The sequence below is a fragment of the Perna viridis genome, chromosome 7 (genome assembly GCF_037379345.1).
Source record: "Perna viridis isolate PV_CMFRI_1.1 ecotype Kerala chromosome 7, ASM3737934v1, whole genome shotgun sequence".
Classification (NCBI taxonomy): Eukaryota; Metazoa; Mollusca; class Bivalvia; order Mytilida; family Mytilidae; genus Perna; species Perna viridis.
The window spans coordinates 44,987,356-45,059,444 of record NC_142451.1 but is presented as its reverse complement, the minus strand read 5'-3'; the positions used below and the strand labels follow the sequence as shown (position 1 = coordinate 45,059,444).

General features: G+C 33.3%; 4 protein-coding genes and 1 pseudogene across 5 annotated transcripts in view; 2 read left to right on the top strand and 3 right to left on the bottom strand.

Annotated features, from left to right (window-relative positions):
- The window catches only part of LOC148612894 (sodium- and chloride-dependent glycine transporter 1-like), a 30,775-nt gene extending 10,148 nt beyond the window's left edge, over positions 1 to 20,627 (bottom strand). Inside the window, exons 1-5 of one of the 2 annotated variants that reach the window (XM_088594756.1) lie at positions 20,402 to 20,627; positions 4,754 to 4,885; positions 3,940 to 4,171; positions 2,568 to 2,700; positions 1,153 to 1,287 (exon numbers count right to left, since the gene is read on the bottom strand). In XM_088594756.1, coding sequence (XP_088450882.1) covers positions 1,153 to 1,287; positions 2,568 to 2,700; positions 3,940 to 4,171; positions 4,754 to 4,885; positions 20,402 to 20,618 — 849 coding nt within the window. In that variant the 5' untranslated portion in view covers positions 20,619 to 20,627. Of the gene's footprint in view, positions 1 to 1,152; positions 1,288 to 2,567; positions 2,701 to 3,939; positions 4,172 to 4,753; positions 4,886 to 12,611; positions 12,915 to 20,401 lie in introns of those variants that run through there. The other variant, XM_088594757.1, reaches the window with a different exon arrangement.
- Positions 20,628 to 29,849: 9,222 nt separating this feature from the next.
- Positions 29,850 to 31,429, bottom strand: LOC148612893 (uncharacterized; annotated as a pseudogene).
- A 14,471-nt stretch (positions 31,430 to 45,900) lies between these two features.
- Positions 45,901 to 51,076, bottom strand: LOC148612892 (uncharacterized). The gene is made up of 3 exons (XM_088594755.1): positions 50,612 to 51,076; positions 48,840 to 49,678; positions 45,901 to 48,511 (listed from the first exon to the last, which is right to left on the bottom strand). The coding sequence occupies exons 1-3, from the start codon at positions 50,930 to 50,932 to the stop codon at positions 47,653 to 47,655; spliced, it is 2,019 nt and encodes a 672-aa protein (XP_088450881.1). The 5' UTR covers positions 50,933 to 51,076; the 3' UTR covers positions 45,901 to 47,652.
- An 812-nt stretch (positions 51,077 to 51,888) lies between these two features.
- LOC148612891 (uncharacterized) lies at positions 51,889 to 56,643 on the top strand (the record flags this gene model as incomplete). The annotated part of the gene is made up of 4 exons (XM_088595413.1): positions 51,889 to 52,089; positions 53,067 to 53,318; positions 53,970 to 53,992; positions 54,238 to 56,643. Coding segments are annotated over 4 exons (1,341 nt in total), but the record flags the coding sequence as incomplete, so codon positions are not given.
- Positions 56,644 to 61,233: 4,590 nt separating this feature from the next.
- On the top strand, positions 61,234 to 67,714 carry LOC148612890 (uncharacterized). Its single transcript, XM_088594754.1, has 2 exons — positions 61,234 to 62,497; positions 64,381 to 67,714. Exons 1-2 carry the CDS (start codon positions 62,149 to 62,151, stop codon positions 64,425 to 64,427), a joined length of 396 nt encoding a protein of 131 aa, XP_088450880.1. The 5' UTR covers positions 61,234 to 62,148; the 3' UTR covers positions 64,428 to 67,714.
- The last annotated feature ends 4,375 nt before the right edge of the window (positions 67,715 to 72,089 follow it).

Here is a 72,089-nt window from a genome sequence, read left to right as displayed (position 1 = left end):
CGTTTTTTTAATTGAAGAAAACAAGCTTCAATGATTTCCCTACTATATATTAATGTATTTTAGTTATACGACACATTACATACTAGTACAACACATATCCCGGTGTCAAAAACCACGTACATTTAGAAAATTTAGATTTCGTAGATAATATGCTATATCATACATGCATCGAATTCCTGATAAGCTCTCTTGAAGAAAGTTGACCTAGGGTAAGGGACATAACTCTTGAAGGTTTCATTTGAGATAGAATGAAATCAATCCAAGTTACTTTGATGCCTACATGAGTTTGATCTAAAATGCCGAATACAAACGTTCCAATGATTTGAAAGGGTTGTGTCCTTTACCTTAGGCCTACAACCTTAAGATTTAAAATGATGTTCTTCGATGTTTTAATAGAAGGGTCTGAAAAATTCCCAACGATGTTAGAACTGTCAAATTTGCGAAGCAAATTTTTGTCGTTCCCTTCGCGGGACTCGAACTCATACCGCTGTGACATCTATGGCAACACCGATATATATATATATATATATATATATAACGGTTTGAAAATTTCCCAACGATGTTAGAACTGTCAAATTTGCGATGGCAAATTTTTTGTCGTTCCCTCCGCGGGACTCTATGGCAACACCGCCTGCACAAAGTCCAGCGCCCTAGACCACTCGACCAGCTAGGCTATATAAAAATATAGCTTTCGCTGGCCGGGTCATTCCTCCTCATAGGATTAATCTAGGGCTGTAACTTAGTACACGATGTATGGTGGTACGAGACAGTTCATTTAGATGTTAATATGTAGGATAGAGGATCAAATTGATGATGCATGTCATAACAAATCAATATTATACAACGTCTCAGATCCGATGGAGCAGTGTAGCAAATAGAGTCGTCACATTCTGAGACGTTGTATAATATTGATTTGTTGTGACATGCATCGTCAATTTGATCCTCTATCCTACATATTAACATCTAAATGAACTGTCCCGTACCACCATACATCGTGTACTAAGTTACGTTTATATATCTTCCCTGTATCAATTTGATCCGATGGAGCAGTGTAGCAAATAGAGTCGACACATTCTGAGACTATATATATATGTATTACAGCTCATGAACTAGAATCGATCATCCACACGTTAACGTTTAATATTAACTTACCTGTGCGTCTAAAATTAGTGAAAAATTTGGAGTTATGTAATAAAGTATGCCTTCTCTAGCACCAGGTAGAGTCACAGCTCGAACAAGCATCACGGTTAATAAAATGTATGGCAGCGTTGCTGTGACATAAACAACCTATAACGATAAAATATTTGTTCATAATGTCCTATTTAGTGTACATATATACGTCTAAGTTACTTTTGGAAAAAATTGTACTTTCCCATTCACATAAATATTTTGAACACTGCTCACAGACCATTAATTTTACAAACAGGTAATTGGCATCAATGCTCAAAATCCTTGGTTAAATATATTTTGAATTCGACCCAATTCAAAACAGATATTTTTATTGGTGCTTTAATATAATAGATCAGATATTAGTATTTTACAGATAAATGGCCATTTCATTTAAGTAGGATGAGTGCACAGTGTGTTTTACGTAGTTATTAACATATGAGTGTAGTTAAGACAGGTGCTGTACATAACAAAGTGTAATCTGATTTAGAAGTGACAAAATATTAAGATATAAGAAGCAGGAGATGATTCGTGTCAAACCACATAACATGTCTTAGTTTGTCATTCAGTCAATGCAATTTTCAGATAAAAAGTGTATAACTTGTATCAGAAATTGGCATTTTACAAGAATTTCCGTTCCTGATTTGGCTTGATAGAGTGATCAAGGGAACCAATATTCTAGCGGAAATCAAAAGAATGTTATCCAGGGACAAAAACCAGACATGGAAAACAGACATACACAACAAAGAACATAAACATCACCAAAAGCCTAACTGTAAGAAGTCTAGTGCAGTTCAAAAAGTCTGCGTATGATAGGAGGCTGATTTCACGATGTCTGTAGTGTCCTTTTTCCCCGAAAAAGGATTTTTTAAGATAATACGTCATATATATATATATATATATATATATATATATATATATATATATATAGCGGAAACTGAAAATCAAGGGATCTAGCTAAACGGTATTCTTTCTTTCGGATCAGATATAAGGTCAGCCTCTCACAAGAGTGAAGGGCTAGGACAGCAAGCCACAATTTGTTCCCATAGGTATGCCGGCCATTCTCAAAACGCGTCCATCACACTAGACAGATATACTGTAAACTAAAAATTCAAACATTTTGAAAATATTTTCGCTATACTTCTAAGATAATTTGGAATTGTTTTTTTCACAAAGTATGAGGAATCACTAACAAGAACTACATGTTTGTATCTAGGTGTATCGTCTTATTATGAGTAACAACGATGTGTAATCAAACGAATGTAATCTAAGGACAAAGACCAGACTTGGAAACCCGACATACATAACAAAAAACATACATTAACTAAAATGATACTTGATACAACGACAATGAACATGGTAAATATGTCAAAGAGACAACAACCCACAATACACGTTACCTTGCCAACAGTCTTCACTCCTTTCATTAGACAGAGGAAAATGATAATCCATGCCGCCATTAAACACAACAGTATGTTTACATTAATAGCTCCAAGTTCATGTATACCTGATGATATGTCAAGAACGTTATATCTGCAAATAATGATAATAATTATTACTATTTTGATAAAGGAAGTGTTTCTGCAACGTCCTACATATATAAATCATATGCCAAAACTTTGTTCTATCGGAAGATGTAAGCATTTAGGATGTGTTTTTGTTGGTTTGAACTTTAACGCAGACGCACATCTTTACTATAGGAAGTTTTGTACACTATATTGCCTTTGATCGAGACAAAATAATAGCGCATTACTAATATAGAGATCTGTCGGAAGCAACGTATTCCGAAAATGACGTATGAAGTAAGGACTTGATTGTTCGAAATTTTAACGTAGACCCACAGCGTGTGTATCATTCGCAAATATCCTTAATGGTTGAGTCATCAGCAATATAATAAAATAGCGGTGCATTATCAACAAAGTCAAATAAATTAATTTGAGATAAATACTGTAATCTGTTTGGTTGAAATTATTTTGTTATATCTCAATGGATAAAAAAATATTGACACGCCCCTATTCAGTTCAATTCAAACCTACTTTTCTCATTTTTAAAGAAAAAAATATATGTTTTAAAATTAATTTATAAGAACTGGCTATGATAAAAATTTTGTCTAGTTTTGTTTATAATTATAGACAATTTTTTTTTATTATTGCCAATTCTTAATGTCATTTGAGTACAAACAGCTCCGTCTCTCATACGCAAAGCCTAAAATCACATATAAATAATATCATCAGTGAAATAATTTGATAAATAATGAATTGAATAAGTATATCATCAACAAATTGCGTTTTCAAATTAAAAAAAATATATATATACAGTCCTGCTCTTACAATGACATACATGCGCTTAGTTGTGGTTCAAAAACACCAATTCAATGATTTTCCTTATTAAAATTGTATTTCAACTTAATTATAAATGTAGTATAAACATGAATGGAGACAGAATAGTCTTTTTTCACAAATAACATTTCTATTATTATAAAAAGACTACCGATGACACTGGATTGTTACTTAATTTTACCCCTTTAAGTTAATTCGTGCCAAAATCAGCTTATCACCATAGGACAACTATCATTAGTGAAAAAAAAAAAAAACAAACAAACAAAAAAAACTATTGAATACAGTGGCGAACTCAGTTCCCATTCCTGCGTTTGATTGTTTTTGATATAGCACAAAAGCTATGCAAAAATGAGCAAATAAATCCCGGATCCCCTTCTTTGAAACTCATTTTTCAAAATCTCTTAATCCGCTTTGAAATGACAGTAATACCCACTGCCAAAACTCCTCCTCGCTACTCGTTACATTAGTCATATTGGATATAGTTTTGTTAAGTGCAGTCAGATTCTCTTCAGAAACACATTGCTTCGTATTCCACCAGTTGTCACAGGTTGACCATGGCAACGGGTCGATAAAGGAATTCCCAATATAGTATAATGTCCACGTGACTACCATGACGTAATAAACACAACAAAGCCCATTCACAAATACCATTCCAAAGCCAACGCCTTTAAAGATAAAAAAGTCAAAATTCGGTGGTTGAGATGATTGATACAGGACTATCAAAACATTGAATAAAAAATGTTCTTTACATTCAATAGACATGTTTTTCGCATAACCACGTAGACTTATAAAATCGCTATGGCTTTAAATAAACTGGAAAGAACGTATATATTATCTGATCACTTTAATGACAAAATACTTTAAGACATTGATAAAATAAATGAAACAATATATCCCAACGCTTTCAAACTTAACAGTATAAGTTTTATCTTTTGACCGTACAATTCGAGGGAGTTAAAGCACAATACTTCCTACATGAATTTCTAACTGATAATTATATCATCATTTTTAAATTAAAATGCACACAATATTTTACAAGTAATACAACTTTTCGTATTTTAGTCTTCCTCTCAGCAATTTTTTAAATGAAATATTATAGTGTTAATTGTACTGTGCTTTTGATGTAGGTATAATTGTCCGATGTAAAAACTGTTATACATGCTCAAGAAGTATTAGGTCATTCCCTCTGCGGGACTCGAAAGTTTCAATCTAGTGTTTCAATGGTATATATTTATATAACTAGGTACCTCTGAAAATTGGGCATGCTTCCCAGCAATGAATTATGCTTCTGGCTGTAAACTGTCCCAAGGTAATTTCAATGAAGAACACCGGAAATGCAATCAGGATAATACAAACAACAAATGGAATCAGGAATGCTCCTAGAAACAGAATAATAAATAGTCTATGTGAAAAAAAGTAAATTTTAATACTATCTAATGGGAATTCAATATTCTGTAAAGAGGTCGGATTTTCTATTACCGTACTTCATACTAAACCCATTCATTGTAATTTTGAATAATAAAGCACATAAGTACTATGTCGGTTTTTCATCTCATCCCGACCTCTTCCACTCAACCAAATTTCTTGTGTCATACATCAATAGAATTGGAATGAAATAGGGAATCTATCTCTATCTGACAAAACATATTGCGGGATAGTAGAACAAAATAATCTTTCGTTGACAGATTAACAAATTTCCCCGCACAACATATTTCTAATATGGTTTTCTTGGCTAGTCTGACGATTCATTTCTTTTTTCAGCAAAATTTGTGACAAATACATTAATACATATTATCTTGTCAAATTGGTTGTGATTAACAGGTCGGGCAAAAGTATTTTATAGCTGAGTTGTAAGATGTCAGGAAATAATCCCATGATTCAACAGGGAAAATCCCAATAAATCGAAAGTCGAAAAATCGCGTATTTTAAAACCTGTTTTATCAAACAAATCTCATAGAAAACGTATAATAGCAATTGTAGTAATTTCAAAACAGTTTTACTGTAGAATGCAACTGAAAAGATTTTTTCAAATTTCACTTAAAACGGCCTTAACCGTCCTGCGTTGCTCGAAGTAATCGGAAACCTGCGTCTGCGAGACCTGCAGTTACTATATCCAATGAGAAACCTTCTTACAAAATTGTGATGAGAAAATTCATTTGCATATCCAAATAATTCTGTAAACTAATTTGCATACAAAATAGACTTTTGTTATGAAATTCTATTTTGACACAAAATAGACTTTTTGTCTCACAAAATTGATTTTTGTGACACAAAATTGAATTTTGTCTCAGAAAAGTAAGTCAATTTTGTGACACAGAATTGACTTTTGTGACACAAAATTGAAAATTTGTAAAATGTTATAAATTTTGTTAATCAGAATTCATTTTTGTTGAACAAAATTCCCCGTACAAAATTGAATTTTGAGTACAAAACCACAAGAGTCCCATTCGGCGCCCTGTAGTGACAACATCCCTTCAGTACTTGCGTATGGAGTTTGCATATCACAACTCATACGTTATGCCAGAGCTTGCCGTAACCACACAAACTTTTTGTACCGCGCTATACTCCTTACAATTAGGCTTCTGGAACAGGGCTATGTTACTACAAGATTGAAGACATCACTACAGAAGTTCTATGATCGTCATCATGAACTCATAAACTGTAACGGTGTGTCCATCTGCACCAAGAGAACTGATTTGTTCACCTTGTCATAGTTTTCCTTTCCTCTTTCGTCTTCACCGGACTTGACGTTTTATGAGCAGCTCGGTGGGTGTTTTTGAAAAAGCAGAGGACACTTACCTTACTGGAATATCTGGTCCATACTCTCAGTTTTAGGGGAGTCTGGATTGCTCATTTACTTTTGTTTCTCTGTACGTACTATTTTGGTTTTCTTTGTTGTGTATGTGTCTGTTTTCCTTGTGTAGTCTTTACCCCTCAGTTGCGTTATTTTGATTTCCGCTAGAATCTTGGTTCCTTTGATTATAAGTTTATATGTCCGATCTTGCACTTTTATTTCAAAATTGATCGTATAAATATTAATTGCCCAGTGCTGCTGATGAGAAGTTACTCCCTGAAACACATGTGACTCATACCTAAATTATCAAAATTTATTAGATAGGTAATTACAATTGAATGCAGAAGTAAGATTTTCTAAGCAGTTTTAGTGGATACGATGTACACAATGTGTCATATAAACGTTTAAAGCAATAGCAGTAGACCTTCATTTTGACAATTATCCTAGATCCCTAATGCAATGCGTTTATTCATCTTTAACAAACTGTTAAAACTTGAAACATTATTTCGAAGATACAAAAGCAATTGAATACATTACATGTATACATTCTGTTTGGAAACAAGAATAATTTAAATCTAGGGTTTTGGCTACGTACGATATTTAATCACACATAGACAAATCTGCACCATATGTCTTTCATATATTTTGAAAATATCTGAAAACATATGTCTGCCATATGTTTATGACCACCAAGAAAAAGACATGTTTCTGACTAACGAATAAATTCATGAAAAAAAATGAAATAAAAATCATATGATATTTATATGTTTTCGGTATGATTTCATTTATGGAAATATTATTGTTTTCGTATATATATTTTTTTTAAAACACCTGATTTAATATTTTTTAAAAGGACAAAAACGTATTTGTTTCTATACTGTTCCATAACATATGTATCTACATGAAAACGTATGTTGTAATGCTTCCCGAGTAGTGCGTTTTCAAATCAAATTGACGCATATTTTCTCGGAAATGCAGTAAGAAAGGTAAGGTCATATTCTGTGAAATTTTAAATTCTCGTCCAAAATTTGTACCAGTTTTGAATCTGTATGAATCAAACACCTGCTTAAACCAAACAGAATTTGTTACCGTTTAGACATGCATGGTCATGTCGAAAATATTTTATATGAAGTCCTCATTATGTTTATCAATCCGAATTAAAATACAACCTTCGAAGCACTGAGAACTTAAATTCCCGATTGTGTGCTGTGCAGTGAGTGTGTGTCCTGGACCAAAAAACAGAACAAAACAAAACAACGGACAGAAATATGAAAACATGTTTTTTTTATTTATGCAATTATTTGCCCAAACTTATGAGGATTTTATAATTAACACTACGTCAAGGGAGGTTAAATATATTTACCATGAAAATGCATTTGGCTTGTATAAGCATATTTCATTTAGAGGAATATCACCTAAAGAATGTTCCCGTCAAACCATATTTTCATATACTTCAGGTAAAAAAAAAAAAACAAATAACAATGAGAAGCATGCTGGTATGTGTTGTACTCAGCCGTTCCAAGAGATTTCAATCCATTATGTATTAAAATTTTACAGTTATTGAAGATACACGCGTAGAAATGTACCTGTGTGCGTTCTAGGATTTCAAGATCATTAATATAACGCGTCTCTGCGACCAGCAGTATCATCCGAGGATAGCTTATTTACATTAAAAATCATGTTACATGCGCAAACCTTTCACGGAATCATAAATGATCTCTCAGAAAATACGCAACGGGTCAGCGATTTTTCGGTTAGTCACATGACATTTAATTTGAAACCAAAACGCAATGGAAAAATTTCATTTACATTTACATATTCATACCACGAAACTGAAGATCGATTCAGGAATGCATTGAATGTTTTTAAAAATAGACTTTTTTTACAATAAAATTGAGATCTGTTTACGCTGGAGCGCTGAAACAAATATTTAAATGTAGAATTGTATTTAAAATTAGGAATTTAAATGCATTTAAACAGATAATTAATTATTTTTTTTCACTAAATGTCAATAACGGAGTGGAAGACTATTTAAATATAAATCTTAAGTAACAAAAATTCTAATGTTTACAACAAAATAAAACTTATTTAAAAAATAACAGTCATATAAATATTGAAAATTTCAGTATGTATTACATGTGTTTCAAGTAGTAACTTCTCACCAACCATCATTATAGATACAAATACGTAGGAAGTTCAAGTGGTACTCACTGCCCCAACCAACCCCCACAAAAAAATTAATAGGAGGCCAAATCTAGCACTGATCAGTTCTACCAGACCATGTCAAAGGAGCTTCATTATTGCATCCCCATGTTTAGTACAAGGAACGCACCCTAGTAAGTCGTACTGGTGTCATACGACAGTTTAGTAAACGGTTATTCGCGACCATCAAATCAAAATTGACAACAACACAATTTAAATGCAGCAGTGAAAGAAATCTGCGAAAATTTAGCTAGTAAGAAAACTTTTAAAAAACTACCATAAGCAAAATAATTGACACGGTCAATGATGGAACTGATTTACTGAAATTATCCAATGAAGTTACAACAAACTGAAGTTACAACTAACGTGGCTTTAGGTGATAATTATCAATTTTTTTTTATTTTTAATGTATTCAATATCTTTCTTTTTATAACAAAAAGTATGTACAGTCAAACGTGTGTTAACCAAACCCTGGATGAAATGATTTGAAAAAAAAAATCAGATTTCTTCTGAAGTCACTTCAATTCAATTTTAATACATTTTGAACATATACTGACCAAACATCTCCCCAATCCAAACAATTCCGTCAGTCTTAAATAGGTTCAATTTAGAGAGGTCTGACTGTACATTTATGTAGACATTACATATTTGATTAGAAGAAAAGTTGACTGATTTTTTTCAATAAATTTTTTTTTCAACAAAATAAAAAAGCAATATTAATAGCAGATAACATATATTATACATTTTGTAGTGTACGAGTCATCTTATGTTACTTTAAAGACAATACGTCATATATCTAACTCATATGCATTGATTTGTTCTGCTTTTTGAGTGATTTACTAAAAGGTAGAATATTTATCTCGATATACCAAGAGCAGCCATGATCGAAGATACATAAAACAATCGAAATCAATGAACCATATAAGATTCTCAGGAAACCACAGAAAACTCAAAAGAAGGAACAAATAAGTTTTTTTTTTTTTAAACTGAACTCGAACTGAATGTACACACGTACTATTAGGAAGAATTTAAGTACCAATCGTTATAAAAATCAGACAGGATGTGATTCATGCATGTCAAAAACCCACAGAATTCAGTTTCATTTCTTGTTCAGAAACAGTTAGTGATAAGATAAACAGTTTTTTCATTTGGTTGTTGCGCTTTTGAGATAAAAATCGTATAGACTGTACACTGGAATTAACACTTTGCAAGAGTTATTGTTCCTGATTTGGTTTGATTTGGTTGATTTTAGTGGGAGATGAATGTATGTTTTTCTCAAAAGTGCAGATCTGAATAAGAAAATGGTTATTGTAATGTAAAAATGTAGCATATGTAGACTGAAAAACCATTGTTTGTTTGGTGGGTTTTTTTACACCACGAATCACTTTACCATTGGCAGTGTCTGAACTTTATATGGACTGGTACTTAAGTATCAGTCTTTATAAATGTCAGACTGGAGGTAATATATGCATGTAAAAAACAAAAAAAAATCACTTTTATTTCTTATTCAGAAATATTTACACACCTTTGTAGCCTCTCTTAGTTTGTCATTCGGTTGTTATATTTTTCCGACGCAGTCGGTATAGTTTCGCTTTTTACCCTTTGACCTTAGAGATGCTCTACCATGGAAACGAAAGTCACCTGATAGCAATTCTTTTCCTGATTGGCCGAATACTGATAACTTACTGGCGTTCGAAAAAACTGCATCGAAAATTAAAGTTATTTCCTGAATGAAATATAGAAAATTATCATTAAAAAGAACAAGTTTTACCGCGTCGGCTGTCTTTATTTTTAAAGATAGTACTTGTTTTAGATACAAGATAAATAAATTGTGTAGGATAGTGACACCATGCAAGAATCATTATTCTTGATGTTGTTAAATCGTGTTGTAGATGAAAATAGGATTTTCTCAAAATACAGATTTGCTTACGAAAAAAACCTACTGTTACGTAAACATATAGCATATATAGACCAGACATCGCCTGTTCGGTAAGATTTTCTGCACCATGATACTGAAGCACCAATCGACGTAAAATTTAGACACTACTATAGTCAGTGCCTGATTTTTATATCGACTTGTACTTAGCTTTAAAGTAAGATGTACAATATCTATTATGTCATTTCTCTTACGAATGTGGTAAAAGAGGTTACATGTAAACCTTGCCAACAGTCTACACTACCTGCATAAGTGAATGGTTATCACAAAAATACAGATTCATTTACAGACGTAAAAAAATGACATACGTATACCTAAGAGGCATGCATGGCCGATAGTTCTGCACCTTTTATCATCGTTACCATTGACAATTCCTGATTTTTATATGGACTGATGTTAACATACATGTTTACATTGACGTTCGAAGGTTTCTTTTTGAAAAAGAGCACACTAAATAGAATTTTAAAATTCTTCCAGTCACGTCGAAATTGAACAAAGGAAAAATCTGATAGGACTTTTTAAACCTTCGCTTTATTCATACAGTCGTGTAAATTATTGATTACATGATACCATTGAAAGCACTTCTCGTACAAATATACACGTGGGAAACGTTATATATATACAAGTGGTGATTGCACTGCTGTGTTTAGGCTTGTGAATATTAAGTTAATACCTGATGCCCGATAGTAAGGTTATTTTCTTCTTTGCTTTCATTTTTCAGTTGAAAAGGGCTTACAACATCTAGGGAAATACAAATTTCACAATCCAAGAAACAGACTTAAAAAGGGAAAATTGTGCTAAAAATACAATATATAACAAAACAAATTTTAAAACAAAACAACAAAAATATACAAAATAAAGAAATCAAATGCAAATCACACATACGATGTACAGCATAAAGAAAATAATCCAAAACTGAAAACCTAGACCAGATGCGTCGGTAGGGTCAGCTTCCTATAGAAACACCCTGTAACTACTACGTCGTATTCGGTATGATATGGAAGAAAACTATGGCAAGTTTCTTGACTGGTTATAGTGTATAAATTCTTTACTTTTTCTGTAGTAGAACATAAATAAACTTAAACTTTTAATATCTCCAGTGAACTCCCTTTTGTACTTATACATGTATTTCCTAATACTGTTTCTATTGGACCTACAGAAGGATTTGAAATAAAAAAAAATTAATATTAAGAAATTCATGAATCACCCATTATATGCCTCTGCATATTTTGGCAGGGTTGTACATGTAATTTAAAACGTTGTTCTTTCATATAAACAAATGTTTGTTTAATTATATCATAACCTAGTTTAAAAATCCTTGGCTTGCTATAAAGCGATGCAGTGTGTCAATTAAAGGGTAACAAAATATTCCATACAAAACCCCACAACAATGATTTCATACCCAACATGAGACACAAATGTCCAGTTGAAATAAATGGTCGATAGAGAAATATATTTTGGACCGTTAAAACGCTGTTTTTACAATGTTATAGAATGGCGTCAAGAAACCCAACTATTGTACTAGTACCGTGGAATAAAAAAGACAAAATATATTTGTGAAATTATGTGCAAGTGGAAAATAAAATTATATATCAATAATTTTCCGCATTTTTGTTTAACACGGTATTAAAGCTTTACGCATTATTTTTAATTTCAAATGATAATTCCTTATTTAAGATAGTTTATTCTGATTTATTTCTATTGTCGGCAATAAAAAACCAACATACATATAGCATTGGACAAACTGTCTGTAGCACTGAGTTATTATATAATCATTTTGTTTTGAACATTTATATTTGAAGGCGACGTTCGACTATCAGTACCACGTAGTACTTATCTATTTGCATTAATTATCTATCTGCATTTACTATATACATATACTAGTAATCTCACTGAATTCTGTATCAATTAAGCCATGAAGTGTCTTCTTGTACCAAGTCATTGCTTTTTTGGAGATTAAGTAGGTCCTTATATATTAAATCGACCGAAATCGCTGAATCTTCCACTTACTCTCACGCAGTGGAAACTTACTAATTAAAAATACAAAAATCAACGTTGATTCATATTCATTCTTTAACTGTTTACATATATGGAATTTGAGTCCCTAAAAAGTAATTTGACCTTTGCCTTCAAAATATAAAAATGAGTATAGAGTGTAACAATGAGCACTGACCTCCTCCATTCCGCATACAGACGTATGGAAATCTCCACAGATTACCCAGTCCAACAATATAACCTAACACAGACAACGTATATTGTAATTTTCGTCCCCATTTTTCTCTCTCTTTTACGCTTTCGTCTGAATTAGTTTCTCCCGAACTAGTGTCAATATCAAACTTTTCAGTTTCCATTTTATTTCCAATATTGAGAAATATAGATTAACACATTCGCACAAATGGTAGGGTTGCACAGGTTGTATCGGGTTTAATGATCCTATCGACTAAACCTTGACGGAAGGTCAATGCATGGAAAGTTTGTACACATTTAAAAAAAAGTTAAAGTTCCAGAAATAGAACGAAAAGAAAAATAAGACAGTTAATGTAATGGAGTAAGTGTAGGTTGAATTTCATTCATGTCATACGAGAAGCTTGTTCACATGTCCTTTAATACGAGAAACTTGTTCACATGTCCTTTAATACGAGAAACTTGTTCACATGTCCTTTAACCTGTTATACCAGGTATTAATTTTTTTTCATATGCTCTGAGTCTCTGTTTAAACCTTGACCGAGTTGCGCGTTTGATCACACTAGTTTTAACTGCGGTAACACTGCGGTTTATAATGTGTTCGAGAGATCATTTGTTACATTTCACTGAGAAACAAGTTATTTATTAAAATTGTCTAAATACAATGTTAACACGAAGTCTCATCGTATATCCTTTTCAAATGACAAGATTTGAGATATAGAAAGGTCTGCTGAAAAATTCCCAACGATGTTAGAACTGTCAAATTTGCGATGCAATTTTTTGGTCGTTTCCTCCGCGGGACTCGAACTCGTACCGCTGTGACATCTATGGCAACACCGCCTGCACTAAGTCCAGCGCCATAGACCACTCGGCCAGCTAGGCTATATAAAAATATAGCTTTCGCTGGCCGGGTGATTCCTCCTCGTAGGATTAATATCAATTTGATCCGATGGAGCAGTGTAGAGAATAGAGTCGTCACATTCTGAGACGTTGTATAATATTGATTTGCTGTGACATGCATCATTAATTTGATCCTCTATCCTACATAATAACACCTAGATGAACTGTCCCGTACTATCATACATCGTGCACTAAGTCACAGCCCTAGATTAATCCTACGAGGAGGAATCACCCGGCCAGCGAAAGCTATGTTTTTATATAGCCTAGCTGGCCGAGTGGTCTAGGGCGCTGGACTTGTTGCAGGCGGTGTTGCCATAGATGTCACAGCAGTACGAGTTCGAGTCCCGCGGAGGGAACGACAAAAATTTGCTTCGCAAATTTGACAGTTCTAACATCGTTGGGAATTTTTCTGACCCTTCTATAAGTTTACGTTATCTTCCCTGTATCAATTTGATCCGATGGAGCAGTGTAGAGAATAGAGTTGTCACATTCTGAGACGCTATATATATATATATATATATATATCGGGATTGTCCTCCAAGGATTAGGCTAGCAGTCGCAGGTTCATTAACATTATGATACATTTTTGTTGAAGATAACTTAATGTTGAACAATATCTTTAAACAATATGTCACCAGTCAATGAGTTGGCAGATGTGATTAATGTTTGTTTGTTTGTTTGTTGGGGTTTAACGTCCGAGCAGCAATATTTCAGCTATATTCAGACGATGAACATGAAATGGATGATAAAATGAACATGAAATGAAAAAAAAAAGGATGGGTCACAAGGATAATAGGGTCGACAAATTTTGATTGCCACTGGAAAAAGGGGGTGGGTGGGTAAGGTTGGGCAATTTAGCCTCATGTGGCGGAGCGCAAACGTTCCTACTCCTATCGAATACCACAGCAGGGTTCTTTAACGTGCGAGGAACGTGGCATCTTTCCCAACACGGTGCACCACTGTGGTTTGCGGTCAGGTTTTCCGTATTATGGCCTGACAACCCCAGCATGCAACACGCCAGGGGTACCCCATTCCACCACCTCGGGCACACATCCCAGTTGCTCTGTGGGCAGAGCGCCTAGCCCCCGGCTAGGTTTCTGAGCACTATTTAGTCGCCTTATACGACAAGCTTAGCGCTGCTGCTGCAGGCCTATTCTTTTAACACCCGGACCTGCACGGGGCCAGATGTGATTAATAAATACAACACTCCACATTCTGTCATTAATCATTAAGGTCAGCGGGTCACGTGTGTTGTGCCATGATCGTCCATGATCATTGTTAATTATTACCTAAAAATGATAATCATTAACAATTCCTAGTTTGTTCCATGCTGTCTGCTTACAGTTGACTGAAATGCATGAACTTGCATGGTTTAATGCATCATCAATCATTCACAGTTTAAGATTGTTGTAACAGAGGGCAGTTGTAATGGTATATTTCTGCAAACTAAGATGTGTTTCTTGCACACATGATATACACATGCAGTATACTTTTTACGTGTAAATCCACATTTAAGTAACAAAGGCGGATCCAAAGGGGAGCCCCTAAAATTGGGAAAATACTTTTGTTTGCATGAAATCATGATTTCAAACTCTACACCAAACATTCTCTTGCCTCGCTTGTCTGTAATTCTATGTACATCCCACATATAACATACTTTTGCCACTTCAATTGTTTTCCAATCCATACATTCCAACAACATGCGATGTAATTTCTGATCAAAATAAGACAAATAAGACTTCCCGTTAAGATCGGTTGTTCATTACTATTTTTGTTGCAAGAAGAGGTATTAGCTCGATTCTGAGCCATTTCCATTTGATCTTTCCATAAAACTTGTTGATTCTTTACTCAAACCAATTTTGTGTTTTAACTGGCACATCTTTTATGGATTCAAATCCACCTTGGTTAAGAGCAAAAGCTCAATGTAATAACAATAATGGTCACTTCACTGAGATACCTTTTATTGATAAAACACCCTTCGAGAAGGTCAATTTGTCATATGTATACATATATAGACCTAAGAAAACTTACTCGTAATAGGGTGGCAAGATGGGCATACTTCCTATCGAACACGATGTCAAAGTACCGATCGCTAATGTACTTTGCTCAGGTGCATAACGATGAACTGAATCATTTGCTTAAAGAATCTTACGAATTATTGAAAGCATTGGACTCACAAAACTAATTTTTAAGATAAAAATATGTGATTACAGCCTGAAACTTGAATTGAGTCGTTACTATAATTAAAAGATTCCCATGGACTTGAGGCTTTGTCGGTATTGTTCTATTATAGAGGAATTAGACAAAGAATGTCATTTCTTTTACGAGTATGATAACAACAATTTGGTCCGAACTCCGTTCTCGAACAGAATTATGGATTATCCCGAATTTAACACATTATCAAACATAGAAAAAATACCATTTAGCAAATATTCTGTTTAGTATTCCTTGAGTCCTTTACTAAACAGTAATTTGAACTGAGGTCAGGGGACTCTTGAATTTATTTTATTCAACCATATGTTGATTGTCTGTTTTATGTTGCATTTTCTTTGTGTCACAAGCTTTATGTATTATGCTTAATGACAAATAAAGTATTTTAAGTATTAAGTATATTAATTGAATCAATATTTTCAACTGCATGTTGGTTTTTAAAGCCAACGGCAAAGGGGCGACAACCTAGGTCAATTAATTTATCTTTTATTATTAGAGATTTTTGGGCAACAACCGTCTCTAGCTTCAACTCTTCCCTTCTTTTAACACTTGCTTTTAATTTCGTTTTAATCAAAGCATTTACCTAGGTAAAAAGATCACACACACAACTGAAACAAGAAAGTAAGTGCATGCAACGTTGAAGCACATGGCCTTGGACTCCACGTGATATCAAACTCACAATAAGTGTCTTGTTACAATGTATTTCCCAGATTTTTATCAAAAGCGAGAAACATTAATTGCCGCAGTAGTACTCAATGAAAATGGATAAAAACCAATTCTACAAAACAAAATTATTTCATCCGAAAATTTCTGAGAAATATGAGATTACTGTAACACATCACATGTCGAGGTTTCTGTTAAGTGACCATATTTACGGGTATCAATTTTCGCTGTTACAAAATATATAGTGTTAAAAAATCAATTTAGCGGGTACTATTTTTCGCGTTGTCATGTCCACAGTAGAAAATCAACATGTTTAATTTACAGTAAAGAGCATTAACACAACTTTTCAAGATGAAAATATTCTAGTTGAACATACATACCCCCACCATTTCTCATACAGAGATACGGGAACCTCCACAAGTTTCCCAGTCCTACCATATAACCTAACATAGACAGAAAGTATTCAATTTTTCCTCCCCATTTATCCCTCTTATCACTTAAATCTTCAGAATTCGTTTCATCAGAATCCGTTTCTTCCTCTTTAAACACTTCTTCTTCCGACTCGGACATCATGTTTTTGAGTATGCTTCCAATATTTTGTTATTTCGATCGTATCAACGTGTATAAATGTCTTTTGTAGAATAATTTTAATATATTTCACAGCAATATCTAAATATGATTGAGAACGGTAATGTTAAGTCGCCACTTGTCCAAACATTCACCCCATTACAGGAGCATTTTGGTAGGTATGTACTAAAATAGAAAATATCAAGGGGAGTTTTGAAGGGTTTTAATAAATTCCTCATTTTGTAGTAAAATATTGTTAACTTGTTGCAAACTGTGAACGAAACTGAGCAATGAAGTGACAAAACTTTCCTTCTTTGATACATTACTTGGATGGAACACTCTTTTATAAATTTCTGGATCCACCCCATGTACGTTAACCCTATGGTCATAATCAGTGGTTAGGCATCTGTTATTATTCAGAAAATAACTTACATCCGAATCATGTGTACACCTAATCACTACCATTCATCATTTACTTGTGATATTAATGGAGACAGTAAGTGGAAAAGTGACCATGTAACCTGGTGATGCAATTATAATTATCAGATGAAGAAAAGTGTGTCATATCAGAGTAAAAGTAAGCCGTCTAGATGGGTGTATTCAGCTCTTGGTCATATAATAAGTTAAGTGTAAGCATGACTTCTGAAGGGCTAATAACACTGTCTAATGCATAAATTGGCATATACTGACAAAACATTAGTAATTGTAGTCTAAAATTCACCCTTCACAATAGTAAACTAATTTATACATGCACCGGAAATAGTTGTTGATGAAACAAAGCTGTCTCCTCCGCAGACCTATAGGTACCAGTATCGTATTGCACATCCCTGAGTGGGTGTACGTCAAAACATGGATGCTATAAAAATATAGTGCATTTTCTTTTTGCCTCTCTACAAACTAATGTTTTGTCAAAAGATATGAACAATGACTTATAAAATAGAGCAAACATCACATTGTAAGATGAAGATGAATGACCGGAGAGAAAAATGGTCATTTCTCTTTGTAAAATTGACAAAATATGAAAGTAAAGTCCTTGCAACCTCTATTTTCTGAGGAATACCGGTTGGCAATCCTCCTTTTCAAAGTAACTGGATCCCCCACTGAAGACATATATACATTTGTAGCTTCCAAAAATATTTTTTTAAAACAGCAGTGTGAGCATGTGTACTGCATAATTACCTTTTTCACATAATTTTTTGATATTTTTTCTTTTTCTTTTTATAACAATTTACTGTAAAACAGTTCCTGCCCAGCACCTGTATAATTTTAAAATATATTTCTGACTCAGCTGTAAAAGGATGTAAAAATAAATATGTGCCAAGTATACGAATGCCCCGGCCCAGCAATTTGATAAATATTGAACGGTCCCTTATTTGTAATTGTCTCAATAGGTCTTGGTTACTTATGGTAATTGAATAGATTTAAATTATTATTATTTATTTTTTTTAAATATCAAAATGTTTATTTTTTAAAAGTTTAATATCACTAGAATCATTTTATCATCCTTACCAAAAGCGCGTCAACCTCAACAATTATTGACACTTATCGTCAAATACAGTTAACGTATACAATTGGATGCGATTAGAAAGTTGTGTTCTCGTTTTGTTTCCCCAAAATCAACCGACCATCGAAACAAAATAGCTTTTTCCTTACAATGGCGCATAACTAAGATCAATTTAATACTGAAAATAACTGCAAAATCATGTACAGGAGAAAAGAAAGAAGAAATTATTTTTACAGTAGCCTTCCCTTTAACTAAAAATAATAATATATGGCCCGGTTTCTTTATTCATAGCTTCTTTCATTTTGTGTGGAAAAAATATATGAATTGGAGTTTTATGGTAGGAATGATGCAGACGTTCGACTCAAAATTATGAATAATTCGATTCGGTACAGTCAAATATGAAGTGTTAATTCAGACCTGGAACGGATCTATATTGAAAGTCTGCAAAATAAAAAAAAAAAAAAAAAAACTAACAAAACTCTAGGAATGACAATAGAGTGGATATACTTTATAGACATCTCAAATTAATGAGATGAAGTATGTGAAAATATCATTTGAATAAAAGATGAAGTCACCGTAGTATCGATTACCAATAAAAAGCGTTCATTGAAGCAGGATATTGAAACGACAAATACATGTATATTGCTAAACGATATTTGTAAATTGCGTTGTCTAAATCCTTGTTATTTTATCTTGACATTTCCTGTAATGTTTTGGTCATTCTCCTTTCTTTACAAACTGCTGTTCGATGAAGTGATTTGTTTCATAATATATAAAAGCTAGTTTTACCCGCACTCGACAGGGTACGATCGTCAGTCCGTTCGTTCGTCACACTTCGTTTTTCGAATGATAGATAAAAAAATCATAAATCTAAAACATACCGAATACGGCTCAAATTATGGTGTTTTTTGTATTACCGTAAACCAGATAAATTTTCTACTTCAAATTGTGGTTTTCTCTAGGGTGATATATCAACAGTAAATCAACTAAAGTACTTCAAACCTGCCGCGGTTTTTTTGCGTCTGTCACAAGTCAGGAATTTGTGGCTTCTGTATATATTGTTTATGTTTTCGCTTTCAGTTTACCTTTATGTTGCTGGAGTTTAATGGACAACTGTTTCGATCTAGCTGCGTATAATGTTATTTTGGGGGGCACATGCAGCTTGTGTTGTGTTGTGAGGGTCACCTCGTCGTCCACTGAAGACCCGTAGGTGGCATTGCGCTGACATTTTTTATCCCGGTGGGGTTGTTGTCTCTTTGACATATTCACCATATCCATTCTCGTTATAATCATCTTTGTCAGACATTTATACTGATAAGTTTTGTACCTACTAGAAAACAATAGTTACACAGTTAAAGTTATCATCTTTATTCCATATATAGCTGAATCTGTTCAGTTATTCACTGCCGTATGAAGTGGTGTATCGATCCATTTCAGATTAAGGTGCGTAAATACGATTAATGGCCGTGCTAAGCGCGGCATGATAATTTTGGGGTCGAATTTGTGAAAAAATCAAGATTTCATGCACTCCTCCATTTGAAGGATACTTTCCCCATTAACATTTAATTCTAGTACATGTTATTCATTTTGCAATTTTGGTAAAAATTCCATTTATTTTAAGCAGTTAGACCACGTTTTTTTCCCTTGTCCATCTGAAGTCTGATGTTAACGTGTCCGGCGACCGTAAAGGTTAACAGCACAAATCATGATAGACATAGTTCAGTTGACTATACAGAGAATTACAGAGACAACAACAATTAATTTTACTCTTAAAATTTTGAATTATCTCGCATGAGAGGTTTTTAATGACTAAAAAGTGACAACTCCATGACCAGTTTAACTTCCGTACGATACATGTAATGACAAGCGAGCTACACCATAAGACGATATAAAATTAAATGTCAGGTATTCAATTCCTAAAAAATGTTACTGACCTCCCCCATTCCTCATACAGACGTACGGAAATCTCCACAGGTTTCCAAGTCCGACAATATAGCCTAATAGGGATAACATGAACTCGAATTTCCTGGACCATTTCTCTCTTTCTTCTTCCGAATTGTCCGATTCTTCTGAAAATTCCAACTGAGCATCCAAAGGTTTATCCAAATCATCAGTTATTGTATTTTCCGAGGTAAGTTCGAAGTGTTTCATGTTTTTAGCGGTTGTCTTTATACTGATACTGTATTTATATTGTACATGATTTCATAACATACACTTGTCTAATTAGTTGATAGACTGTCTTAAATAACTAACATAACTTCATGTCATACAAAATTATAATTTTGTAACTTTTATTAATTAATACAGGTGTAATAAACAAAGGAGAAAAAAATATACCGGCAAATTATTCGCGTTTAGAAATGAACGTTCATTGCACTGTTACCTGTGATGCGTTTTTGTTTGTTTTTTATATAATCTTTGAACAGCAACTGATGTGCTGATATATTACAGTACAAAGCTATCCAGATAATAAGAGCAATGAAGCATTAAAAAGCGTGGCTAGAAAAAATAATCTTCGGTCGAATGGTTGAAAGAATTCATTTTGATAAAGGCCGCCATTCAATGCAATCATTGCATTTCAGTTCTGGTACGAGATCACAATTAATTCCACATGGTTTTTGTTGTCTAGTTGAATATAATTCCAACTTGGGTAGTAGGTACCTTCCACATTATTTCATATTTTCACTGGAAATTTATTTGCTGAAGTTTTTCCTCTAATTGGTAGGAAATGGGTCACAATTACATGGGAGTTTTTTATTAATCAATTCTGACTACAAGTTGTGATTTGGTTTAGTGGAAGAAGGTTAAAATTTAGGACTTTTAACTCAGTTCATTTGTCATGTTTACCCGATCTCCGGTCATATATATTAATTTCAGAAAATGATGGTAAAATTTTTTACAATTTATATATATAATCCTGTTTGTATGCATCTTTAGGCCAGAGAAGTTTTATTCAGTCAGCTTCCCCTCCAGTCATCAAGTCATTGCGTCATCGATATCACTACCATTATGATTAGTTGATACACTACAAACTAATCTTTTAAAACATGAATAACATTCGTAAATCAACAAGTATTTAATTGATCAACAATATGAATAACAACTGTAAGCATGGTAAACATGGTAAGCGTGGGAGTCTTTTAATTTCCCGGCACGTGGCGGGAAATTACAAATTTTTAATCACTCACTCGTGCGGTGTGAATGAAGCCGGTATGAATGAGAGAAAAATAAATACACTTGACATGCACCAAAGGATTATTATTGTCTGCATGCGAAAGGTTTCCTGTTAGTTTATATTTTCCACGTTTTCTTCATTTTCATTACATAAACCGATTTTCATTCAAGAAATTCTCAGTTTAAACTATATTTCTCCAATCTCTATGATGAAATGAAGACTTATTTTAACATGACCACTTAAGCATGCGTATTGAACCTCCTTAAATTTATTATTGATATTGGAGAAATAATTTTAACCACTTATTACGGGAGAATCAATATTTTAATAAATCAACACAATTTCAGAAAGACAAATGCTTAATTTCTATTGAATACTGATAATTCTAGCTACATGTAATAGTTCTTAAGTAGCTGCCTCTGTACGAATCATGAAAAATCTGAAGAGATGTGATCCACCCCAAAAAAGGCTACATATTTTTATTTTTGTAATTAAGTTGTTTTATGGGTCTTCATTATGAAATATGTAATTATTCATTCAAATCTGTCTGGTTTTAGGAGACAATCAACATTTAAAATTCAAAGATTTTGTTATATTTGAGTGTCATTTACAGAGTTACCTCCCTTAATTTTGAAATTTATAGTGCATTCTTTATAATTTTATCTCCCAAGACCACGGAATATATGAAAAACCGAATGTTGATTTCTGCAATTCAAACAAAATATCAAAAATAAAAATATGAAGGCTTTTCACCCATGAATCACATTTTACACGATTCTTACCTAGAGTACTACTTATGGAAGCGTAGACATTTTGTTCCAAATAATAAAGATATCAAACAAATAGAGTAAATTAAAACAAAATAAAAATAAACACCAGAGAAATCACAACATTTCAAGGATAATTAAGGGAACCAGAATCGAAATGGTAATAAAAAATCAAATAATACAAAGATAATGAATAGATAACGGAAATATACAAACAAAACAAAGAACAAAACGTAACCTCAATAACATGTACATAGAAATAAAATAAATGAGCATCCAGGACTTCATTAAAATCTGGGAGCATGGACTAGGAACCAGGTGCATGGTATAATGTAACAAAATATTATACTCAGAAAAGCATGCTCATCAGCGGCAAAATATTCACCATGAAGCCTTGATATAAGTAAATGACGGACGTTAGATAAGTTTCACTTTTCAATGACATGCTTGATGAAAGTCACTGCTATGTATATAGTTCAACTACATAACAGACATTTGAAAAAAAAAAAAAATCTCAGTCTCCATGCATTTTTGAACAAGTTTTTTTAATAATGAATGGAAGTTTTTATTAATATTATCACACCCCTACTCGGAACACACTGGTAGTTAATACATATGTCAAGGGTTGATTTAGGAGTCTCGGGTAGATATGGCATATAATACAGAATTTGATATGTAATATTCAGTATAATAATAATTGTCATATTTCTCCTCACTATGGGACACATTGCGTTATTTCGCGAAAGTATCGCTTTATTAGGCAAATGTTTCGCGATAAAAGGCGAAAAATATACTTTAGTCTACGAAAATGAGCTCAATGGACTTTCGTATTCGGTTTATTTAGGAGATTATTTGAAATCGAAGTATGCATAATCTCAGCCAATTAGGTGTTCCATCTTTTATAGAGTGTATAATGCTTTTCAGTTTGGGAATAGTAGTATAGAAATGAAAAAAGACAGGTCTAGATGTTACTATATATTTTGATAATAATCTGACATTGAGACTTTCCAGAAGACTTTCCGAATTTTTCGGGATCCACTTTGAATTCATGCTGCTACTAGAGTCGCAGGTGTTTTGGTAATACTGGAGACCCTCTTTGACAGCTTACATTTGGAAGCATACAACTTCGAAAGAGGTTGGTAGTATATTTTGCAGACCCAGTCATAAAGTATTGTTTGTATGGACATGAACAGATAATCACAATCATCATCTTTTGTTGATTTTCTTAGAGAGAATAAAACGGAGTTATGGTTGTTTACTACCTCTTTTTAGAGAGTTTGGTAGTAGTATAAGTATTGTTACCGTTAGGTGTTTTCACTATTAATCTTTTACTAACATTTTTATCTACTTTGAAACTTGGACAATATATACTAAAAGACTTCAATCTGGATAGGAAAAAAAATATAAAAAAATAAACTGAATCCAACTATGTCATACAGTCACACATGGGTGCTACATTGTCCTTCATCATTTTTATAAATAACATTGGTACCTTAATAGAAAATGATACAAATCATAATAGTATTTTTTCCCTTATATTCAGGTAAATATGACTTGATGTAGATAGCAGTACAGCAATAATGGCTTTTTATCTGATTCTGGTTTGTAACAACATTATTTTGCTGTGAACTATAGTACGAACACACAAAAGATTGTTTGAAGTCAGGTACTTGAAAAACAATACCCTTTACAGGTGAGATGGAAGAAAATATGAAATTCCGAAAAATCCCCATTTTATGCAAAACTCATCATTCAAACTGAAAAATACTCGCCTGAAATGAGAACATTTGTTTAATACATCAATATATAAAACACAAGTACCCAGCACGCCTTTTTTGCATCGATTATATATGCTAAAAATTAACATTTTGTTCCATGTTGAGGTATTCTTCTTATGGGTAGGGGTGGCAATTTTTCACTTAATTGGTCTTGGAAAAGTTCAAATATTTATTACTCGGGTTTATTTAGAAAGTTAAGACACTACATAATTGTGTTTGGATATACAAAAGTTTGTTTGAAGTACAGTATTTGAAAAAAAGACAATTATATGTGAAATTGAAGAAAATATTAAATTCCGAAAATTCCCCTTTTTATGAAAACTCATTATTGTCACATTGAAACTGAAAAAATGGCGTCTGAAATACGAAGATATGTTAGATACAGCGCTAGTTAAAACAAAAGAACCCAACATGTCTATTGTACACCCTTTATTTGCCAAAAAATAACATTTAAAAGAGTAATCAAGGGAACCAAGGTGATAGCGGTAATCAAAAGAATGCAATCCAGGGACAAAGACCAGACACGGAAAACAGACATACACAACAAAAAAAAAAACATATAGTAACAAAAAATCATACATACAAAGTAACAAAAGTAGATGAGCAACTCGGACTCCACTAAAAACTGGGAGCATGGACCAGGTGCACCGGTAGGGTAAGCGTCCTCTGCCTTTCTAGAAACACCCACCGAGTTGCTCATAAAAAGACAAACGAGGAAAGGAAAACTATGACTCGTTCAATAAATCAGTTTTCATGGTGCAGATGGATACACCATAACGATCCACGAGTTCATGATGACGACCATAAAACTTCTGTAGTGATGACTTCAATCTTGTAGCAACATAACCCTGTTCCAGAAGCCTATTTGTTAGAGTTCTAGGGCAATACAAACAGTAGTTTCGGCAAGCGCTGGCATAACGTATGAATTGTGATATGAACACTCCATACGCAGGTGCTGAAGGGATGTTGCCACAGATGAAAGGAAAGTTGACAATTTTGAATGAAAAGTCATCACGTTTGTCGTAAAGTTTGGTCAATAGATTTCATTTGCCATCGATTTCTAAGTGTAGGTCAAGATATGAGGCTGACTTCACAGTGTCTGTAGTATCCTTTATCTCAAGTACTTTGGGGTAGATGCAATGTATCAAATCCCCGAAATTAGGATTGTTTAAAGATAATCCGTCATCTATATAGCGGAAAATGAGTTTAAAGGATCTAGTTAAACGATATTCTTTCTTTCGGATCAGATCAGCTATAAAGTCAGCCCCATAAGAGTGAATGAAAAGGTCAGCAAACTAAAGGAGCATAATTTGTTCCCATTGGAATGCCGACCGTTTGTTGAAAAACACGTCCACCACATTGGACAAATATGTTGTCGATTAAAAATTCCAGCATTTTGTAAACATCTTTCTCTGTATATTTGGAAGATGATTTTGAATTATTTCTTACAAAGTATGAGCCCCGTGTAGGTCCGGGTGTCTAAAGAATAGGCCTACAGCAGCGCTAAGCTTGTCGTAAAAGGCGACTAAATAGTGCTCAGAATCCTAGCCGGGGGCTAGGGCGCTTTGCCCACAGAGCAACTGGGTTGTGTGTCCCAGGTGGTTTAAGTAACAAGTATTGTGGTAGGACTGTAGACCCTCTTTGACAGTTGTGAGTGTAGAAGTCAAAGGTTTTGAAAGAGGTTTGGTGGTACATTTTGAAACGTTGTTTGTATGGATTCCTGTGGAGTTTAGGAATCCAGTACATAGACGGTAAATCACAATCATCGTCCTTGGTAGAGAGACCAAACGAGGATAGCCCAGATTTATGGTTTTCCACAATCTCTTCTTTGGAGAGCGTGGTAGCAGTGTAGGTCTTATCAATGCTATTATTTTCCACGTCTACCGCTGATAATAAACATTGGATGTAAAAGTTTTGCAGATAAAAACAATGTTGTTTTGGGCTTTGTCTACTGGTACGACAACATATTTGTCATGTATCATAGGCAATGTTTTTGCTACAACGGGTTTTTTGAAAACCGATGTAGCCTTGGCACTCATTGACCTACTTAAAACTTTCATTCGTTTCAAAATTAAAGACCTCACGGCCTTTAACCACTCTGACAGAGAATCAATGTCTTCTTGTTCTCGTTTTATCCATTTTCTTGCATAGTCCTCCATGGCATCCATAAGAACTTTAAAGTTATAATTCCAATTTATGGAGCGTTGTTCACGGTACTTGGGACCTTTAGAAAGGATATAACGCAGAGATTCGTTTTCGATGAAGGTTAAATATCCTGTAATGACGTGACCAGAGGGACCATATTGGAATTGAGAGTTTTTGCAAGAACAGTCAGGTGGTTTAGAATTTTGGACGCAATGGGTGAAGTATAGGAATATAAAATAATTGGTATGGATTTGTCTTTGAAATATGGGGGAATTTTGTTGGTAACGTTTTTGTTATGGAGTATGTTAGCGAAATTAATTGCATCTATACCTTTGTTGACAAACGATATTGGAAGAAATTATCGTTTTTCTTCATCTTGACTTTTTACACAAACTAGTTTAAAGAGTCTGTGGAAACCAATATCCAAAATTATGGCAACAAGTCTGTATAATGATGAGGTGGAGTCAGAAACAGGAGTTTTCAAGACTTGTTTTGTAAAGGGAGTAGTAAAATGAGAGGTATAGAATAAAGTTTGGTTCTAATGTGATGAAGTCCAAGAGATTTTTGTATGAAAGGAAGGAGACCATCTATGGAGACATCATATAACTTAAGTGACGTATAGTGGCGATGGGTAGATTCCTTTCTCGTCTTGGATTTTTGTCAAATAAATTCATCACATTTATGCTATTGTTATTTTTGAAGGGTTTCCTATACTTTTGATGTTGTCATTGCATCCGTAAGGTATTGCAGTACCTAGTCTGCGCATCCAGTACTCCTATCTTTCCCTACGATAGTTTTTACTTAGAACGAGGCTGTTCGTAGGATGGTAAATTTTTTCTAAAATACGAACTTTCATAGAGAGGATTGAATGATCTTGTTGATTAAAGTGTTGATAAACTGTGGGGAATTTGGTGGTGTTAATTCCCGAACGATGACCGCACATTCTTTTGTTTAATCGTTCTTGCGTTTCTCCGACATATATTAAACCACATATGTTGCATTCTAATCCATATATTAAGTTTGTTGATTTGCAACTGAAGCCATCGTGACTTCTTGTATGGAAGGTTTTGTTTGTAAGGGAACTGGAGAAGTGAGAGTCGGTTATAAGAATGTTGCATGTTTTGAAATTATTAATACCACATTTTGATTTCCTTTCCTGGTTTGTCTACCCCGGACTTGACTTTTTATGAGCAACTCGGCGGGTGTTTCCAAAACAGCAGAGGACGCTTACCCGACCGGTGCACCTGGTCCATGCTCCCAGTTTTTAGTGGAGTCCTCATTTACTTTTGTTACTTTGTATGTATGATTTTAGTTACTTTATGTGTTTTGTTTTGTATGTCTGTTTTCCATGTGTGGTCTTTGTCCCTGGATTACATTCTTTTGATTACCGCTATAACCTTGGTTCCCTTGATTACTCTTTGTTATAAAACAATATGGTTCGTCATCGTTGTAGTCAAATATATCATTTAAAGTAATGGAACATGGTTTGATAATTTTGAAATAGTCAGAATTTTTGTACTGGAATAAATGGTCTGCAGACTGAACGTGTGATTGGAAACATTTAGGCACTTTCCATACCAGATGTGAGTGTTGAAGCATTTTTTCCATGGGTAGGGGTGGCATTTTCCCACCTAACATGACATAAAAAGGTTCAATATTTATTGCTTAGGTTCATTTTGAAGCTTGGGCATAATATTTATGTGCTGTATCACATAAAAGCTTGTTTTACGGTATTCTAAAAGAAGAAAATAACGGTTGATATAGAAGAAAGTTATGAAATTCTGAAATTTCCTATTTTTCCGATTAAATAGTAATTGTCACCCTAAAAGGAAGAACTGAGCGCCTGAATTTATCAGAAATGTTTTGTGCATCTTTATCTTAATCATAAAGGCTTAAAATATGAGTTCTACACTATCGGCATGATGTGAATGAGAATTCCGTTTGATACTGTGACCAGTTTTATAGGGGCAAGGGTAGTATTTTTACAATTTTTTGAAAATTCTTTCTTGAAAATTAGTTTTTCGTGGTTTATTTATGTAGAAAATAAAATAATCTATCGAATGATTTGATACGTTTTAGTTGAGGAAAAAAGAATTTATCTGACTTTTACGGAAAATTCGAAAATCCGATTTTTGCATTTTTGGATAAATTCTGACAAGGAAAATCGGAAAATTCAACAAAAGTACCCCAGAAGTATAAATTGTGATAATACTAAACAGAAAACACCAAATAAGCTTTTTTTTTACTGAAGCATAATTACTTTAGGGGTTTTGACATCGAAAAATATGGCAGTTTAAGCGATTTTTCGGCAGGGTAGGATAACATTTTATTCATTTACCCCTAAACTCTTAATGTCATTGCAACTGGTTTGGTACTATTGGGAAGCTGAGACATTGGGTTACGTCATAATACCTGAATATGTTTAGTTTGTTCACACATGCTTTCCCAGGAAGGCTTAGACAGTCAAACAATTGAGTCACAAAAAGCTTTACCTTTTGACCCAGTGGAGTACATATGTAGGCTTATACTGAAAAAGAATCCGAGAATATTCTTTGGCGACAAATTGATTCGGTAATGGGACGTATAAAGGTACCTAAAAATCACCAATGCTGAAAAAGGAAAAAGGAAAAAAAAAACTTAGCTCCGTTATCTGACAATAGAAAAGGAAACGGGTTCATTTAATATTAAATGGAGATTGGACAGGGGATGTGGATACGAAAGAAAATAAGAGGAAAATCGGTGCGTGAAGGGTGGGGAACGGTGGTGGAGGGGACGGTTAACGGTAGTTGAAGAGCGGGGAGAAGGAAGTGAAAAGATTTTGGTTGGGAACAATAACCGGGGTAAAATAAAAGGGAAGCATTGGTAAGGATATTGCCATAAACATTTATTGCAAATGCATTAGTGCGTATAAAAATGTCTATTGTTTATTGCTTTCGCAAATGAGCAATGAACAACGAATAAACACACACACACACACACACATACACACACACACACACACACAGTAAAAATGAACGAAAACGTTAACATCAGTAAATAGATAACCAATAATAAATTGTTCTTGTGTTTGATCAAAATACATATTGTTATATCCTTCAGTTATATACTTCTTTGATATATGACAAAAGTATGCCATATGTCTTTTAGAAGTTATAACACAAACATTTATTTTAAAATACAATTCACCTTTCAAGTGTCAATTCATAAGATTTTGTTAATACAAATAGTAGTCACATATTTTGTTAGAATAATCCACGACAAGTAAATTTAAAAAAGCAGCGAATTTCAGAATTAAATAAATGATAATGAATTATTATACTAAATATTTTCGTGTACAGGCATTATATGCTAAAACACGAGTCTGCACACAACACATTCTTCAAGGAATCATGATGCACAACGATGGAATACGTCATCGTGTTTTCCCGCAGTACATTTTTTTCTTACATTGTTTATTGTCGTTAGATTTGCGAGGTCTCTTTGTCTGTGTTGTTGTATGCTTTTCTGTGTTGATACCTTACGGCATTACTTTATGACAAACAAATGGTTTCATTTCACTTCTTTTTTCTGCAATTTTATCTATTGCTTCAGACACTTTAAATACTAAGTATAAGTCTTTATTATCGACGTCAGCTCCAACTAAAATGAAGGCAGCCATGCAGCTATCGATGTTATCACCAACACAAACGAGAGCGCCACTGTCGCCTGGTTTAGCGAAATTGTTTTTATCAACCAGGAGAGAAAGATACCCATCGAATTCATAACATTCTTTACACCGTCCTGTACGCCTTGACGCGTCAGTTGCTCCCCATATATAAAGGTTCTTGTTTTGTACTTCCATTATATCTCCCCTAAAAACATGGAAATCTTTAAAATCTCCATTAAACGATTTAAGACCAAAATAACAGTCAATGCTTTTTCCGGTGAGATTTCTATCAGGGAAAAATATTTGAACGGCGATGTTTGTTCCTCAGCCGTGGAGTCAAATACAAGGACATTCTGACATAATCTTGTGTTGTCATGGGGGAATAAGCGTAGGCGTTTTCTCCAATAACATGCGCGCATGTTGTGAAAAAATATGTCTCATTTTCGTCGTGAAGAAACATGCCAACAGATCCATAACCTTTCTCTGTGCGAGACGACTCGCCAGATTGTTTGTACTTGTAAATTTTGCTACCTTGTTCAAGTTTTGAGAAAATTTAAAATTCCTTTCTTTATATTCTACTTCAATCTTTTGGTGTCAACGTATTTATGAAGAAAGTCAATGACTTCTTCTTTATCGGTATCTTCGTTCCTTTTCAAAAATATTTTGATTTGCCTTTCTATTCTCCCGAAGCCTACAACCTTCTCGTGTCTGAAAAAAAGATATACAAATGAAGATAAAAAGAAATCTATACCAATAAAGATGAAATTAAATGATATCATTTTTCTTTTTATTCTTCATGAGTATAACAGAATCGAATCATGTGAACACATTTATTTTCATTTTCAAAGCATGATAACAAATTATTTGTCACATGGCTAATTCAAGGCAGTGTTTTAAATGTTTTTAGTATTACAATTATAACTATATGACCAAAACATGTAAATACCTTAGGGCAGTAGTTTTTATCTGATGTAATGCATACTTGTCTTCAGCACTTCAGTATTTCTTCCGACAATGAGAAACTGTTGATTTTGTTTTCTTTTGAATCCCGAGGATACTTTCTATTAAAGCGTGGTTGATGTTTCTTTCTAACTGCGATTCTATGTTTTTGTAACACGTACTTATTCTTCGCCTTGAATAAAAAACAGTCGTTACGTGCTGTTTGCGATTTCGAAAAATTGGTCCAAACTTAGGGTATTCAGATTGTAAATTATTTGCAATGGATTTGTTGACGTCCGGTTCGATATGCCCTTGATTTGATGTCAGACTCAGTAATGCATCCTGAACAAACTTGGTATTTGCATTTAACAGTTTAATTTCTGAACACCCGACTTTTTGTATCTCATCGGTTAATGGTTTGATGAATTCATCTCCATAAAACATTTCATCTGTTCCTGTTTGGCATCAATCACCTTTTTAACACAGTCAAAGATGGAAGATTGCCGTTTCATCGTTATGTCTAAATTATGCAGCATCTTGATATAAGCATTTGTATCAACTTAACTTGTCGATGGCGCTATTCATCATGCACAGACCAAAACGGATACAAAGTTGTTCTTCATCTGCAAGAAATGTCTTTTGGAATATAAAGTTCGACCTTCAGTTCTTTCTGAACCATGATACTTAAACTTTCTAAATCTTTTGAATTGTAGGACTTATGATGTCTGTTTTCTTTGAATGCAAACGTGACAAGTTGTATCTTTTATAAAACAATTTCTGGTAGATCCTTACATATAGCAAATTGCAAATTTTCACATATTTTAACTTATTGTACTACAATTGTAAAATACGAAAGCAATTCCCGGACAACCTGTTGTTTCCGAAATATTGTTAGAACAGAAAAGCATAAATATTACCTAAAGAAACCTATTTTTTGACATACTCAATATTTCAAGTGCTATTTCAGCAGACAGATAAAGTTTGACCTCCTTTTTTCCTGTCATTCAAAAATTGAGCGCTCAACAATGTTCCTTTCGAGAAAATTTGAAAGAAGAACAGGATATCCATAGTCAAGACAAAACACCAAAAATACAGTAAGAGTAATAAGAATAACATATATATATAAGGCGTTAAAAGCTGGGGGATTTGACCAGGTTCTTTGGTATGGTATTAATTTTAACGCCTTTTCTTTGTTTTTCCTTAAGCGCCCGTCGATTTGTTCTAATATAAATGATGTCTTTCCGGATTCAAACGAAGAAAGGAAACTCTGGCATTGCTACAAAGTCATCTAGTATGTAACAGTGATAAAAGAGAACGTTACAAAGACTAAACGAACTATTTCAAATAAAATCGGCATTTACTATCATATAGACCGATGAAAAGTTTCCAAGTTATGAGTGGTTTATTTTCAATTCCTAGCTTTTACAGCATCTTCACTTGGCAAAGGTTACGGTTCTGTCCCTCCCATTGAGAGGAGAAGGCAAGACCGTAATCCATGGCTAGACTGGAGTCTTTTTGAGAGGTAAAAAGTTCTTAAATGTTTTTATTGCGTGTGAACTCCTTTCTTTTATTTGCGTTAGAATTTTTACAAGGAATATGGTTGGTTGTTATTAACTCGTTTAGTATAACCCGTTTAGAGCAGCAGTAGGTCCAAGGAAGGGGTTGCAGGGGGTTGGCACATCCATTTTTATTAGAAAAGTTGTCATTTTCATGTGTAAAATTCAATGAAAATGGTATATAATGTCTTAACACACACCCCTTTTCTGAAGAACCCCGTTTGGCACCACTCCTCTTACAAAGATATTTTCCGCAGTGAAGGATGGACAGCAAGCTTATTGCAATACCACCTACTCTCGTAGTGCCAATAATCACATTTGGATACTTATAAATTCTAATGATTTACTTAAAAATCTAAAATCCGACAGCTTTTCGGAAATTAGTTCTCTCCAAATTGTTGAGTTCTCAACTCTTTACACTGCATTACCACATGATAAATTGAAATCTCTTTGAAAGAACTTATTCGTAAATCTTTTGCTGTTTCAAAAAATTATGTTGTTCTTGGTTACAAATCCACATATCAAAAGTATAGGAAACTTTCAAGCCAATATAACAATAGCATAAATGTGATGAATATATTTGACAAAACCCCAAGACGGGAAAGGAGTCATGGCCATCGCCAATATACGTCGCCTATAATATATGATGTCTCAATAGATGGCCTCTCCCTTTCCTACAAAAACCTCTTGGACTTCATCACATTAGAACCAAAGTCTGTTCTATACCTCTCACTCTACTACGCTCCCTTTACAAAACAAGTTTTGACACTCCTGTTTCTAACCCTACCTCATCATTATACAGACGTGTTGCCATCATTTTAGATATTGGTTTCCACAGCCTCTTTAAACCAGTTTGTCTGAAAAGTCAAGATGAAGAAAAACGATCACCGATCTTCCAATACTATTTGTCAACAAACGGTATGGATGCAATTAATTTGGCTACCATCCTCCATCACAAAAACCCGTTACCAACAAAATTTCCCCATATTTCAAAACAAATCCATACCAATTATTTCATATTCCTATACTGTACCCATTGCATCCAAAATTTTCAAGGCTAAACCACCTGACTGTTCTTGCAAAAACTCTCTATTCAATTATGGTCCGTCCGGTCACCCGTTACGGGAGATTTGTCCATCATCAAAAACGAATCTCTGCTTAATATCATTTCTAAAGGTCCCAGTTACCGGGAACCGCGCTCCATAAATTGGAATTATAACCTAAAAGTTCTTATGGATGCCATGGAGGACTATGCAAGAAAATGGATAAAACGAGAACAAGAAGACATTGACATCTGTCAGAATGGTTAAAGGCCGTGAGGTCCTTAATTTTGAAACGAATAAATTTTAAGTAGGTCAATGAATGCCAATACTACATCAGTATTCAAGGACCCTGATTTAGCAAAAAAACATTGTCTTCTATACATGACAAATATGTTGTCGTACCAGAATATAAAGCCCAAAACAACATTGTTTTTGTCTGCAAAACGTTTTACATCCAATGTTTATTATCAGAGGTAGACGTAGAAAATAATAGCAGTGATAAGACGTATACTGCTACCACACTCTCCAAAGAAGATATTGTGGAAAACCATAAATCTGTGCTATCCTCTTTTGGTCTCTCTACCAAGGACAATGACTGTAATTTACCGCCTATGTACTGCATTCCTAAACTCCACAAGAATCCATACAAAACGCGTTACATTGCTGGATCTGCGAAATGTACCACCAAACCTCTTTCAAAACGTTTGACTTCTATACTCACAACTGTAAAAGATGGTTTGCAGTCCTACCACAACACTAGTTACAACATATTTGTCCAGTGTGGTGGACGCGTTTTTCAACAAACGGTCGGCATTCCAATGGGAACAAATTGTGCTCCTCTACTTGCTGACCTATTCCTTTACTCTCATGAAGCTGATTTTATAGCTGATCTGATACGAAAGAAAGAATATCGATTAGCTAGATCCTGTAACCTCAGTTTTCGCATTATAGATGACGTATTATCTTTAAACAATCCTAATTTTGGGAATTTGATACATGGCATCTACCCCAAAGAACTTGAGATAAAGGATACTACAGACACTGTGAAATCAGTCTCATATCTTGACCTAAACTTCGATGGTAAGGGAAAACTATTGACCAAACTTTACGTCAAACGTGATGACTTTTCATTCAAAATTGTCAACTTTTCTTTCATCTGTGGCAACATCCCTTCAGTACCTGCGTATGGAGTGTTCATATCACAACTCATACGTTATGCCAGAGCTTACCGAGACTACGCAGACGTTTTGTATTCAAATACAAATAGGTTTCTGGAGCGGGGTTATGTTGCTCCTCTCCTAGCCGATTTGTTTTATATTCACACGACCATGAATTTCTTCAGAACCTCGTATAGAATAAAAAAAAATAAAATATGCTAAATCCTTTAACTTTAGATACAGATATATTGATAATGTATCATTCTAATATGACGTCTTCATATCGTCAAGCAGTATATGCCGGTACAACCCCACATTTAGCACCTGCGCACGGTCTTTTTTCTTTTGCTGTCGCTTCGAGACAAAGCGCGCACTTAAAAACGTTTATACGATGATTTAGCGGCTGAGAGGTTATCTAATTGAAATCAATTATATAAATGCACACATTTAACACATACGATGACATATATATACAAATTAAGTCCATACGGGGGAGTTTAAACGGAACAGCTGTTACTTTGGCTACGCCTACGGAAATTTTTTTCACAAAAATTGCCGTATTTGTCATATTAAAAAAGAAGTAATTATTTCCAGGAGAAGGTGTAAAATAATCGAATATTAATGCCGCATCCATGATAAAATGAGCACAAATCTACCCCCTCCACGAATCATTTCTTAAACACCCCATTTTTGGTAAATGGTTACCGTCAATATGTCCGTCAGAGATAAAGGATAATACAGAAAAAGCCTGTTCTGCATCTTTTTTTGGACCTCTCAGCACTACGATTTATGATAAAAGTGAAGGCTTTAATTTTAATATTAAAATTTTTTCTTACCTGTGCAGCAAAATTACTACATCTCCCGCATATGATGTTTATATTTCACAATTGATTCGCTACGCTAGAGCAAGTACTTACAACTGATTTCTTTGGACGCTATAAATATCTGCGCAACTGACTCATGAATCAGGGGTATGAGGAAGTGCGTCTTGAAAGGTCTCTTATCAAATTCTATTTTAGATAACAGTCCTAGGTTGAAAAGTACTCAGTTTCTTCTAAAGCAATAATTAATAATTGTTTTTCTTTTGTAAATTGTTCTTTGTGCTGATGGGACCGCTGACTTACGGATTATGACAATAGCATGCAAATGTTTTTTTAATTACCACTAGTATAGTTTCGCCTCAATGGAAGGGGGAGGTTTAGCGCAAAAATTCGAATGCAAAAATAAAATATACCAAAATAAACCTCATAAGTCTTATCGTCAAAACGTAAGGTAGACTCGATACAGCCCGGGAACCAGACAAATTGTCCGGAAACGATTGCGTGTTATACAATTTTAGTACGATTAATAGTTTGAATATGTGAAAATTTGCAACCTCAAAATCATTTTGCAAATCCCATGTTGCAGATCGAAGCGAGAACGTTGTGCTAATCTTGTTTGTTATTCAGTTAAGAATACTAAGAATACACTGTAATATTCTACTGTGTCTTATTATCTATTTATCATTGCAAATGCACTAAAATGAAACCACTTTTAGGGGTAATTTTGTTCTGCCATTAAATAATCAACTTTTGCCGGCACAAGTTCTTTTTTTACATTTTTGAAATTCTATACATATGATCATTACATGTTACTTGTTGCCTGATGCCTTAAATTACTTATCAAAGTGTATTGGGGTCGATTGATCTTTGACCCCTCCTCTAATTAATGCAAAATTGCACAAAACTAAGAAAAGTGAAAAATGATATTTAAAAAAAATACGTTGATTTATTTTTCCATTGACATATGATATAGCTGTACACCATCTAGCCCATTAAATTTAGAAAAATCATTAGCCGTCCGCTGCAATATTATAGGTACATCCTTATTTGAGAATGTCTTCATTGTATCGGTTGACAAATTTTATGAATGTTTCTACGAGTTTCTGATATCAAAAACCTTGATGTAGTAATTTCTTGATAATATAAAGATTTCTTTCGTTAAAATCCGAAACATTGTTTCAAATACGTGCAAATTGAATCTATTGTTATAAGTAAACACCATATGATGGTGACAAGGGGACGTCAACATTTAAAAACGTAAAGTTAACAATAGGGAAGAAAAAAATCACTCCTGTTATCGTAAATAATATGAATATTAAGATCAAGAAACGGACATTTTTTTATTTATCTGGCAAAAAAAGATATTGCAACACCAGGCAGCTGGTACCGCAATGATACAGGCACTTCAAACGAAATTGTGGGTTAAATCTAGGTTTTACAGCGTGATAGGATAAGAGCATTTTGTTTTGCGTAGCATGTGCAACTTTATTCTAGGTCACCTTCAATTGATTACATCGATGTTGTGATAAAATGTCCGACTTGAAATTCTGAATTATGATTGGCAACTCAAATATTTAAGTGCATATACATTGTTTTAACTTTTCATACTTTTTTCCCATAACACAATGGTCAGGAAGATAAGTCCTGGGCTTTACCAAAACATGATTTATAGTATCATAAATTGTTTAGATATAGACATGTACAATGTACATGATTACATGGACGGAAATTAAGGCAGATACATTTTAATAGTTTTTATTAAAGATAAGGTTATATGAACATAGCTTAAAACTTATAATGCAAACACATAGGTCACAGACCATGATTTCGAGATAATTTAGCATTAAAAACAGCAACATTTATATATTATGTATTAGAACAAAAGGATAAAAAAATCAATGGGATAAAATGCTACCTAGCTATTTCACAGGATCTTGCATATTTTTACAAGGAGAACCTCTTAACAGTTTGTCTGAACAAAATATTTTTGCATTTTAAAGTTCTTGAATTGAAATAACCAAGAGGACATTAGTTTTCATTAGAAATATTACGTCAAGAGAGAACAAATTTGTCCTTAATTTCTTTTAAGAATAACATGTATTCCTTAATCAACATTACAACCTGACCACAAGTGAAATAGTAATAGGCGAATGTAATCCAAGCACAAAGACCAGACATGGGGAACAGGGATGGGCACAATTAATGTCAAATGTAACCGATTAATAATCGATTACATGAAGGATTTTGGTATAATCGATTAATAATCGATTACTCTGATTAATGTTTGTAATCGATTACAATCGATTATTTTATCAAAAGTAATTACATTACTTTTCGATTACAGTCAATTACATTTTACAAAATAAAAAAAAACTATGAAAAAGTTACCACAATACTGCTGTTCATCATATTTATAGTGGAAAATAACACAATTTACATTAGCATCATTTAAAGCTTTTAAGTCAGAAGTCAGAATTGCATTTAATCATAATCAGTTCGTGGAAAGTATTAACACTCAAGCGACATCTGTCAAGATGAAAGATTTCGCCAGCAATACTAAAAAGTCTTCCAACTGGTGCAGAAGAGGCCGGTATTGCACGGAATCTCTTAGCCATTGATGCTAGTATTGGATAATTATTTTTTATATGCCTGCTATTACATGGACAATGGCATAAGTCACTTCCTTTTGTTTGGGGTAATTTTGACCATATTTTGTACTTTTTTTTGTTTACAAACTGTATTAAATTTTGTTGTTTACTTGACTCATTGCTGGCAGATGTATTTTCATATAGCTCATTGCAATATTTTCTCTGAAAAAATAAATACAAAGTTTTTAACTGTTGGTCCAGATAATTTAATAAGTTAATATTTCAAGTGAAATTAAATGGTTTGAATTATTTCCTTGTTTTGACAATCTCCTTAATTACAGATTATAAAACTACAAATAGAGTAAAACATATAACCAGGCAATGTAATGTAAATCTTACACTTAATCAGTAATAATAATCGAAATCAAAACAGTCTTGCTGTCATTAATTTAAATCTTTCATTAATTGACCAGTATGAAAAGAAAAGAATATAGTTAAATTATATTTCTTTATTCTCTTATTTAGATTTATAAACAATTACATAAATATGTTTAGTGTCAAAATAGAATGAATGAAGTTGTATTGTATTGGTTCATTGTCAACATGACTTCTTATTCTTAATCTTAATGTTATGATGAATCAAAATGCTCACTATTGTAAGTGATTGAACAAACCTCTAAAGTTTAATATTGAACCAGGAATGTCCTAAGGTAAAGAACGAAAACAAAGTCTAGTATGACAAATAAAAAGAAGTCTTATTGAAAAATTATGCATTAACGAATTCCAATACAATCAACATTTTTATTTCAGTGTTTATTTCAGGATATTCATTCAGCCTTTGATATATTTATTTTGAACATAAATTAATTGCCATTTGCTTCAAAAGCTGGAAATAAAGTTAATTTGTAAGGAAATCTTGTTGACATGAGGGACTTTCAGAAAACAACAAATCTGATAAGATGCAACTTTATTTTATCTGTACCTGTAAAAAGAGCATTACCTGAAGAATGCATCCAATGCACTGAAATAAAGTGCTAGTTTGTCAAACTAATGTTTCTAAAGTAATCGAAATGTAATCGATGATTACATCATATTTTTTTTTTATTGTAATCGATTAAATTACGATTACATGTAATCGAAAAGTTGGTAGATTACAGATTACTGTCGATTACTCAGTTACAATCGATTACGATTACATATTACAATTTCCCCATCTCTGTTGGGGAAACACAAAAACTCATCAAAGAACACATAGTAACTAAAATAATACATACAAAGTAACAAAAGTAAATGAATAACTTGGACTCCACAAAAACACTGGGAGCATGGACCAGGTGTACTGGTAGGGTAAGCGTCATAAATTGCTCATAAAAAGCCATGTCCGGGGTAGACGAAAGAGGAAAGGAAAACTATGACTCTTTGAACAAATTAATTGTCATGACGCAGATGGATACACCGTAACGATCCACGAGTTCAAGATGACGACCATAAAACTTTTGTTGTGATGACCTTAACCTTGTAGCAATATAACCCTGTTCCAGAAACCTAATTGTAAGAAGTGTAGCGAGATTCAAAAAGTCTGTGTAGTTACAGCACGCTCTGGCACAACGTATGAGTTGTGATATGAAAACACCATACGCAGGTGCTGAAAGGCTGTTGCCACATGGGAAAGGAAAGTTGACAATTTTGAATGAAAAATCGTCACGTTTCTTGTAAAGTTTGGCCAACAGTTTTTCCTTACCATCTATCTCTAAGTGTAGGTCAAGATATGAGGCTGACTTCACGGTGTATGTAATATCCTTTATCTCAAGTTCTTTGGGGTGAATGCGATGTATCAAATCCCCGAAACTAGGATTATTGAACGATAATACGTCATATCTATAGCGGAAACTGAATATAAAGAAAAACAACTAAACAAATTGTTTAAACTACCGCATGCTTCCAATACATATGATTAAATTCTATTATAATAAAAAAATATTAGCAGAAGAATTTTGGAGGTAAAATTCATCTTGCAAAGATTTCAGCCGTAGATCACTATTAACATTTTAAGCGGATTTACCTTTACTATGCCAAATAGCTAATAAATAGGCTTCCCATACTCCCGTATTTTGTTAAGAGCTTAGCATCTGTTGTCTACACATTCCACAGATCGATTGTTCTGCAATAAAGTCTGAACGTGAAGATGTGTGAGGTGCTTTACAGAGTAGACTTTAAATATTAAAACGACACAATAATAATTACTTGCAAATTCTTATTTCTACTTGTCGTTATGCATTGATCAAATATTCACATTTTATTTACTTTTCTTTGTTTTTATCTTCTGTGCATTCTTCTAAAAACAACCTGCTCTACATGCATTTCGTGCAGGAAAAGAAAAAAGAGAAAACCTTAAAAAAAAAAGGAAAAAAAAGAAAAGCAAAACAAAAAAGACAATGATATATTTTAAATTATATAAACGCACAATTTTAACGATGCATTATGTACATCATTTATTATTGGTAAAATTGCAAATATTGCACAATTAGCACAATTATTTCTTTCAAAGTATACATCGATCTCACAGAACATTTTGTCAGCCGAATATGCGATTATGAAAAGTAATCTTCTCGCATGTACTAGCGCCAAGTAATCACTAGTCCTGGAAAAGAAAACATTGGCATGAAGGTAATTTGTGGATTATTAGAGGTTTTACAAGATTTTTTAGGATTCCTGTCCAGAATAATAAGCTTAATTCATAAAGTTTAGATGAGAAACGAGATTATGAGAAAATTGCAATCAGCAAGATTTATCCCCTCCCACTAACACGAAATAAAATGTAAAATCAATACATGTGACTATGTCAAAATTAGATATAAACTTTATAACTGATAACATAAATAAACCATTTAACCAAACACAGCAATGCAAGTTACAGCAATTAGAAAGAAGAAGAAACTGTCCCCCTTTTTAGCTTTGGAACGCAGAAGATGTCATTTCATGCATAGTCTCATTAGTTTGGATACATGAAAGAAATGTGTAAACTCTCTCATAGGATTTGTCATAAAAATACACGTACGTCGAATTAAAAAAAAAAGGTTGTATATATCTTTAAAGTACGAACGTTTTTAAAAATTAAGTAATAAGATTTATTTAGAAAGTCCACAAGTTGAAAACACTTCTCGTTGAGTGTCTAATTCCTTTTTACGTTTTTCTCTCATTTTGTTTTTTTTTTATTACATTCTAATGTACGAACGAACGTCAGTTCGTATATGTTATAAGTTGACAACTTGACATTAAAAAGACATTCGAAAAACATTCCTGGTGAATATTTCATGTCTATTTCTTTCCGCGTTCATTCACTCCGCTGTTGTAACCTTTCTTGTAATGTTAGGTTACTATCGATGTCATTAACATATAAGTTGAATTAGAATTTTCAAATTCGTTCTTGGCAAAACAAATAAAAACTTTGGCACTCAAAAGGTCAAGGGATTTTATTGTTTACAATGAAATTATGACACTACACCAAAAAATGCAATTTGTCAAGAACGATTATGATTTTTTGTGATTTTTTGACGTCATGTTTTTCTCGGTGGGAGAAGTGAATGTCCTCTAAGTTTTCTTTCAAATTCGTCATGTAATTGTCTCATTTTTAGTTCTGGGAACCTTAACACGAAATAGTTATTTTAAAACATCACATATATAAAAGCGATACAATGCCGTTGATTCGTAAAAAAAGAAACCACGAGTCCCGGATGAATCTGTGTTGACTTCTAAGTAGGTCATTTATATATCTGAGTATATATTGGTTATTGCCAAATTATTACGTTTATTCTTCCAAATAAGTTTCGAAGGGAACCACGACCTAGAGTAGCTTCCAATCATATCAAGATATCGATACGTGAACAGTTGATGACACGGAATTTCGATGACACTAGACCCAGGTCCTTTATTTAACCTTTTTTGAGTTTCCAATCATAATATTATAAAGCAATTATAAAGCTACAACGTTTGTCTCCATTTCTTTCTTATTAAACAAAAAAAAAAAAACAAATTCTCTAGTACTTCATTTATACATATGTATTTTTAAGGTAGCTATCGTATTATATAAAATAAAGTACATGTGGTCTATTACACACCATGAACAAATTCGTTTGTAGTAACCGGGGATGTCAAAAAATTATTAGACTAGATCAAAAGAAACACCTTTTAAAGATTAATTATGATTTTTCATTTCAATTTGTTAAAGTGAATTAAAATTTCAGTACATGTGTTTTGTTTATCCATCAAAAGATTCTTAACGCCCTTAACACCATGCGTACAATATGCTGTTTTTTTTTTTACTTTTGATTACAGCTAGGATCTTGGTTCCCTTGATTACTCTTTAAATGGTCACAACTTTATACAATAAAACTTGTCATATTTTTCCACCAACTAACTGATTAAACTAATTGATTGACGGTTTTCTTTTTTTTGTTTTCTGATTGTTTAGCAATATATATATATATATATATATATATATATATATATATATATATATATATATATATATATTTAATCGTCTATATAATAGTCAACAATCACTCTTATATATATATTTAAATGCGCTGGCTTTTAGTCCCTTTTTGAGGCCTTTTACTTATCAGTAAGAATAGTTATCTCTGACATCAATCAAATCCTTCTCTTACTTTAAAGTACAAGATTTTAGGAAATATTATAATCCATACATCCTATACACCCTTTGCTTGTGCAAATGTTTGGAAGTTAGTAAAAAAACCCTATAAGATTAATGATTCTGGCCAATACCAACCCAACGATCAATCTCATGCGAAGTGGATTTTTGTTATAACAGGAGGTTTGTTTGTTTGTTTGTTGGGGTTTAACGTCCGAGCAGCAATATTTCAACTATATTCAGACAATGAACATGAAATGGATGATAAAATGAACATGAAATGATAAAAAAAAGGATGGGTCACAAGGATAATAGGGTTGACAAATCCTGATTGCCACTAGAAAAAGGGGGATGGGTAAGGTCGGGCAATTTAGCCTCCTGTGGCGGAGCGCAAAGATTCCTACTCCTATCGAATCCCACAGCAGGGTTCTTTAACGTGCGAGGAACGTGGCATCTTTCCCAACACGGTGCACCACTATGGTTTGCGGTCAGGTTTTCCGTATTATAGCCTGACAACCCCAGCATGTAACATGCCAGGGGTACCCCATTCCACCACCTGGGGCACACATCCCACTTGCTCTGTGGACAGAGCGTCTAACCCCCGGCTAGTTTTCTGAGCACTATTTAGTCACCTTTTACGACAAGCTTAGCGCTGCTGCAGGCCTATTCTTTTAAACACCCGGACCTGCACGGTGAATAAAAGGAGGTAGCTGGATCTAGACAATCAAATACTGAACAGCACACATTTCTCTTCTTTTGTTTTTTAAACTCATGCTTGTAGTGCAAAAACAAAATTCAGTGTCTGGATATTGAAAGGGTTAATATGTATATTCAGTTCTTTGTTTTTACGATACGTATTTTGTAAATCACAATTTTTTACGAAGAATAGATAAATAACTTCTGCTATGTAAATGTTCTTGGTCAATGTTCATCAAATTTAAAAGCTACTCACAACAGTCACATGCGTTTAATTGTTCTCCATGTATCTGATTCAATTATTGTTAATAAATTATTCAAACATTTATATAATTGTTTTATATATCATTATCAATACGACTGCTTATAACGATATAATTCTAACATATATGTTCAGGCGACAATGCCCGTGAGCTCCATCCTAATGAGCAAAACAACTACAGCAAACGGCCATTCTGATACTAATGGTACGTCACGAGCTGTCCAATGTCACAGACAAAGCAATATATCATACACAAATAAACCAAAGGAGTGCTGACGAATAAATACGCAACCCAGGCTACACTTTAAACTTTAAACTAGGAGCTTAAACCATGAGTACCGGTATGGTTAGCGGCCCGGCTTTTCTTGATACGACCTCCGATATGTTCATACATGTATCATATCAAATACGGGCTTAAACGAAAGAGGGAAACTATGACATCGTGAACAAATCAGTCTTTTTTTGGATGGACAAAGAGTAACGATAAACGAGTTCATAATGTCGACTTTAAATTTTTGAAGTGGAGACTTCAGTCTTTTGGAAACATAACCTTGTTTCAATAGCTATTTTTAGATTTGGCATGTTCTGAAAGAACGCATGGGCTGTGATATCAAACCTCCTAATGCATATTGCCATAGAAACATTACTTCCCTGAGGTAATTCAAACACAAATTAAAAAGAACAAGTTATCAAAAAGAGCATAATTAGTTTTTTAACATTGTGAACCGAGCCATACTAGCAAAACGATTTTTAAAAGAAAAAACATTCCTGGTCAATAAAAATCAAATAATTGGTACCATATCTTGTTCTTGATTTCTTGAAGACATTTATGTTGTAAAATATTCAAGTAAAGTGAAGTAATACATCATTAATCAATAATAAATATCGGCAAACAATACCGAAGCGTAAGCAGTAGGAAGATTGAAATAGGTCAAAATACCAAAACATGGCCTTAACGTGACCACATGAAAAAGATACGATCTACATACACAATATAGAGAACCGAATAAAAATATTACACATAAAAACTGAAGATAATACATACTTACATTTATTTTAGATGTTTGTTTGTTTGTTGGGGTTTAACGTCCGAGCAGCAATATTTCAGCTATAATCAGACGATGAACATGAAATGATGATGAAATGAAAAAAGGATGGGACACAAGGACAATGGGGTCGACAAATTTTGATTGCCACTGGAAATAGGGAGAGTAGGGTAGGGTCGGGCAATTTAGCCTCCTGTGGCGGAGCCCTATGGTTCCTACTCCGGCAGAATACCACAGTAGGGTTCTTTAACGTGCGAGGAACGTGGCATCTTTCCCAACACGGTGCACCACTATGGTTTGCGGTCAGGTTTTCCGTATTATAGCCTGACAACCCCAGCATGTAACATGCCAGGGGTACCCCATTCCACCACCTGGGGCACACATCCCACTTGCTCTGTGGGCAGAGCGCCTAACCCCCGGCTAGGTTTTTTTTAGGACATTTATTTTAGAAAACATATTGAATGTCACATATTTTAAAATAAGATGAAGGTTCAAGATTTAAGTAGCTGATATAAGCAATGATGAAAGACAGAAAGATGATCAGATTGATTATTTTAGTATTCTCGTATTTTTTCGGACATAAATTAGATATCTCTCGTATGTTTTTATATACAGTGAAACCTACCAATCACGTACACCCTTTTGACTTTCCAATTTGATTTACACCAGTTTCACTGTAGTTGTCTCTAAATTTCAAATGTCCAATACTGTTGTTATGTTATGTTATGGTTAAACGGAACCGGAAACCCAATTCATTTGTTAATATTAGCAACGTTGTATTGGTTGAGATATTACAGAAATAAACCTTTTGTACATGTATCGTTGTGAAAGGCTAATAAATTAAGTAGAGGCGCTGATTGGATGGAGTGTTTATTGTGTCGCTGTTTTAAGTAGTCTTCTGATTTGTCCTATCCACGTACCAAAATCCAGAATTTTTTTATACTACTCCTTTTGTTTTACTAGATAAAACTATTTAGTGCGTCATAAATCAATAAGACGATTGACGTAACGTCAGTACCGTTCACGAATCTATTCGTTTCATTAATATGTAACATTGTAAACAGAACTAAACAGCATTTTCAATTTTTTCATTTAGAGAAAATCAATTGGAAATATTTCATTTCAGCTTACAAAGATTTCAACGTAAACCACTAATCGTTAGAGTAAAAGTTTATTCAAGAGATCAGTTTCGAAAATACAACAATCAGTCACATACAACCAAACACATGTTATAGAACATATTGAATTGTAATAAAACAGTTAATTTTTTTCTTTAAATTTTTACAGTTTTTTTACGATATTATAAATACAAGAAAGCCATGGTTTAGTCCAATGATTTTTAATGAATACAGTTTCAAAGTGAAAAAGTCTACACAAATGGTTTGCTGAGTATTTGATTTTATTTCCAAGAGAATATGTTTAGTAATAAACCACACACACACAGAGAGGGAGAGAGAGAGAGAGACCAATGTGTAACCAGAAATTTACAAAAATAGAAATATAACAAATGATAAGAAAGATCATAGTTGACATGGTTGACTTTTCAAACTAGGGTATTTGAGACATTAGTACTTTTCTTTGAACTTATTGTCATTCTCCCTAAAATATCATCAATATCAGGGAAGAGTAATCAAGGGAACCAAGGTTATAGTGGTAATGAAATAAAATAGAATCCAGGCACAAAGACCAGACATGGAAAACAGACATACACAACAAAGAACATATAGTAACTAAAATCATACATACAAAGTAACAAAAGCAAATGAGCAACTCGGACCCCACTGAAAACTGGGAGCATGGACCAGGTGCACCGGTAGGGTAAGCGTCCTCTGCATTTCTAGAAACACCCGTCGAGTTGCTCATAAAAAGTCAAGTCCGGGTTAGAAAAACCAGGAAAGGAAAACTATGACTCGTTGAAAAAAAAATCAGTTTTCATGGTGCAGATGGATACACCATAACGATCCACGAGTTCATGATGAAGACAATATAACTTCTGTAGTGATGACTTCAACCTGTAGCAACATAACCCTGTTCCAGAAGCTTATTTGTTAGAGTTCTAGCGCGATACGAAAAGTCTGCGTAGTTTTGCAAGCTCCGGCATAACGTATGAGTTGTGATATGAACACTCCATACGCAAGTACTGAAGGGATGTTGCCACAGATGAAAGGAAAGTTGACAATTTTGAATGAAAAGTCATCACGTTTGTTGTAAAGTTTGGCCAACAGTTTTTCCTTACCATCTATCTCTAAGTGTCAAGACATGAGGCTGACTTCACAGTGTCTGTAGTTTATCTCAAGTTCGTTGCGGTAGATGACATGTATCAAATCCCCGAAATTAGGATTGTTTAAAGATAATACGTCATATATACAGGGAAACAGAGATTAAAGGATCTGGCTAAACGATATTCTTTCTTTCGGATCAGATCAGCTATAAAGTCAGCCTGATAAGAGTGAAGGAAAAGGTCAGCAAGTAAAGGAGCACAATTTGTTCCCATTGGAATGCTGACCGTTTGTTGAAAAACACGTCCACCACACTGGACAAATATGTTGTCGATTAATAAATAACATCATATACTTTGAATGTTCAGTCAATGTAAATAAGTCTGCTCTGCAAAGAGGCATACTAGCCATGTCTGTTAAAAATTATGTACAGAAAAAAATCATAAGTGCATCATAAAGTTGGAAATGAAAAACATCTACATATTTGCAATGGAACGACACTGAAATGAAAATTATTGATAATAAAGTTTAATGGAGATAGTGATAAATTTCTTGCAATTACGCTACATGTATTAGTAAATCTTTATGATCTATAAGAAAAAAATCCTATCAATTATTTCCACAGAGCATTGATTCTGTACTTAGTGTATCATCTTAAGTATCGCCAGATTTCTTGGCTTGCTAGTTTTCAAATCTTCAGTTCCCAATACCGAATGCTTTCACATGTGGACAAGTGTACGGTTTGACTTCACTTCTTTTGTCTGTAATTTTATCTATTGCGTCAGACACTCTGAAGACTAAATATTCGTCATTCGAGTTTCCTCCAACTAGAATAAAAGCTGCCATGCAGTTGTCGACTTGATCCCCAACACAAACAATAGCGCCGCTGTCGCCTGGTTGTGCAAAATTGCTTGTATTAACACGTAGAGAGAGGTACCCTTCGTCTTCAGTACATTCTATACACCGGCCTGTTTGCTTGATGTCAGCAGTTGCCCCCCAAATATAAAGGCATTTCTTTTTTACTTCTGTGAGATCCCCCCTAAAGATTTGAAAATCTTGAAAGACTCCAGTAATCGACTTAAGACCAAAATAACAGTTTATACTTTTTTCAGGTGAAATTTGTACAAGGGAAAAATCCAGAAACGGCGATATTGATGTTTCAGATTCGGAGTCTAAAACAAGAACATTTTGACCTACTATTGTGTTATCGTGGGCGGAGTATGCAAACGCATTTTGTCCGATAACATGTGCGCATGTTGTGAAGAAATACGTTTGTTTGTCGTCGTGGAGAAACATACCAACAGATCCAAATTTTATCTCTTTAGTCGGTGATTCTTCTGGTCTACTGTACTTGTTGATCTTGCTACCTTGTTCAAGTTTTGAAAAGAGCATGAAACTCCTTTCCTTAAACTCTACAGTTATCTTGAATTTACGCTTGAGGTCGAAAAACGATTCAAGATATGAAAGAACGTCTTTTTTGTCTGTCTCTTGATTTCTTTTTAAATAAATTTTGACTTGATCTTCCGTACTCCCAAAACCTTTTACTTTTTCGTGTCTAAACAAAGACAAAAAAAAAATAAACATTACATTTAAAAACAAGGGTTTCCTTCGGTCACTAGTCATAATATTATGAGATAATACAAAACAAAGTAAATAAGAAAGACCGTTTTAATTTTCCCAACCTGTAATTTACCATTTCAAATATGAATCTTTTAATTTATAATGTAATATAACAGTACCTTTACATTCATTGTTCAGGTTAAAAAACTAAAATAAATTAGACAGGCACATACCTGATGATATATTTATTTTCTCTGCTTCAATTTAACTTCAAGTTACAAATTTTGCAGAAATAAGTGTATGATCTTTAAATATGAATATACCTAAGTGCTGTTGTTTTCAACTGATGCAAGAGGAACATTTCCGCAGTGCTGTTTTGTTCATCTAACATCAATGACACCAATTCTTTTAATCTGTGATTAATGTCCATAAGCTTTTCTTCAATGGCATTATTTATCAGAACAATTATGCATTTAAAGTTCATATTTGATATCACATTCACCTTGCTCCTTGTGTAAGGTTTCTGTCGTTGACGTAAGACTTCTGATAAACGTGATCGCCTATATTTTCTACCTTTGTGACCAATTTTTTCACGGTGTGGTTGTAGCAAATTGACTGAAGTAATGACACTCAGAAATGACTCTCGGCAAAATTTAGTATTTTCATTTAAAGTCTTTATTTCTAAATAACCACTTCTCATCAATTCGTTATTGAAGGCTTTTGAAATCTTATTCGCTTGAATTGAAATCGCCGATGCTACACTCATTGTTGATACGACAGATTTTTTAATGCAGTTGTGGATAGATTTTCGTTTAATCACCAAGTCTAATTCACCTATAACCTTGTTATAGGCATTTCGTACTTCTTTAACTTGTTCTATTAGGTTGACCATCATGCAGATCCCTAAACGGATACAAAGTCCTTCTTCGTCGACAAGAAAAATGTTTGGAAAAAACGAGTTCCTTTTGTCAGCAGGAAAAGCATTCTCGAACTTTTGGTCGCCGTTGGTTATCGCCAGTAGTTTTTGGTAGAGTTCAAAACTCAAACTCTCTAAATCTTTACTGTCATATGATTTGTGATGTCTATTGCCTTTTACTGCAAAAGTGACTTTCTCAATGCTTTTCAAAATAATGTCCGGTAATTTTTCTAGCAGTTTCATATCCTAAAGGAAAAAAAGGTAGGCATTAAGAGAGACATCAACTGTACTAGCCTTCAGAACAACCAACGAAACACGGTGTAAGATCCTTTAATGGAAAGTGGATTTTTTCCTGCTATAGTATACTTACGAAACATTTTTAAATGTTAAATATTGTAAGAGTAATCAATGGAACCAAGGTTATAGCAGTAATCAAAAGAATGTAATCCAGGGAAAAAGACCAGACATGGAAAACAGACATACACAACAAAGAACATAAAGTAACTAAAATCATACATACAAGGTAACAAAAGTAAATGAGCAACTCGGACTCCACTAAAAACTGGGAGCATGGACCAGGTGCACCGGTAGGGTAAGCGTCCTCAAGATATATAAGCAGAAAAATAAAATAAAAATTCCTTGCACATAATGACTAGTTAAAACAGGTAAAACGGCATAACGTAAATATAACTATATATTTCTTCAACTTGTTAATTAAGTTTATATACATATAAACACACTTAAACAATTGACGTCACAAAGACCGTCCAATTTATTATGAATTTAAAGATACCTTTTTTTATTCCCAAACATTTGAAAGCAATAAGAGCTTTGAGATTATGTATTCGTATAATAGTCAAGGTTTTTAAATCTACAAAAAATAATATTGTAATAGTTTTAATTACCAATAAGCAGTGGGAGTTTTTTTTTATTGAGTTCCTTCAATTATGAAAAAAAGTGCTCTTGATTTAAGTTAACAAAAATATTATGGACTAGAAATGCCACACGCAAATTCGTACTGTTTGGAAAATAAAACAAGTATACCTTTAAAGTTAAAAAGAAAGATAATCACGTTACAAGCCATATTAACATTTCAAAAGTCAAAAGAAAAAAATGTATGATTTCACAAAACCCATATATATATATATAATTGTTTACTAATACAAATACCAATCTTACATTTGTGCTCAGGCGACAATGTCCGTGAGTACCATCCGGATTAAGTAAAACAACAACAGCAAACGGCCCATCTTTTATTAGTGGTAAGTCACAAACTGTCCAATGTTCTCGACATTTCGTTTCTTTTCGTGTCCCAAAGTTAAGACTGCTCACTTTATCCGATGATTCAGGATGTCTTAATACAAACAGACGTGGTTTCAGTTGAATTGATAAGTTTTCTTTCAAATTTAAAAAGTGCCTATTTCTATTTAACAACTTCTGTAGTAGATAAACCGAAGAAAAGTCTTCGGAACAAAATTCAAAAGTCTCTAACATATCCATTGTTCAAACAAAACTTACAATTATAATCATTTATCAAAGTAGCGTATGAACTTTATTATGAGGATACTCAAAACGAAATACAAAATCCGACACTAAAAGTTCTAGTAACTTTCTCAATCTGTACTATTTAAATAAAGTAAGGTTTTTCTCATTGGTAGGTAAAGGTTTTTAAAACGAAAATGAACAAAATCCAATTTACTCTACGACTTTATTCGGTTCAAAATTGAATAGAACTACCGTTCATTGGCTTAATTGGATATATCAAAGATACATCTTTTTTAAAGGAATTATTATCTTTTAAAAAGACCTATTCAATATCCAGTACAATATGTATACCTCTGCTTTGAATATTTATTTCTAACTGTTGATTGAGAAAGATAAATATTATTCAGCGTAAACGAATCCAAATTAGGTTATAGCGGATAAACTAATCTGAAATTGAATACATTCATTTATTACACAGAACAATATCGATTAGGTCTTTTTTAAAAGATAATAAATCCTTTAAAGAAAGATGTATCTTTGATATATCCAATTAAGTCAATGAACGGTAGTTTTATTTAATTGATGAGTGACTCAATGATCTTATGTGTAACATAAAACAATTTTGACCCGAATAAAGTGGTAGAGTAAATTGGATTTTGGTTAATTTTCGTTTTAAAAACTTTTACCTACCAATGAGAAAAACCTTACTTTATTAAAATAGTACAGATTGAGAAAGTCACTAGAACTTTTAGTGCCGGATTTTATATTTCGTTTTGAGTATCCTCAAAACTTACAATAAAGTTCATACGCTAGATTGATAAATGATTATAGTTGTAACTTTTGTTTGAACAATGGATATATAAGAGACTTTTGAATTTTGTTCCGAAGACTTTTCTTCGGTTTATCTACTACAGAAGTTCTTAAATAGAGATAGGCACTTTTTAAATTTGAATGAAAACTCATCAATTTAACTGAAACCACGTCTTTTTGTATTAAGACATCCTGAATCATCGAATACAGTGAGCAGCCACAACTTTGGGACACAAAAAGAAACGAAATGTCGAGAAAATTGGACAGTTTGTGACTTACCACTTGTAAAAGATGGGCCGTTTGCTGTTGTTGTTTTACTTAATCCGGATGGTACTCACGGACATTGTCGCCTGAGCACAAATGTAAGATTGGTATTTGTATTAGTAAACAATTAATTATATATGGGTTTTGTGAAATCATATATTTTGACATCTGAAATATTAATATGGCTTATAACGTGATTATCTTTTTATTTAACTTTAAAGGTATACTTGTTTTATTTTCCAAAAAGTACGAATTTGCGTGTGGCATTTCTGGTCCATAATATTTTTGTTAACTTAAATCAAGAGCAATATCTGTTCATAATTGAAGGAACTCAATAAAAAAAAACTCCCACTGCTTATTGGTTATTAAAACTCTTACAACATTATTATTGTAGATTTAAAAACTTGACTATTATACGAATACATAATCTCAAAACTCTTATTGCTTTCAAATTTTTGGGAATGAAAAAAAGTCATATGTAATGCTCTTTAATATTCACAAACCCAGGCTAAAGTGTAAAGATAAAATATCTTTAAATTTATAATAAATTGGACGGTCCTTGTTACGTCAATCGTTAAAATGTGTGTACATATCTATATAAACTTAATTAACAAGTTGAAGAAATATATAGTTATATTTACGTTATGCTGTTTTACCTGTTTTAACTAGTCATTATGTGCAAGGAATTTTTATTTTATTTTTCTGCTTATATATCTTGAGGACGCTTACCCTACCGGTGCACCTGGTCCATGCTCCCAGTTTTTAGTGGAGTCCGAGTTGCTCATTTACTTTTGTTACCTTGTATGTATGATTTTAGTTACTTTATGTTCTTTGTTGTGTATGTCTGTTTTCCATGTCTGGTCTTTTTCCCTGGATTACATTCTTTTGATTACTGCTATAACCTTGGTTCCATTGATTACTTTTTCAATATTTAACATTTAAAAATGTTTCGTAAGTATACTATGGCAGGAAAAAATCCACTTTCCATTAAAGGATCTTACACCGTGTTTCGTTGGTTGTTCTGAAGGCTAGTACAGTTGATGTCTCTCTTAATGCCTACCTTTTTTTCCTTTAGGATATGAAACTGCTAGAAAAATTACCGGACATTATTTTGAAAAGCATTGAGAAAGTCACTTTTGCAGTAAAAGGCAATAGACATCACAAATCATATGACAGTAAAGATTTAGAGAGTTTGAGTTTTGAACTCTACCAAAAACTACTGGCGATAACCAACGGCGACCAAAAGTTCGAGAATGCTTTTCCTGCTGACAAAAGAACTCGTTTTCTCCAAATATTTGTCTTCTCGACGAAGAAGGACTTTGTATCCGTTTAGGGATCTGCATGATGGTCAACCTAATAGAACAAGTTAAAGAAGTACGGAATGCCTAGAACAAGGTTATAGGTGAATTAGACTTGGTGACTAAACGAAAATCTATCCACAACTGCGTTAAAAATCTGTCGTATCAACAATGAGTGTAGCATCGGCAATTTCAATTCAAGCAAATGAGATTTCAAAAGCCTTCAAATACGAATTGATGAGAATTGGGTATTTAGAAATAAAGACTTTGAATGAAAATACTAATTTTTGCCGAGAGTCATTTCTGAGTGTCATTACTTCAGTCAATTTACTACAACCGCACCGTGAAAACATTGGTCACAATGGTCGAAAATATAGGCGATCACGTTTATCAGAAGTCTTCCGTCAACGACAGAAACCCTACACAAAAAGCAAGGTGAAGGTGATATCAAACATGAACTTTAAATGGATATTTGTTCTGATAAATAATGCCATCGAAGAAAAGCTTATGGACATTAATCACAGATTAAAAGCATTGGTGTCATTGATGTTAGATGAACAAAACAGCACTGCAGACAGGTTCTTCTAGCATCAGTTGAAAACAACAACACTTAGGTATATTCATATTTAAAGGTCATACACTGATTTCTGCAAAAATTATAACTTGAAGTTAAATTGAAGCAGAGAAATAAATATATCATCAGGTATGTGCCTGTCTAATTTATTTTAGTTTTTTTAACCTGAACAATGAATGTAAAGGTTCCTGCTATATAAGATTATAAATTAAAAGATTCATATTTTAATTGGTAAATCACAGGTTAGGAAAATTAAAACGGTCTTTCTTATTTACTTTGTTTTGTATTATCTCATCATAGTATGACTAGTGACCGAAGGAAACCCTTGGTTTCAAATGTAATGTTTATTATTTTTTTTTTTTTTTTTTGTTTAGACACGAAAAAGTAAAAGGTTTTGGGAGTACGGAAGATCATGTCAAAAGTTATTTGAAAAGAAATCAAGAGACAGACAAAAACGACGTTCTTTCATATCTTGAATTGTTTTCGACCCCCAAGAGTAAATTCAAGATAACTGTAGAGTTCAAGGAAAGGAGTTTCATGCTCCTTTCAAGACTTGAACAAGATAGCAAGATCAACAAGTACAGTAGACCAGAAGAATCACCGACTAAAGAGATGACATTTGGATCTGTTGGTATGTTTCTCCACGACGACAAACAAACGTCTTTCTTCACAACATGCGCACATGTTATCGGACAAAATGCGTTTGCATACTCCGCCCACGATAACACAATAGTAGGTCAAAATGTTCTTGTTTTAGACTCCGAATCTAAAACATCAATATCGCCGTTTCTGAATTTTTTCCTTGTACAAATTTCACCTGAAAAAAGTATAAACTGTTATTTTGGTCTTAAGTCGATTATTGGCGTCTTGAAAGATTTTCAAATGTTTAGGGCGGATCTCATAGAAGTACAAACGAAATGCCTTTATATTTGGGTGACAACTGCTGAAATCAAGGAAACAGGCCGGTGTATAGAATGTAATGAAGACGAAGGGTACCTCTCTCTACGTGTTAATACAAACACTTTTGCACAACCAGGGGACAGCGGCGCTATTGTTTGTGTTGGGGATCAAGTCGACAACAGTATGGCAGTTTTTATTCTAGTTGGAGCGTATCGAAACTCGAATGACGAATGTTTAGTCTTCAAAGTGTCTGACGCAATAGATAAAATTACAGACAAAAGAAGTGAAATCAAACCGTACACTTGTCCACATGTGAAAGCGTTGGGTATTGGGAACTGAAGATATGAAAACTACAAAAACGAAGAGATCTGGCGATACTTAAGATGATACACTTAGTACAGAATCAATGCCCTGTGGAAATAATTGATAGGATTTTTTTCTTGTAGATCATAAAGAAGGAGGTCTACTTATACATGTAGCGTTATTGCAATAAATTTATTACTATGTCCATAAAACTTCATTATCAATAATTTTCATTTCAGTGTCGTTCCTTTGCAAATATGAAGATGTTTTTCATTTCCAACTTTATGATGCACTTATGAATTTTTTCTGTACACACTTTTTAACAGACATGGCTAGTATGCCACTTCGAAGAGCAAAGGTCTTTACATAAACTGAACCTTCAAAGTATATGATGTTACTTTTAATCGACAACATATTTGCCCAGTGTGGTGGACGTGTTTTTCAACAAACAGTCGGCATGTCAATGGGAACAAATTGTGCTTCTTTACTTGCTGACCTTTTCCTTCACTCTTATCAGGCTGACTTTATAGCTGATCTGATCCGAAAGAAAGAATATTGTTTAGCTAGATACTTTAATCTCAGTTTCCGCTAAATAGATGACGTATTATCTTTAAATAATCCTAATTTCGGGGATTTGATACATCGCATCTACCCGAAAGAACTTGAGATAAAAGATAATACAGACACTGTGAAGTCAAGCCCCATATCTTGACCTACACTTAGAAATCGATGGTAAAGGAAAACTATTGACCAAACTTTACGACAAACGTGATGTCTTTTCATTCAAAATTGTCAACTTTCCTTTCATCTGTGGCAACATCCCTTCAGCACCTGCGTATGGAGTGTTCATATCACAACTCATAAGTTATGCAAAACTATGCAGACCGTTTGTATCGCTCTAGAACTCTAACAGATATGCTTCTGGAGCAGGGGTTAAGTTACCACTATAGACGTTTTATGGTCGTCATCATGAACTCGTGTATCGTTATGGTGTATCCATCTGCACCATGAAAACTGATTTTTTCAACGAGTCATAGTTTTCCTTTACTCGTTTTTCTACCCCGAACTTGACCTTTTATGGGCAATTCGGCGGGTGTTTCTAGAAAAGCAGAGGACGCTTACCCTACCGGTGCACCTGGTCCATGCTCCCAGTTTTCAGTGGAGTCCGAGTTGCTCATTTGCGTTTGTTACTTTGTATGTATGATTTTAGTTACTATATGTTCTTTGTTGTGTATATCTGTTTTCCATGTCTGGTCTTTGTGCCTGGATTACATTCTTTTGATTAACACTATAACCTTGGTTCACTTGATTACGCTTCCCTGATATTGATGATATTTTAGGAAGAATAACAATAAGTTCGAAGAAAAGTCAACCATGTCAAGTGTGATGTTACTTATCATTTGTTATGTTTCTATTTTTGTAAATTTCTGGTAACATAGTGATATGTATATATCTGTGTGTGTGTGTACGTCGTGTATTACTAACCATATTCTTTTGGAAATAAAATCAAATACTCAGCGAACCATTTGTGTCGACTTTTTCACTTTGAAACTGTATTCATTAAAAATCATTAGACTAAACCATGGCCCTCTTGTATTTATAATATCGTAAAAAACTGTAAAAGTTTAAAGAAAAGAATAAACTGTTTTATTACAATTCAATATGTTCTATAACAGGTGTTTGGTTGTATGTGACTGATTGTTGTATTTTCGAAACTGATCTCTTGAATAAACTTTTACTCTAATGATTAGTGGTTTACGTTGAAATCTTTGTAAACTGAAATGAAATATTTCCAATTGATTTTCTCTAAATGGAAAATTTGAAAATGCTGTTTAGTTCTGTGTACAATGTTACATATTAATGAAACGAGTAGATTCGTGAACAGTATTGACGTTACGTCAATCGTCTTATTGATTTATGACGCACTAAATAGTTTTATCTAGTAAAACAAAAGGAGTAGTATAAAAAAAATTCTGGATTTTGGTACGTGGATAGGACAAATCAGAAGACTACTTAAAACAGCGACAAAATAAACACTCCATCCAATCAGCGCCTCTACTTAAATGCCAAATCTAAACGTAGCTATTGAAGCAAAGTTATGTTTCCAAAAGACTGAAATCAAACATTTAAAGTCGACATCATGAACTCGTTAATCCTTACTCTTTGTCCATCCAAAAAGGACTGGTTTGTTCACGATGTCATAGTTTCCCTCTTACGTTTCAGCCCGTATTTGATATGATACATGTATGAACATATCGGAGGTCGTTTCAAGAAAAGCAGGGCCGCTAACCATACCGGTACTCATGGTCTAAGCTCCTAGTTGAAGTGTAGCCTGGGTTGCGCATTTATTCGTCGGCATTCCTTTGGTTTATTTGTGTAAGAAATAGTAAATATTGCTTGTCTGTGTCGTGGTTACATATTTGTCTGCGAATTATAGAAATTTTTGATATGATATGGTCGCCTAGCTTTTACTCTTTTAAAGTAACACAAACGCGTTATCTATCTATATATATTGCATTGAAAAAATTCCAAACGGATATTTCCATCATTCAGAACAAACAACATCGATACAAAGCAAAATACGAAGAAGCGGACCGAGAAATGAATGATGAGATAAATAAAATCGCAAATGGTACACTTGCGGATAAATTACGTGAAATATGGATTAAAGATATTTCACAGGAAGAGGAAAAAAGTGAAAAGATTTGGATGGAAAAACAAACTTTTCTAGAAGATTATGCCAAGAATTACGGTAAGGAAGTTATTAACAATAAAACAAGTAAAAGGAAACCAAAACAACAAAATAAGTCAAATTACAGTAATAGACAAAACACGAAGAACAGCCAAGACCGTAACAAAAACAAGAAATTTGGTTACCAAAAACCAAATCGTCTGGCCTCACCACCGAGACGACGACCGTACCAAACGAACAACAAGGGCAATAGGTCTAAATCATCATCTACAAGTAGGAAAAATTGTCGCTCAAGATCAAAAAGTGGACAAAGAGGGAACAAACCTCAAAACGACAATTAGATACAAACGAAATTAAATTATTGCTAAACGGACTCCCTCATCTGCTAATCATGAAGAATTACAAAAAGACGTTAAGCCTTTTGTAGAAAACTTCGACTAGTCGAATATTTTTCCGATAAAGAAATGGAAGATGATGGTTCCATTCTCCGGAATAAATCGCCAGTTACTCCGAAGAAAAACCGCAATACTCATTTGCATGAATACATTGATAAATTGTCCTTATTTCCATTAACACCGAAGGTGTACGGAAGAACTTATCGAAGGTCGAACTTGATGCTCTTAAAGGACTTTAATCGGATAAAACAATCATTATTAAAGAAGCTGATAAGGGGGAGCAATAGTTATAATGGATACTGAATTATTTCTCTGTTGCCATGAACTCAAACAATGGGTTGAACAACACTGCGAACTTTAAACTAGGCTTATAAATCTCTATTAAAAAACTGGTGTGATTTTGGATGTTTTATTTTCAGACACACTAATGGCAAATCCACTAGTGCTGCATGGGTATGCTATAGACTGTATCGTTAATGCTAAACAAGGACGGTACACACTACACAAAGAAAAATCAAAGACAGATGGTAATTACAAAATGCTGAAATATTTCTTATCAATATCAATATCTTTATAAAGCTGTGTTACAGATAGCTTTCTTTTTTAAATTATTGTCATTTACAAACAGTAATAGCAGATTATTCGAAGTAACCAAATATATCAAAGCGTTTCTTGTTAAGTAAATTTCCCAGACTGACTTCACTTTATGTTAAACATTTAATCACGAAAAACCGGAAGTCCTAGTGATTGCAACTGCAATTGATCTAACTCAAACGATTGATTATACACAATTATTAAAAATAATATAAACTGTATTAAGTATTGGTAACATTGACAATTTATTTTGATATATAAACTAACAAATTGTATTTTTTGGCGATAGACAATATATGGTGAAATGTCTGTTTCATCAATTTCTACCTTTATTACATTAAGTCTGACAAATGAGTGAATAAGGCTAACATCACAATTACTGGACATTTATCCGATCCATAATCAAGTCAACCCCAAACTTTATCTGTCAAAATACATACTGCACTACCGGGATGGCTGGTACCACAAAGGTCCTCATTGGTCGGGCATTTCAAACGAAATTGTGAGATAAGTCTAGGTTTTACAGCGTGCCAAACCACCCTCTTCCAATATGGCGTAAATATAGTGGAGGTGACTAAATGGAATATACATAACAATGGTCATATCTGTACAACGAATAACTTACAACAAAATCAATCATTACTCATTGTCTAAAAAGATAACTTTTTCAACCAAGGATTGATATCTGAAAAAGAATATATGTTATCATATATCATATGAGGAAATCATTCAAGCTACAAACCTTCTCTTGGTTGTAGCGCACTTTACCCTTCTGATTTGTTTTGTAAATAAATATTCTGATTTGTAACTAGAAAAACACAACTTCACGAATCTACAAAAGATTCACGACTTAGTCCTTGTAAATTATATTTCAATTTATTTTGTGGTAACTAATTTCAAACTATTAAAAGTCAAAGATTCATCAATGAAGTTTGAATAGAACTAGCATGACTTCTACATACCTTTTGTCTTTTCTAGATTTCGTAAATCTTAAATGATTGTTTGAAATGTGTACTTCGTACATGTTAGATAGTTATAACATCTATTACATATGACAAGAGTAAATCAATTTGTCGGTTGTGTATAACTTTTCTGATTCAGTAATTGTACATTCTAGAAATTTTGACATACATTTGATTTCCGTAGAACGTTTATTTAGATACTTTGCTTGTAGCATTTTATACAGTGTTGAATGCCTTAGTGGTACCATATAAATACATCTTTATAGAAGTACGCAACAAAAATCGCTATTTAGCAATACTGTTTAAAAGTTCCAGAAACCTGGAAGACTGAAATGCTTCTACTAATACATATATCAATGTTTAAATTGCAATTTTTTTAAAGGTTTCTCTTGAAGAAAGAAATTTGTATAATTAAATTACAAACACTAATTGAAAAAAAAGCATTTGTCAAGGGGAGATAATAAGGAGAAAATATCAAATAAAAATTGAATGGACATTTCTCTGTGTATTAAAAAAAAAACAAAAACAAAAACGAACAAAAAAAAATTTGGTCAAGTTCTTTTGTGAAATACCAAAATATATCATTTCAGTAATTTATTTAAAATATTCTATATACCAAATTTTTTAATGCCCCGTGAAGGTCCGGGTGTTAAAAGAATAGGCCTGCAGCAGCGCTAAGCTTGTCGTAAAAGGCGACTAAATAGTGCTCAGAACCCTAGCCTGGGGCTAGGGCGCTCTGCCCACAGAGCAACTGGGATGTGTGCCCCAGGTGGTGGAATGGGGTACCCCTGGTGTGTTACATGCTGGGGTTGTCAGGCTATAATACGGAAAACCTGACCGCAAACCATAGTGGTGCACCATGTTGGGAAAGATGCCACGTTCCTCGCACGTTAAAGAACACTACTGTGGTATTCTTCCGGAGTAGGAACCATAGGCTCCGCCACAGGAGGCTAAATTGCCCGACCCTACCCACCTCTCCCTATTTCCAGTGGCAATCAAAATTTGTCGACCCAATTGTCCTTGTGTCCCATCCCTTTTTCATTTCATCATCATTTCATGTTCATTATATCATCAATTTCATGTTCATCGTCTGAATATAGCTGAAATATTGCTGCTCGGACGTTAAACCCCAACAAACAAACAAACAAATTTTTATAATTAGGGAAATAGTAAAAATTCACTACAGAATCCATTCGAAATATAATAAAAAGTTGCCTCTTTCTAGGCTAAATTTTCTCGAAATCAATTTGGATACCTATGCGTTTTTTTACATTGAAACTACGTTCAATTAATGGCACCTTTAAGAAAAAGTAGGAAAATCTGTTTACTAGAAATATCAGGCATGATCTAACTTGTTATGGCATTCAACAAATGCTTAAGGCTATATAATCACTAATAAAACATTTATGCCCTAGATAATGCCACGCTTGATAATAAATAGACAAATGACAATTTACATGCAGTATTTAAACCATAGTATTAATTATGAGACGCTCAACAATATGTTTAATAGGAGAATGAACTTGTAGACACACTAAAACCATTAGCAATTACGACGTAAGAGATACGTATTACTCAGATTATGTCAGCCATGGAATTACAGGTTCATATTCATATTAAAAATATCTCCTTGTAGCGATTGACATCCAGTCAATATTGCAGAACTTTGAAGGAAAAGAATTTGAATTAATATCTCTCTTTGGAAGTGTGATAGATTGTATAAAATCTAAGGACCTTGACATTTACCAGTTATTGAAATTTGTTGTGGAAATGAAACATGCAATGCATTGCCGGTTTATTCTCTATAGTTTAGAGCACGAAGTTTATACGACCTTATTTCATCAAATAATTAAACATAGTATTGACAAAGGCACAACAAAGTCATTGCATGGTTTATTTCTAGACGGTTTTACAGAATGAACAGGGATTTTCTTTGAGATGTAGTTGATATTTGGCCCGCATTCGTATGCAAATGTACAACAATTGAAACACAAAAATCCATGTGTTCTTCTGATGTTCGAATAATAGTTGAGCATGCAAATAGCAGAAAAATTCCGGATAGTATGAACACATTCCGTGGGATTTTAATTAAGCATGTTTCTGCAATTAAAAGCAAAAAGAGAGAGGCAATTCATGGCAAAATACAATCAAATGAAGGAAAAGTTCATTTTCCATCTAATACTTGTGTAGATACTAAGGCAGCTGGGAAACTCTTTCATAGCCATTCAAAATTAACTATGATTTCACCATCGTCTTACAGATGGGATTTGGAAAACAAAAAAGATGGACGATTGAGAAAACGAGATGCCTGCATTTATATTCTCGAATAAAAGGTTTCATTACCGTCGGAGAAAGTCACTTTCTGCGTCAGCATGAGGACTTCCTGTCGATGTCATAGAAGTTAGCCATGAATTATGTGCTAATATCAAAGTAGGCAGTATGGTTGGAGGAGACTCTGGGAAAGGTACTCTAGGTGGTGTTGTGAAAATAATGGGAGATACTACCTATCTCACTTGTGCACATGTAGTTTTGAGTGCAAAAAAGCTTGCTTTTCCTGATATGGGTACCAACCACTTGGAGAATATGTTTGTTGATATCATATGTCCTTTTACCTTTGGGAAAAAGCAAGTACAGTTTCAAAGTGGCAAAAATCCGTGGACCGATTCTAATCATCAAACGAGTGTCGATGTAGCTGTAGTAAGGTTGGAGGAAAACGTGACGATAGATCCGAATGACTACGTTTCTGACACCTGTAATTTGGATACAATGTACGATTTTCGTCGTCTTGGTAAGTGTAGAAGTCATTCATAAACTCGTTTTTGTCTATCAAAAAGAGTACGCAAGATAAGTGCACTCAAAAGAGATAACCTATTTACGTTTAGAAGACAATCAACAACTACATTTTGTTATAAAAACGAAACAATTAAGATACAACAGATGCGCAGATGCGTAGGAATCAAGCAGAATGGTAAAAAACATTAAACATGTACATTGTTTGTCAAAAACTCAACGATCTGACAATATTATTTCTCTCATGGATTCATCCTCCATTTAAAAAGACCATCATTTGATCTCTGCATAATTGGATTTGCTCAGAAATGTTTTAACTTAATGTTTAATAAATGAGGTTTTTGACGGAAGTATCTGCCCAAGTAATGTTCATTGTTTAGTGCATTCCAATTAAAATATAACTCAATTTACCAAAGTGATATGAAAAAACAAGCCCTTTTTCTTGGATCTAATGGTGCAATTTAATCAATTTAATCTTCCGTATGGTGGGGTTTTCCATACCATGTTTCACATACTGCTTGATTCTTCGAGAGAGATTAACACTTAAGAAGCCGTGTTAAATTAAGAATAATGTATTTATCAATGACATACAGAAGTGGTTTCGAATTATGAAACGTAGTGCTTTGTATCTGTGACTGTCATTTTTACTTTTTAAAGAAGCATACTACAATCAAATTTAATTGTCGTTTATTCAGGCCTTACTTGAAACTTAAAGTGTATACAAAACAACCCATACACAATTAACTATAGTTTCAAATCAACACATCATTATCTATGCAGGAAACTATTAGTAATAAATCGTTCAATACACGTCAATTTAAAAATGCTACACATTGCTTTGCATGCATAACGTTTGCGTTTTGGCACAATCTGCTTTATGGGCTGTTCATGCAGATAGAAAAGTAACTATTGCGAGCAATCATATGTTTTGATCCTACAAAACTAGAAATTGTACTTTTTTTGCCCAATAGGTATAATGCACATTAATAACTCAATGACCATGTTTTGAAGATTATTTATCACTTTTCTATGACCCAGTATACGGTCTGATGGGTACGCTACAGTGATATCGGATACTTAATCAATAAAGACCAACCAAATGATGGAAACTTATACTTCTCAAATATGTACTTTCGTTCGTATAGTAGAGATTTATTTATGCATAAAACGATTAATAGTTGAATTTTTCCACTAAAAATACTGTCGAAGCTCGACTTGTGTTAAAATGACTAATTTTGATGAGTTAATATGATTATAAATACATGTGTATATTAATAAGATATCCATTCGCGAATTAGTTCTCGTGTTTCAATAAGAACAACAGTGACAGTAAACTACATGTAATGACTGAGCCAACTGAGGCTCTGCTAACATTGGAAATTACGTATGATCAGTCATCTGTTACATTACACATGCACCGTCTATCACACTGACAAGAAATAATGTCATGCGATTAGTTTAGATTAGGTCTAAAATCCTCCTGCAGAATATGGATCTTTTTACTATTGAGATACAAAAATCAAAAACAATCAGAGGCATTGAAAGCCAAAAAAAAAAATGCAACTTTGTCATAGTAATATATTTGCGACAATCTATGTGGAAAAATAACTATTTCATGGGTGAAAGGGTTCTTGCCGATGAACGAAGTACCACGTTAAAAGTTTTTTTTGTTTGTTTTTTGTTGGTTTTATTATTCGAAACCACAAAATATATATGTTATGCTCAAACAAAGTTAAAAATTCAAAATAATAGTACACCTTTTGTTTTAGAAAAATAACAATAATTTTTTTGGCTAAATATTTCATCAATTTAATTGTTATATTTCCCATTGTAAGATTCAGGGTCTTCTCCCGAGTATATTTATATTTATCTATTTTACAGGAATAAAGTCACCATACTTAAACGACAGTTGTATTGATTACAAATGACTTTGTTACCAAGAACCTAAACCTACGGTGAAAACAATCTCTGTTGGAGCAGTGTCAGGGATGTTGTCAAAAGATTCCGATTTAATCGAACCAAAACAAGACACAATTTTCAATTTTCTTAGAATACATATCTGATAGCTTTTGGAATATAATGCAGAAGGATATAAAGTGGACGGCAGAACAAATAAATCGCCGCATACACAATATTGGTTATGGAAATCCTCCAACAAATCCACAGGTCGCTGCAAACTTTGATATCCTTAGCCAAGACGCAGTTTGTTTCCGTTGACTACTCTTTGTTACGTAGTGTCTGAATATTTAAAACGAGAGAATCAGAGTAGAAGTAATTTTGATGATGATAGAATGCTTAATGAGACAATATGTCAAAAATTCGAATCATGCACATCTGGTAGTTTTCCTTGTGTCAGAGACAATATAAAAGACATAGTCGTGCAATTGATTTGCAGGGTATCGTTGGCATTCAAAGTAATCAACGAATTTCTCAAAACTTTGATAATATCTGCCAGCATATCGACCCCTCCACGATGTTTAAAAATGCCGTGGGTGATGTAGTTGCAGAATATTTTAACATAGAACAGAAACGCAATGAATCTCATGAATCAATCCTTGAAGAAGCGACTTGTCTTAAAAAAAAGGGTAAATTACTCAGCAATCATAAACAATGTCCATATTCATGATCATTTCTTGCGACAGTGTGAAGACAGACAAATGGTCTGTAGGACAAATAGAAGAATGTTTGGACAACTTAATATCACAAATATCCCTTCTGTGCCTGGAGATTCTGGAGCATGAATTTATGCTACTCATCCAAACAGTGGATGCATAGGGATGTTGATTGGCCTCCATGTGGATCGGAGATGGTGTATTGCTACGTCAATTACTAAGGTTCTAGGATCTTTTAACATAAAGCCTACATTGTAAACATTGATCAAATATTCGCCAGTTGAAAAACGTAAAAAAGGTATCATTTGTATAGTAAGACAAAGAAATATATGCTGTAAAAAATGATCATTTTTCCATTCTTATTAAAAATACCTTTTTTGTGTACATGACATTCTTGCATCATAAATGATTGAGTAGGACGAGCAAAAGATGGAGATGTTACAAACAAATATAAAGATAAGATACACATGTAATTTGTTTTTTACTTCGTACAATGTACAATGTACAATGTAGAAATATGAAAGAAGATGCTCCGAAGGATTTGCGTTTAATATCTTGGTATTTTGATATTATTATGTCATTTTATCATATGTCGATAGAACTTAGATAATTATTGTATTTCGTTATTAGGGATATTGTCTTCTTCAATTTTTATTCATTCCCCTCACTGAAAGAAGATGTATAAGTAAGTTTCTGGCTCCCTCGTTTCAATCTTTTATTGAATTCAAAACGCCAATCCTTGCTTTTATTTCTGTTGTGTGGAAATATCATATGCTGACTTATGTTTAAGCCAGTTTTATCGTTCTGCCAATAAGACAAGTGTTCAAAAAACAAAATTTCGAATTAGCAGTTAACTAACACCGTTTAAAATTTGTTAATATCAAAAAGGTTATGTTCCATAATTCGTAGCCACTAGAAAAGAAACAGTAGTGGGAATTTGAAAGACTTGTGAATATAACTTATATCAATATGATAGTATTAGTGTCGTATGTACAATATGCAAATACAAATGTATTTTGGCAGTTAACTTTAATCTATCTGTGTATGGCTATTTAAGTGGTTAAAAGGCACAAATTCAATACTTAATTGTGGAATTTTCATTTTTTTATGATGATTCGTTCTTTAGGTTTGAATATGAAATATAAACTTACGTCAAATTATTATTTCAACATTTCCTTTATTCCTTAGAAAATGTAGACGGCCGATGCTATTACAATATCTTAAATGGAATAATATCAGTAACACAATTCAAATACAGTTGCATGATGAAATAAACATATATACATGTTTGCATGCAGTTACAGTAGTTTTATCTTGATTTTTTTATTGCATCAATACCGAGCAGTAAGCGTAAATTTCATTTTCATATGCAATTAATAAAGCGCCATAACCCAAATGAATGCAAATTTAGAATAATTGCACATTCATATTTTACCAGGTTCTATTTCCGAACAGTAATTCATACTATAACTTATCGCATTTGTAACATATAGGAGCACATGACATATATACATGTATATATATACGACAAACAAAGGAACGTTATTCCCCAATTTTGTTTTTATTTGTTTCTTTGTTTGTTTGCCTTATGTTTTTGTTTTTTGGTGATGCTTTTTTTGTATTATAAAGCGTACAATTATGTCTTTTTGTTATTCATGTCATGCTGTATTGATTAGCAAAATTATTGGAAAATGGGTACAAATATATTTTTGTAGTATTTATATATGTACCTTACATTATAACCATTATATTTACTGACAATATAAAGAAAAACATTTCCTCGATGTTATTATATATTTACATATTTTAATTTGTACTGATATTTCTTTTAGTAGAAGAGGAATCGTGGGAAAAACTTGTTGTGGAGGAATGATTATACTATTATACTAAGTGATTATTATGACTACAAACACACCTGAGTACATAAATGTTTCTAGAAAAAATTCTTATTGTATCAAAAACCAACCTGCTGCGTTGCTACCATCAATGTTTTTTTCTAGATACACATTGGGTAATAAGAGGGAATGTGTATTGAAAATGAGCAAGGTAATGATAACCTTAGATAGGGACGATTTTGACATGTGTCACATATATTTCATTAGACATTATCATACTTTCATACACTAACTTGCTTAAATTTTGTAATTAAAGGAAGAAAACATATAAAATGTTTCGAAATTTAGCCTCACAATCACAGATTTGTAAGGGAAATACAAAACTTTATCAAAACAGATAAAACTACTCTAATATTGACGTTTTGTACTTTGAACTAGCTTCGACTGTGGCTTGGTGAATATGGAACGATGATAGTAAATGTGAGCATTTAACCCCTTTAGGTTCCAAAACACATTTATGTACAAAATACGAACAAATATTTTTTAAATGTTGTCATGTATAACCCCTTGCTTTCCTTTTTTTGGTATTTTGTTTTTGTTTTTGTTGGGAGGGGGGTGGAGGAAGGGGTATCATCTTTTGTTTCAATTTAAATAGTCAGCATGATATATATTGTTAATGTGAAGCGTCAGATATTGTGATATAATAAAAAAATGTATCATATTGTTATTCAGTATACTAAAATGATTTAAGAAATAAATTAATGATTTAAATAGTTGAACACGAAAGTGATCTACAACACTAAGCTGTAGCCTTTATTACTAAACAATACATCCGACACATAATAAAGAAATAAATCCGAAACTTCTTGACTCCTATAAATGTTTGCTGTTTCATCGACAACAACATTGTGAAGAAAATATAAAAAAGTTGTCTTTTAATTCAGAGTTCAATTCTACAAATATGTAAAGTGTTCTGTAAATAATTGGATTTTTTAATACTTTTTTATACTTGGTATATGGAAAGGATCTAGTGTTGATCCCTCTATGGGCACTCTTAAAAAAAGGCAGGGTGGCTGTTCGAATGGTTGTCCTCTATGGTCACGGATCAGTGTGTAAAAAAGAAATGTGTCGGGGTTTTGACCGTTCCCTGAAAGTGTTTGTAAGTATCGACCATACTGAAATACATCACCTTTACTGCAGAGAGAATAGTTTTGTGTATTCGAAACCCACTCTGATAATACAGTTGCAATCACGTATAACCACTCTTCGAATATTTCAGGAATTGCTGTCATAGATCAGTTCTAAACTGTCAGAAACTGTCCTGACCCACGACAAACCTCGTCAGGATATCTAATAATCTGTCATCTGTAATAATCTGGCATGGGTCGTGACACTCTTTGTCAGGAATGTTATAGGTACTAATAAAACTATTCTGTTTGACTTCATTCTGGAATGCTTTTTGTAGCCAATCATAGAAATAGAATTCACTTCTGAATAACCTGGATTAGAACAGCTCCTGACAGATTTTGACAGTCATTAGGTAGGAAATACTTTTCCTTGAATACTTGCACGTAATTAAAAAAATAGGCCACTTTTAAGAATTTGGACGGAAATGTATGCGTTACGGATGACATGAATAGTGATAGTTTTTTTTTACATTTTTACTAAACATTTTTATACCTCTATGAAAATCAAAAGAACAGCAATCACACAAGAGTTAGTAAGAAAATACATGTGTCTAAGTAACCGTTATAATACAATGTACTGATATTCATCATTTTAACATTTTATACAACGACTTAAGACTCTCATGGAAATTAAACGAATCAAAAAATTTAGCAAAAATATATTATTTTTTCATGACTTTGATTTTTGACTCAGATATATACGTGTCGTAGTTACCTACATGAAATTCATATTAAAAGAAAAAAAACATTTTATTCTATAATTTTAGACCATTATGGAAATTGAATTTCTTGCACTCACATACTTTGGAAGAATATGTAATATTTAAAGAATTTTGTCTGAAATATATGTGTCCTACTTACCAGTATGATACCAACATGTCAATTTTTAGATTTTTTATTGAAATATATGTGTCGCAGTTACATACATGATTGTTAAAATGTAGGTATCAAAATAACATTATATTTGATAATTTTGGACACTTTGTGAAAATTACCGATTCAAGTATCTTACAGTGTTTACAGTTTGAAAAGAATCATAGACCTGGTATTACATAAATCGTATTACATGAGTTTAAGTACATGTACAGGCCTATGACAGAATGTATTAAATTATGCATGAAAACAATGATTTTGAACAATTGAGTGATTGAGCCATCAACGGCGAGTGTTGGAAATAATCCACGGGCAATTGTAGTGTGATCATGATTGAAACTTGTGACATTTTAATTATTCATTACAGATGTTTTGAAATTTAAAATTGTCCAAATTACATCACACAGAAAACATCAACTTTTTAGAACAGTTTCCCGTTAGGAATCGGAATTCCTGTTCTAAAGATTGAATTAGTTTCGGGGATATGACCGTTTAGAACAGCGTATCTGATTTCTTTGTCATCACCCAGGACAGTTTCTGTCAGCATCAGCCAAGGAATATGATAAAGTGCTTCTTGACTTACGACAGCCTCCGTCAGACCATGTCAAGGTCTGTCAAGACTTCTGTTCTATTTGCTGACATAATTCAACGCAACTGTATAAACATATTTGTAGATACTCCTCAAAATGCGACGTGTAATGTTTACTTTCCCCCGATGTTAAACCAAAAACAATATATAAATAAATATGCAATGTCTAGGATTTTGACCAGTTTATAAATGTGTGAAGGTTACATTTTGGAATCAGTGACTGTCTAGTTGATAACATTCAATTTGATTTGGAACAAACTTTCTGATTGGTTTATTATTAATGAACAAACGTTATTTTGTATTACCTGGCCTATTACTGTGATGTTATTAACGTGATTGTTCCGCACACCGCAATGCATGTTTTTTTAGAACGAATAACATCATTAATATTTGAACTGTAATGTAGTATAAATAAAAGTACACTATATAATATATATTTTTCAATATTTTAATAGGTTATATGAACATACATGGTTTAAACTAGTTAACAGTTTTATAAACTGCTAAACTGCAGCAAACCAGGCAAAACACATTTTACAACTGCTTTTACGTGGGAGTGTCGATAGAACAGTCTAACGGGTTGACAAAAATATTTTATTACAGTGTGTATTTATGTAGTACATTAAAGTCGTAATTGAACATAGAGGCGATTAAAAAATATTTTTGAGTAATAGGTAAAAGATTAAAATAGATGAAATACATTGAAAATTGACCCATTCGTTATTTCATTACCCATTAATGAATAATGGCGCAACTACGATTAGGGTACAAGTATTACGCTATTGAGAGACCTCATAATTGTTTACAAAGCGAACGTGTCACACCATGTTAGAATAATTGGTATTAGACTGACAATTGTTTAGAAGATGCATAAAACAATTATTGGCAACTATTACACGTCACATCAGGTTGCTAGAATTTAGAATATGCAAAACCCGTTTCAGGTTTCAATTCTTTTTTTTTCATTTTGTAATGATAGCACAATTGAAATATAATTGTTACTATTTATTTCGCGAAACTCTATGAAATAAAAGATAATAATAAAATTACTGAACTGTTTTCTGCGTTTCACTTGATTATAATTCATTTCTTACTTTTCCTTCTCATTGCATTGCATATTTTTTAGTGTCAAATTATTGTTACCTGTTCTGTACGATTAGTTGTTGTCTTATTATCATCAATGAGTAAACTCTCGAATGTACTTTTAATTTTTACCAAAAATTTATCAAAAAACAATATTTGGTAACTAGATATTTTTTTAACGTTCCCTTACAAACTCATTCTCCAAAACGTTTTCCCCTTAACATAATTTTTATGCTTTATATCTGCGTAATAACCCGAATGTTCAGTACTTTATCCATTATTGAACCTATTTCGATAACACTGTCTTGATCTACACGACACATGACGTTTAAACCGAACTAGATATATATGTTCTTGTCCAAAGCAATATGATATAGCTTCTTTGTTCGACAAAGTGACTAAATACTAGTAAAACATTATTATATCAGATCAAACCATTAAATATTAGATGGCACAATAGAGATTGGCAAGGTGAAGAACAAAATAAATACACTAACTAAATGCAATTTATATTTATCTCTTTACCAATGTATGTTTGAATCAGGCCAAACACAATACAACAGAAAAATGTTGGCATTTATATATTTTGAATTGAGGTTTTGACATCACCATTGATCGGCATGATTTATATTATACTCAAAATTGGCGCGTACAATCATAGTTTACCTCCACATGTTTTTTCTCTCTACCAATTGCGTTATAGTATATCTAAGGGTTTGAAATGTAACAACCATATTTCGGAAGGAATATATGACTAACACAACTTTGTTTAAATGTCCTGAGGAAATGATTTTTTCCCATTCAGGTATTATACATTCAATTTGACCCTGTTTATGCGCTTATTCTACTTCTAATTCATTAACATTAATAAACAATTTCATGTTCACGAGAGGGTTTACTATTTATTTTCCACACCAACAGAATCACAAGGGAGGTGTGACCTGTGAGTATATTGAACCTTGAAAAAATTATCTATAAGTCGAATATCTATAATGTCAAGAAAAATATGAAGGTACTAAATCGTAATGTTTTTTTTTTATATATATATATAAAACAAAATGAAAAAAAAAGATAATTCAAATAGGCCATTGAGTATTCACAAGTAATTAGAAATCGTATAGAAAATGATATACATATGTATGTAATGATATTTCAATTATGCTGAATTTCTGCATTTATATTACATATATGATGCATCCGTTTTCCGGATGTATGGTAGAGCCGTAAAAGGTCGGTGGTTTTCAATTTCCGTAAACTATGCTTTCTGTACGGGTAGTTTATTAAGACGTCCATCACTATTATGCCAGTATACTTTTGGATGAATTATCCCCTATGTCAATATGGTTGTCTGGCATATGAGAAAATGTCTGCAATACATTGTTTTGGGACTAAAGATAGTCGAATACGCATG

Excerpts from the sequence above, each read along its gene's own strand:
- LOC148612892 (XM_088594755.1), bottom strand. The coding sequence starts at position 50,932 with ATGGATATGTTAGAGACTTTTGAATTTTGTTCCGAAGACTTTTCTTCG. Across the intron at positions 49,679-50,611 it reads ATTGTCGCCTGAGCACAAAT|GATATGAAACTGCTAGAAAA; the intron begins GTAAGATTGGTA and ends TTTTTCCTTTAG. Across the intron at positions 48,512-48,839 it reads TTGAAAACAACAGCACTTAG|ACACGAAAAAGTAAAAGGTT; the intron begins GTATATTCATAT and ends GTCTTTGTTTAG.
- LOC148612890 (XM_088594754.1), top strand. The coding sequence starts at position 62,149 with ATGGTTGGAGGAGACTCTGGGAAAGGTACTCTAGGTGGTGTTGTGAAA. Across the intron at positions 62,498-64,380 it reads GTACGATTTTCGTCGTCTTG|GAATAAAGTCACCATACTTA; the intron begins GTAAGTGTAGAA and ends TCTATTTTACAG.